Source organism: Prionailurus bengalensis, chromosome B3, assembly GCF_016509475.1.
Source record: "Prionailurus bengalensis isolate Pbe53 chromosome B3, Fcat_Pben_1.1_paternal_pri, whole genome shotgun sequence".
In the NCBI taxonomy this organism is placed as follows: Eukaryota; Metazoa; Chordata; class Mammalia; order Carnivora; family Felidae; genus Prionailurus; species Prionailurus bengalensis.
In genome coordinates this window covers 65894646-65966734 of record NC_057355.1, presented here as the reverse complement: position 1 = coordinate 65966734, position 72089 = coordinate 65894646, and positions in this window count along the sequence as shown.

Below are 72089 nucleotides of genomic sequence, written 5' to 3'. Positions count from 1 at the left end.
GTTGGGGCAAGCCACTAACCACTGATTTAAAACAAATCTTCCCATTTGATTTTCAGAGCAAAAATGGAAACTGTCTGTTTTGATTTAAATCTGTCCCAGAGCAGTTTCCATGAGTTAACACAGCTGAATTGTAAACCTAGGAACAAATAAACAAATGAATACTCAAGTGGCTTTGAACAACTGCACCAGTGCTTGGTTTCCAGTGGGTGCATCCTTCTCCTCAAGCCTGCATTATAATTAAGAGGTTACAATGGGAAGAAACCTGGGACAATGGCATGGGGAGAGAATGCTAAAATCCTAATGAGAGGAAAAACCCAGGACAATCTGTTTAATAACCTCATAGCCATTGTTCACATCAGAGTGACAAACAGTATAATATGGCAGAGCTCTTGTGTCCTCTGGCTGTTCAGCACTGCCTCCACACTTCTTTACTGTGCCAGAACTACTTAGCTTCTTTTTACAGCCCTCACACACATCAAGTCGACAAGGGACGGAGAAAGCCTGCCATGGCAGCATAGGAAAAAGAGGAGAGTGAGGAGGAATTGGGTCAGACCGGTCAGGGGATGAACATACATCCTGATTGAATGTATAAGGGGTAAGATGCATAAGTGATATAAAGCCAAGATATTTCAGTGTTTAGCAATAATCAATGTCCTGAATTCTCACCAACCACCCCCCTCCCCCCGGCAAAGCCATGCCCTGGCTACAATTATTACTTTTTTAATCTCCTAATTGAATTCAAAGGCTCATTACAATAGTAAGGGCATTTGAATCAATAGGAATATAATGAAAATACATTTTGCTGGAAAGGGACTTCGAGAGATTTTAGGATACATCTTTTGGTGGATGTGAAAGTTTTACTGAGGAATGTTAAAAGGTCCAAAGAGCAGAGTGCTTGGCACTGTCCTATGGAGAGATGCATAATGCCAACTCAGCACTCATTCACCACATGGCTCCAAAAGACCAGTGATCAACAATCTACATGCCTTTAGGGTACAGGGATAATACATAAATGCATATATTTGGCCAGGAATGTGTGAAAGGAATGGCAGGGATTTTTGCCTGTGTCCATGATATTCTAGCTCTTCCACAGAATATAAAAAGTAAATTTAAAAAACATAACACAAACAGAGAACAACCCTTCGAAGGCATCAAAGCATCCAGAAAAAAGGGAAACATTAGATAAGCCATGCCATACCCGCTTTTATTCTATTTCTAAAGATTAGTGTTCAAGTTGTTTAGGGATAGGGAGTCTAATTCCAAGCATAATGCATAAAGGCTGAACTGAAACTTGCATCAGTTTCAGTGGGATGGGCAGTTGAAAGTTGGGAGTTTAGGGTTACCAGGGTAGCCAGGATTTGGGGCCAAGATCCTGGATAAAAGGAACTGCAAAGAAGGAAGCCAAATGAACTACATGGAATTTCCCTTTGAGACATATGTAACTCCTAAACTGTACTGAGTGAAGCTAAAGATAAGAGACTAGGAAACTAAGTAGAAAGCCACTGCTAAGAGCTAACTCACCAAGCAAAGACTTAGCAGTCTAAGGATTCTGGAGAGACACAATCTGGTTTCAGGCCAACTATGGAGGACGAGCTGGGACATCCTCAGGGCTTCAGTTGAGACCTCCTGAAGGCCTATGCCCTAGGAATGAAAGTAAACAGAAATTATACAGCCTTGAGTGGGTGAGAGTAATCTTTCCATATTCTATCTGCCAGAAGAAAACTAAATTTTTTGTAGAGGATAATAGCATCCAGATTCTTTGTAACTTTTCCCAGATAAGGCTTGATATTCAAACAAAATTATCAGGGGGCACCTGGGTGGCTCAGTCAGTTGAGCATCTGACTTTGGCTCAAGTCATGATCTTGCGGTTTGTGGGTTTGAGCTCCACGTCGGGCTCTGTGCTGACAGCTCGGAGCCTGGAGCCTGCTTTGGATTCTGTGTCTCCCTCTCTCTCTGCCCCTCCCTGGCTTATACTCTGTCTCTCTCTCTGTCAAAAATAAATAAACATTAAAAAAAATTTTTTTTAAATTATCAGGCATCCTAGGAAATAAGGTCACATGACGAAAAATAAAAAATAAAGACAGACAACAGAACCAGAGCAATAGAATATAAAGAAATTGGAGTTGTCAGATTGAAATTAAAGTAACCATGATTAATGTGTTCATGAAAATAAATGAAAGCTGGTAAATTTACCAGAGAATTTGAATTAAAAACAAAAGAGAGAGAGAGGCGGGGGGGGGGGGGGCGGGAATCAAGAGGAAATTCTAGTACTGAAAAATACAATAATTAAGATTAGAAACTCAATCCTTGGGTTTAACAGATTATATCGAGGGAAGAGGAAATTTCAAATAGTAGAAAATACCCAGACTGAAGCATGAAATGCAAGAGGGATAAAAAAATAGAAAAAGTAAGAGACATATGAGATATAGTGAAGAAAGCCCTAATGCATATGTAATTGGAGTCTCAAAATGAGATAAAATATGGAGCAAGATATTTGAACATATATTTGCTCAAATTTTCCAGAAGTGCTGGATCTATTGAGCTATAAATTTAAGAAGTTCTGCAACCCCCCAACAGGATAATACAAAGAAAGTTATATATAGATGCATGATAGTAAAAATGCTGAAAACTAGAAACAAAAATATAATTTTAAAAGCAGGTCCCTCCTCCCAAAGACTCATAACCTTCAAAGAAGCAACAGCTAACTTTTGAAGAGAAATCAAGAAAACCAGAAAAGAAAGTATCTTCAAGGTGCTGAAAGAAAATAATAACCAATCTCAAATGCTATAGCCAGAGGAAAAAAAGTTTTTTTAATTTTTTAAATGTTTACTTTTGAGAGAGAGACAGATTATGAGCGGGGAGGGGGAAAGAGAGAAGCAGACACAGAATCTGAAGCAGCCTCCAGGCTCTGAGCTGTCAGTACAGAACCTGATGCAGGGTTCAAACCCACTAATGGTGAGATCATGACATGAGCCGAAGTCAGACACTCAACCGAATGAACCACCCAGGCACCCCCAGAGAAAATATTCTTCAAAAATTAAAGCAAAATAAAGATATTTTCACACAAACAAGAATGGAAATAATTCATAGCCAGGAAGTCTGCACTTAAAAAACATGCTATAGGGGCTTTCTGGGTAAGGAAAAGGATAACAGACAAATGAATGGAAATGCAAGAAGAAATGAAGATCACCAGAAAAGATAAACAACTGTATATATATATATATATATATATATATATATATATATATATATATATATATTGACTTTTGTAAGCAATAATAATGATATCTTTAAAATAGTCTTTAAAATGTAGGTAGAGTCATGATAAACAATAGCATAAAAAGGACGGAGAGTCAGTAGAGTTACCGTGTTAATGCAGAATAATGAGAATACTTGAATAACTGAAAGACAGTAAGAAAAAAAAAAGATGAGATAATGGAAAATGGATTTGGTAACTTAGTATCAGTAATTACATTAAAAAAAACCCAGACTACATACTTTTAATTAGACTACATTAGCTTAAAAAAAGACTATGATTGCCAGGCTAGATTAAACAAATCAAAAACAACTACAACCTGCTACAGAAGGCATATATTAAACCTAAGACCAGAGAAAGGTTAAAAGTAGAAGGGGGGTATCTGGGTGGCTCAGTCGGTTAAGTGTTCGGCTTCGGATCAGGTCATGATCTCACAGTGGCTCAAGTCATGATCTCATGGTCTGTAATCTTGAGCCCTGCATTGGGCTCTGTGCTGACAGCTCAGAGCTTGGAGCCTGCTTTGGATTCTGTTGCTTCTCTCTCTGCCCTGCCCCTGCTCGCTCTCTCTCTCTCTCTCTCTCTCTCTCTCTCAAAAATAAACATTAAAAAAAATTTTTTTAAGTAGAAAATGGATTTACCAAGTACTAACCAAAACAAAGTTGATATAGTAGTTCTTCCAAGATCAGATAAAGTAGACATAGTTAAATTTGTGTTATTAATTTCTAGATTTATTGCACTCTAGTCAGAACACATAGTACATTATCCCTGTCCTTTGAAATATATTGAGAATTGCTTTATGATCCAGTATGTTTTTTATGTATATGTGTTTGATAATCTTGTTCAATTCTTCTTTCTTTACAGAGAGATCTATTAAAAGTCCAGCTATAATTATGGATCTTCTATTTCTCCTTTTGGCTCTATCACACATTTTGCTTTATGTATTTTTGAACTACATTTTAAGCTGCATATAGATTTAGGACTATTATACCTTCCAGTTGAATTGACCATTCTATATTATAAAATGTTCTTTATTTCTGGTAAATGTGCTTGCCTTCCACAGAGAAAACTATAAATTATTACTGGGAGAAATTTTCTTTGGATGGGGGATAAATTTTTAAAAAATAAACAAATACATATATTCATAGGTTGGAAAACTACCGAAAAGTTGTCAATCCTTTCCAATGTGTGTGTATGGTTGTGTGTTGTGTGTTTAAAAAAATGCAATCTCAATAAAAATTCTAGGGGTGTGTGAGTTAGCAAATAAAAAGGCTGATGTTAAAATTTATATAGAAATGCAAAGGGTCAAGGAGAGCAAATAATATTTGAAAAAGAAGATCAAAATTGTTAACTTTACCTACACATATAATCACTTGATAATGACAAGGATATTTCTCTAACACATTAGAAAAAGAGTGTCTTGGGGCGCCTGGGTGGCTTGGTCGGTTAAGCATCCGACTTCGGCTCAGGTCATGATCTCATGGTCCATGAGTTCAAGCCTCACGTCGGGTTCTGTGCTGAAAGCTCAGAGCCTGGAGCCTGTTTGAGATTCTGTGTCTCCCTCTCTCTCTGCTCCTCCCTTGTTCATGCTCTGTCTTTCTCTGTCTCAAAAATAAATAAACGTTAAAAAAAAAAAAGAGTGTCTTTACAATTAGGGATACAGGTCTACTGAATGCGCATATCTAAAAAATGACTGTTTCCTTATTTCATATTACACACACACACACACACAAAACAATTCCGACAGACTGTGAATGCAACTGTGCAAAGTTAAACAATAAAACTTCTAGAGGATAACATAGAACATGGGTCAGCACATCTAGCCTGCCACCTATTTTTGTAAATAACTTTTATTTGAATACAGCCATACCGATTCATTTACATATGGTCTCTGACTGCTTTTGTGCTACAACAGAAATATTTACTATTTGGTCTTTTACGGAAATAATGTCAGTCCCGGACACGGAAGAATACAGTCATGTCCTTGTGAGAGATAAAATTTCTTAAATAAAAAAGTACAAATCAAAGAAAATTATTAAATTGTACTTAATTATTACTAAGAATTTTTGTTTACTGGGAGACATTATTAAGGAAGAGTGGGAAGTTTTTGTGATATACTTCCAACTGTGGTACACTGTATTATTTGTTCCCTGTTTCTATCTCTGTTTTCCCTGGTCTCCTTAATCCTCCTTTTTAGGGAGAGGGTACTTCCTTGCCCCAGTGACTTCGGGCTTGATCTTGTGACTTGTTTTGGTCAATGGTGTATAAGTGAACATGTTTTTCCTGACTGAATAGTTGCTTTCAGAGGCATTAATAGCTTCTGCCAGCCCCACCTCTTGCTCTAACCTTCAATCATGAGAACAGGATATCTCACATAGTAGGTCCAATCACCACTCATTTTTTAGAATGAAAATACAGATGAAGGCAAGCCAAACTAAAAAGTTGAGCCCAGCCTAACCTAGCACAGTCCAGAAGAACTGAAAAAATATGCAATCAATAGGTAAAGTAAATATGAAATATATATTTGTTGTTCTAAACCACTGAGATTTTGAGGATGTTTACTGACATAACCTCATGAAAGCTAATCCATGGACAAAGGATATGTATTCAGAAAAAAAATCCTGCAAATCAGTGAGAAAAATAAACATCCAATTAAAAAGGTGCAAGGAGAGGGGCGCCTGGGTAACTCAACCAGTTGGACATCCAACTTCAACTCAGGTCATGATCTCACGGTTCATGGGTTCGAGCCCCACATTGGGCTCTGTGCTGACAGCTCAGAGCCTGAAGCCTGCTTCAGATTCTCTGTCTCCCTCTCTCTCTGCCCCTCCCCTGCTTGCACTGTCTCTCTCTCTCAAAAATAAATAAACATTAAAAAATAAAAAATGTGCAAGGAGGATGACCAAAATGGCCAATAAGCATATAACAAGTTGCTCAAAATGCAACAAATTCAAATTAAAACTAAGAAGAGATCTCAGTACCTTTCTCCTGGAATGGCTAAAATAAAGAACAAAACACCCACAATATTAGGTGTTGACAATGATGTGGAACAAGTCTAACATATGATGCTGGTTGGAGAGTAGTTTGGCATAATCATTTTCAAAAATAACTTAGTAGTATCTACATGAATATATGCACAACCCTACAATCCAACAGATATACTCCTTGATATATACCCAATAGAAATGAGTATAGATGTTTAACAAAAAACATTTATAAGAATATTAATGGTAGCATTATTTGCAATAACCCCAAACTGGAAACAACCCAAATACCCAATCAACAGGAGAATGGATGCTGTGGTATGTTTATTCAAGGAAATAGTACATGGCAAAAGAAGAAGAAGAAGAAGAAGAAGAAGAAGAAGAAGAAGAAGAAGAAGAAGAAGAAGAAGAAGAAGAAGAAACCACTGTCAAGCACAGCACATCAACATAGATGGATCTCAGAAATGTAATTCTCAGCAAGACAAGTCAGACGCAAATGAGTATCCTGTATTTCACATTCTATAATTTGCAACAATAGGCAAATTGAGTTTTGGGGATGGAAGTCAGATTAGTTCTTACCTTTGGAGGCAGTAAGCCCTGGGAGGGAACGTAAAAGAGTTTTCTAGGGTGCTTGTAATATTCTAGATCTTAATCTAGATGATGGTTAGTTACATGGATGTGTTTACCTTGTAAAAATTCCATAAGCTGTACACTTAACATTTGTGCACTTTACTATATGTTATACTTTGATAACATGTTTACTAAAAAGGAACAGTACAGCCTATTAACTGAAACTTAATGCTCACATTATGCTCACAAAATGTTCACACACACTCTCCCTCTCTCTCTCTCTCTCTCTCTCTTACACACACACACACACACACACACACACACACAAACACACTTGAAGGAATTCAATGAAGCAAAACAAAACAAACATATTTTGAGGGATAAAGTCAGCTTACATGTCTTCTGCTTAAGGAAATTTATTTCATTCTGTACCAACTAAAACTTGATGATTTTTTTCTTCATGTAAAAACTGTATTAGGCATAAAAGTAAGATAATATATAAATAATTTATAATGCCTTCTATTTTACTTTCAAATCTTACAGTCTAAGAAAAATATTCCATAGTAATAGGTCCCTGGTGATACAACAATTGAGTGTGAACAATTATTCTTGAACTGTGTTTCTATTAAATGCAGAGTTAGAAGATAAAATCCACTCTTAAATATAGAGGGCTAGAAGATTGTCGAGGGCAGGCATCTAATGGCATACACTGCTCTATACCACATTCCTAGAAAATTTGCCTTGTTTGTGGTAATAGTCAATAAATACTTACTGAATTAACATAAAATTAGATAATTTCTGTATTCAACATTAATAACCTAAATAATATAGTTTCACCGTGTCTTTACATCCCTTGCTCAAGGCTCCGGTGCAAGATGGCTACATAAAAGGATTCTAATCTCATCTCCTCCCACAAATGCACTGAACTACAGGTACATATGGAACAATTTCATCTGAAAAAAAACCCCTGAAAACTGGCATCAGGACCAATGAGCGAAGGCACACACTGAAGCAATTAGGCGAGGCTGGGACACAGTTTCACCATGAACCCCCACCCCCACCCCGCGCAGCGACCCCCAGTTGAGAGGGAACCCAAACCCTGAGCTTCTCTCGGAGGAGCAAGGGAGTTGAACCCCAAGAAGTCGCCACAACTTGAAGACCTGCACCTGAGAGACAAGCCCCCAAAACATGTAGTTTGGAAAACCAACGTGGCTCGCTTCCACGAGACCCACAGGCTCTCAGCGTCTGAAAAAGAGCTCTCAAAGAGCTCTCACTCTCGGACTTACCCGCCTCAGGGCCCAGCACGAAGGGACTCGGGGCTTTGCGTGGGAAAGGCTCACTTGCTTTCTGCTTGTCCTGGGGCCTCGGCCTCAGGGGCAGGCTTCTGAATCCAAACGCCTTTGCGGGCCTGCCAGTTGTCTTCCATGATAGAGACGGGCGGGCGCCGTCTTCACGCTCTCCCTCTGCCTGGCTCCTAGGGGCCAGTAGGCCCTGAAGGGAAGCTTCTGCACGCCCAAGGGATGCCCGTGATCTGCCGGCTCTGGTAGCCAGGGGCGCTTGTGTTCCTGGGACCCACGGAACTGTAACATTTGGAGAAACTGTTCTCGGCAGGCTGCCACCTCCAGGGCGCGCACGGACGACCAAGTGACGCGGCCCAGTGTTTCTGTGGAAAAGCCGTATTTGCTTGTCCTGGAGCCTGGGCCTGAGGGCAGGCATCCGATTCGATACACCTCTGGGGGCCGACCAGGGCGCTCTCCAGGAAGGACACTGGCAGGCGCCATCTTGACACGCTTCCTCTGCCGCGCTTGGGCGGATAGGTGCCGCCATCACGCTCTCCGTCTGCCAGGCTCCCGAGCGCCGGTGTGTCCCGAAGGGGAGCTTTTATACGCGTCACAAGCCCAGTCTTGGTGCGTGCTGCCAAGCGGATGGCCTCTTCATCTGGCGCTGGTGGCCTGGGGGGCTTGCGTTCCTGGGTTCCACAGGACTAACATTCGTAGGAATAGTTTGTGGCAGGCTGCCACCCCCAGACCACTGCTCAAGCGGCCCACTGACATCCCTCCCTCCCGTCTTCCTGTGAAGAAGGTCTATTTGCTTGCCTTGGAGCTTGAGCCTGAGGGGCGGACTTCAGGCCTTCTGATGGAGGAGCTCTCCTGCTCTTGTGTGCTCAGGCAATGTGGACAGGTGCTTACGGTCTTGGCACCCTCCTCACTAGAGCTCTCTAGTATCTCACACACAGGCACTTACTCATTTGTCTGGAGCCCTGGTATGTGTGACTGCTGCCCAAGGGATACCTGTAAATCACCTGGCGCTGGTGACCATGGGAGTTTTTGCTTGCCCATAGGACTGTATATTTTTACACTCTTTAAAAGCTGCTGTCTGAGGGTCTAGCTTCCAATCAGCCTAAATCTAGGTACTGACTGAGATTCTCCCCTTGGCACACTCTCAACTCCTGGGAGTCATTAAAAATAAAATAGTTTACCTGGACAATCACACAATTTTGAGAGATAACCAAGAACCAAGGCACGATTGAATGAAAAGATTCATCTCTTACAGGAGGGTCCTCCTTCAAGACTAGGAGAGACAGTTGTTTTATCAAACCCATAGAAAGGAACACAGGGTTAAGCAAATGAAGAAATAGAGGAATAAGTTCTAAACAAAAGAATAAACTAAAACCTTAGAAGAAGGCCTTCACGAAACACAGATAAGTTATTTACCTGATAAAGAGTTCAAAGTAATGGTCATAACAATGATCACTGAACTCAGCAGAAGAATGGATGAAGAGTGAGGACGTCAAAGAAGAGATCGAAAATATAAGAAGTACCAAAGAGCTGAAGAATACAATAAATGAATTGAAAAATATCCCATGCTCTTTAAGTTTCCAGTTATAAGAATGACTTACAAGGTCATTTGCTAGTGAAAAATTGTAATGTTTCTAAACATATTGCCATTTTTTTGGATCTCACATTTTCATTATTGTTTGGTGTCTGAAAAACTTAGCTTAAATCAATCCAACAATATTTTTCTAAATACCAAAAGTAAGAGTAATCCTGAATAGGGACTGTATGAGACAGGTTTTGTTTTTGTTTTTGGTGTGTGTGTGTGTGTGTGTGTGTGTGTGTGTGTGAACACAACTATTTCATGAAACTAGTAGATATGAAACAGAGTCTGTAATAATATGGTATATGAGTACGTGCCAGTATGTCTGGTAAAGGCAGTGAGTGCTGAAGTCAGGCCACAGAATAAAGTCAATGTTTTTGAATTCTTCATCACAGAAAAAGTTGACCTAGAGATGGGCCCTGTGGGTACATGCAACCTGATGTTTATAGCAACATTACCATCAATAGCCAAACTATGGAAAGAGCCCAAATGTCCATTGACTGAAGAATAGATAAAGATGTAGTACATATATACAATGGAATATTTCTCGTTCACCAAAAAGAATGAAATCTTGCCATTTGCAATGATGTGCATGGAGCTAGAGTGTATTATGCTAAGTGAAATAAGTCCGTTAGAGAAAGGCAAATACCATATTATTTCACTCATATGTGGAATTTAAGACAAAAAACAGATGAACTTAGGGGGGAAAAAGAGAGAGAGAGAGAGAAACAAACCATAGGAGATTCTTAATGATAGAGAACAAACTGAAGGTTGATGGAGGGAGGTGGGTGGGGAGATGGGCTAGATGAGTGATGGTTATTAAGGAGGGCACTTGTTATGATGAGCACTGGGTATTGTATGTAAGTGATGAGCTACTGAATTCTACTCCTGAAATCAATATTGCACTGTATGTTAACTACCTAGAATTTAAACAAATTTTTTTAAAAAATGAGACGGATCTTGAATAAATAGTAAAATCTGGACATTCATAGAAAAGGAGCAAAATGCTGATTTTATTAAGCAATGTCAGACAGCATGTGGAAAAAGTACAAAATGGGAAAGACTACCGAGGTGAGTTTGCTGGTATTAAAAGCATAGTGAAGATTAGAGGGAAAGTGGAACAAGCAAAATGGCGCTAGCAAAATGTGCTCCAGCTCCGTGCTTTTCTAGTACAGAGTGCTCATGCACCATCTCATTAAAATTTGGATTGTGATTTAGCAGGCTTGGTGTGGGCCTGAGATACTGCATTTCCAGCAAGCTCCTAGGTGACATCAGTGCTACTGGTTTGCAGGTTCACTTTGAGTAGCAAGGGTCTAGAATGCATAAAAAGATTTCAAATTTGATATGATGGACAACAAAGTTTGGAAGACCAGAGAGCGGAAAATGCAGGCAGATTATGAAACTAAAGAAAACAACAACAACCATAATCACCACTTATCGAATTTTTACATAAATCATCTCCAATTCATTTACTAGTCAGTTAACAGAAGCAACCACAAAGGAGTCAAGAATATCAATGTAAAAAACAGAGTTGAAGAGAGAGAGACAAGGACTTTATTAAGGCAAGATAAGTCAGAGAGGACCAAGAAAGTAATGAAGATGCAACACACAGTGGCATGCTCTGGGGTTTGCTTTGGAATACCATATTGATATTAAAGTGTGGATGGCACGAGGTTGCCTTGATGGTCTGGAGTGGCTTTCAAGCAATCAAACAGACCTCCACCTGAGTTTGCAATGTCTTCCTTTATATACATTTTTTTTAAAAACCAAAAACATGTTGGATTCATAAAGAAAAGTGCTGAGGTTATGTTCTTCTCTTTTGGTTGTTTGCCTGTCTTAGCCTCCCTTTCCTAGTGACTCGTTTGCTGCTGGTTTGTAATTACCTGGTATAGCAGTCTGAGTTCACATAGGGACCAGAGACTGTAAAGAATATCGTGGGGTGTACATTTGTTACCTGCAGACTGAGCACTGGAATTTCAGGCTCTTGCTTTAAAAGGCAGAATACTTTGGAGTTTGTAGATAGTATAAGAAATGTGTAGAAATTTGAATAGTAAAAATGAGGAAAAACCTCTCCTAGGTCTGGTTTTGATGAGTAACTTAGCAGCTCCTTAGAAGGTTAAGAGGGTGGAGCTGGCCACCCTATTCTTTATGAAGTCAAGGGAAATGCCAGTAGTAGAGCCATCTCAGGACAGATGGATGACCTCGCTGTCAACGCTATTCAGAGGTCAGTATCCTTGGGGAAGAGGACCTAAGGCCAGATGCCTGTAGAATATGCTCTCTGCCTCTGCTTAGCTTTCTGTTGCCAAAGTATGAATTTTCAATATGTGTTTATACAGCTGCTCAAATCAAGCTTCTAGAAAATAGACACTCTAGGAAGGAAAACTCGCCTTTCAAAATTAGGAAAATATTCAGAAGTTAGCCACAGCATGTATGTTCTGCTCATCTTTAAACATTGTCCATGTCAGATGCCTAAAACTTTCAGATAAAGAGGTATGCAGGACAATGAGAAATGTATTTATCTTTTTATTTGTGTTTAAACAATTAGAAATAATTTTCACACATTTTTATCACAAAGTTATATTATGACCTTAGAAACTATAAAATACCAGTAAGTAGAAGAGGAAGTTACCACCCATAGTACCACAACTTAGTTGACAGTTTGGTGTGTGTTTTTTCCAATCTCTCTTCTGTGCATATTTTATTTGTTGTTTGACATAGTCCATACTAATTGGAATCCTGCTTTTGAAAGTTAACATTATACCAATTCTTCACGTAACAGAAGAAGCCTTCTAGGGCCTTTTCTGATGTTGAAATTATCAAGCAGTTCATCCTTGAAAGGTTAAGAGGATTAAAATAAATGGATAGTTCTATTAAGTAGAATGCACATCTAGAAAACAGCTTTTTCTTTATTGTTAAGAGTGTGTAAATGTAGTTTAAAAACTTTATAGCATTAATCTCTACTACTATAAGACCTTTAAAAAGGGGTTGTAGTGTGAGGAGGTAAGATTTTTTTTTTTCTTACTGAATATCAGAATTTGTTTAGGAACCCATCTACAAAATTCCAGTTAATAACGTTAAGTCCAGGGTTTGGTGCAAATAAAAGGACCTGGGGTGATTTCTTTTTCCTCACTGACTGCCAACATGACCTTAAATTTTCTTTTTTGATTTGAACTATGCCTTATTAAAGTGAACTTTACATAAAATAAAATGCACTCACTTTATACATACAGCTTGATGAATTTTGACAAATTTCTACACTCACATAACCACTACCACAATCAAGATTTAGAACAGTACCATCCCTCCAAAAAGATCTCTTGTGCTGCTTTCCAGCCCTTCTCTTCCCACCCCCAGCCCTAGGCACCCCCCCAGTCTATTTGCTAATCTGTAGATTAGATTTGCCTGTTTCAGAATTTTATATCAATGGAATCATATAGTAAATGTTCCATTGCATTTCTTTTGCTCAGTAAAATATTTTCGAGATCCATTTGTGTTGCTGTATGTATCAATGTATTCTATTTCTAAGTAGTGTTCCCTTGTTTATGGGTGTTTCGCAGTTTGTTTATCCATTCACGGGTTTGGGGACATTTAGATTGTTTCCAGAAACATTCATGTATAGCTTTTTGTAAGAATGCAAGCTTCCGTTTCTCTTGGATTTCTCTTAGGAACAGAACTGCTGTGTCTTATGATAAGTATGTTTAGCTTTGTAGGAAACTGCCCAACTATTTTCCAAAGCAGCTGTATTATTTTGCATTTCCAGCAACAATGTATCAGAGTTCCAGTTGTTCTGATTTTTCATCACCACTCAGTGCTGTCAGACACCTTAAGGGAGTGAAGTGACATCTCAATGTAGTTTTAACTTGCATTTCCCTAATGACTGGTGATGTTGAGCACCTTCTCATCTTTTGTTTGACCATTTATATATTTTCATTGGGAAAGTGTCTTTTCAAATATTTTGCTCATTTTTTAAAAAATAGGCTGTTTGGTCGCCAGAGTTTCTTAAAAATAGCTTTACTGAGGTGTAATTAGCCTAAATAACTGCCCATATTTAAGGGTATAAATTGGCAAGTTTTGAAATATGTATACAAATGAAACAATCACTACCGTCAAAATAGTGAGAATACCCATCACTCTATTACTTCATACTTTCTTGCTTCAACTCCATGACGCCACCTCTGCCCCTTAACCACTGGCATCCCCAACCAACCACGGATATGCTTTCTAAATTTCAAGAACTCTTCCTTTTGTTATTTTCGTGGTTGCTTTTGTTTATAATATGTATCTTTAATCACAGCCTACCTTCAAGTGGTATCCTACTACACAGAGTAGATGAGCTTTTTGATAGTGTACTTCTATTTCTTCTCTCCCTTGACATTATGCTATAGCCACAAGTTTTACCTGTATGATGGGTTATAAACTCTACAATATAACACTATGATTTTTGTTTAAAAATCAATTATATTGGGGCGCCTGGGTGGCGCAGTCGGTTAAGCGTTCGACTTCAGCCAGGTCACGATCTCTCCGTCAGGGAGTTCGAGCCCCGCATCGGGCTCTGGGCTGATGGCTCAGAGCCTGGAGCCTGTTTCCGATTCTGTGTCTCCCTCTCTCTCTGCCCCTCCCCCATTCATGCTCTGTCTCTCTCTGTCCCAAAAATATATAAACGTTGAAAAAAAAACAATTATATTTTATTTATACCCCTTTGAATTTTTAGTGGGTTTTAAATATTCATCTTTAATTAGTAACTGTCTACCTTCAAATATTCTATTACTTCCTGTGTAGTAAAAGAAACTTACAACTGTATACTCCAAATGCTTCTCGCTCCTATCTTCTGTTCTAATTTTTCATCTCTCATATTTTTGATTTGATGCGTTTTATCATTTTTGGAAAATTCTTGGCCATTGTATGTTCAAATATGTCGTCTAATTTTTTCTTTCTTCTCTAGGATTCAATAATACAAACTTTAGACTGGTCATTCTTGGATACTCTTTCTGTTCTGTTTTGATTTCACTCCTTTTTGTTTGTGTGCTTTGATTTATGAAATTTCTATTGTCCTATTTTATTTTTTAATGTTTATTTATTTTGAGAGGGCGAGCGTGTGCATGGGTGGGGGAGGGGCAGAGAGTGAGGGAGAGGGAGAATCCCAAACAGATTCCACACTGCCAGGCCAGAGCCCAATGCGAGGCCCCATCTCGCAAAACGTGAGATTATTGATATAAATAACTGCACACCTTTATGGGTATAATTGGTAAATTTTGAAATACGTATACAAATGAAACTATCACTGCAAAATAGCAAACATATCCATCCCTCTATCACTTCATGATTTTTTGCCTGAACTCCATGCCCTGAACTAAAATCCAGAGTTAGATGCTTAAATGACTGAGCCACCCAGGCACCCCTCTATTATCCTCTTTTCAAGTTTACTGATTCTTTCCTTAGTTGTGTCGAGTCTACTTATGATCCTGTCAAAGGTATTCATCTTGTTACCATGCTTTTTATTTCTAGTATTTCATTATATTTTTCCATCTATTAGCTAAAATTCTCCTAATACGTTTTGTCCATCTTTTAAACTAGACCTACTGACATATTAAGAGCACTTATTTTTAATTCCCTTTCTGATAGTTTTGATATCTGGTTCATCTTGGGTCTGGTTATGATTATTCCTTAGTCTCTTAACAGGAGATTTTTTTTTCTTATAAATGTTCGCATTTATGTACAACAGTAAAGACTGAAGTAAACAGAAGTTATGTCCAGAAATGGGCAAGGTTTTTCTACTAGGTCATAAATGTTGGAGTGTGTATCCAAGTAGTCAGGAGTAAGCTGTTTTGTATTTGTGTGTTGTTGCTATGATCACCTTCTGTGCACAACCCATTGCAAATCTTTCTAGAATTACCTTATGTATATGGTATGGCTGGGTTGCTGGAGAGTTTTCATAACATCTCGTCTCCATCTTCTGCTCTTGTCCTTCTTTGTGCCTAAGAGGCAGTTTCGTCTCTGTTTTCTTGGCTTTCTTACAATGGAAAACTGTGAGTGCTTCCAACTCAGTGTTTCTTGGCCTAGAGGTCAGAGCAAAGGTGATTCTGTGCATCCTAGCCCAGCTTTAGTTTTAGGCATGCCATCTGTGTTTGGATCTCAGTGGGGAGCTTTCTCAGTGACCCTGCTTCTTCTCCATGTGGCAGCCAAATTTTGCCATGGTGGGTGTTATGTGTGAGAAAATCCAGCTTCTCCCCAGCAATCGGGGATCACTCGTGGTCTGGGTTTTCTCTCCCTTCTCCAGGAATATAGGAATTTTTCTATGCATCTGTGCCCTAAAAGCAAGAGGTGTTTTTTTTTCTTTCTTTCTTTTTTTTTTTTTAAAGGAGTCTCCATTCCCAGTGCATGGCCCAACATGAATCTTGAACTCACAACACTGAGATCAAGACCTGAGCTGAGATCAAGAGTCAGACAGATGCTTAACCAAATGAGCCACCCAGGTTCCCCTGGAAGCACCAGGCTTTCTGCCCTTTGCCCATTGGACTAAGAGTTTTATTCCACAGGGGAGAAGGCTCTGGTGGGGCTTTGGGATTTTTCCATAGCAGTGCCTATACTACTGAGGAAGGATTTCTCTGGTCTCTTGTCCTGCCCAGTCTTTTTCCTTGGTGAGCTGTGAATGTTGGTAGAAAAGAACCTGCAAGAGGAACCCCCTTGAGTCAGCAGTTCTTAGGGATTTTATGTGCTCTTGCTACTTTACAGTGAGCCCTTAAAATTTGTTAAAAATTTTAGATGAAATCTTACTTACATGGTGCTCAGCATCTCTTCCCCACATATTCTCTTAGAACTGAGCCAGAGATCACTTCCTTTCTCTTTGGAGGGACTTGTCTCTTCTTATATTTCAGGTTACTTGGTTGCTTTGTGATGTTAGTTCTCTGCTGGATACAAGAAAAGTGATTATTTTTTGGCTTATATGGCTTTGTTATTATTGCTGGGTGTGAACGACACTTTCAAAACCCTCTTAATACACTCCCATAGATCTATGAGTTTAAAATATTTTGTGTTTGGGATACACTTGATATATTTTTCCTTTTCCTTTAGAAATAAAATATTTGATATGCATAGATAGTCCCCTGGTTTTATCCTCTGAGCTCCTCTGAAGCTTCTTTTTGAAAAAAAAAAAAGGCTATGACATTCTAAAATATTTACTGTATGCATGATTTGGAAATGAGGAGACTTTTACTAGCCTGTATTCAACTAGCTATGGCAAGCTGGAAACATCTGGGAAATTAATAGAAGAGTAATTTATAGGCACAGAAACAATAGACTTTTGAGCCTACTAGTATTTTTTGCCTGCAAAAGTCTGAGCATTGAAATCCTGCTTTAAAATATAATACAAATTGTGTCTTTGTGAATGCAGTGGCAATGTTATACACACACACACACACAAATATATATATATATATATACACACACACACACACACATATATATATATATATACACACACACACACACACATACATATATATATATATATACATATATATATATATATATATATATATATATATATATATATATTTCTTAAGCTACTCTTGCAAACAAAGATGTTTACCAATGACTTTAGTGCGGTAAATCCTATGTAAATAGTTCAAGAAATAAAATTACTATGATGAATGACTTACACTTAAGAAGTAGCCATGGTAGATATGCTATATATTAACTTTTTAGTAAGTGGGATTGCTCTGAACAGTTTAAATTTGTTAGTCCTCTGATGGTGATGTGCTTGGAAAATGATTTTCTCTAATATTAGCAATTTATTCTGTTAAATTGTATAAGAAGTATTTTTATTATTTTTAACTACAGTAGGCCAACAGGATATTGTATAAATTATTTAATAAGATTATCTGGCAGATCTTTAGCATAATATGACCAATGTACATTTATCCTCCCTTTGCAGAAAAATAATGGGTTGATTAGTTTTGACAGTTTGACTTCTCATGTGAAGTTTTGAAGATGAAGCATTACATACATTATTTTAATCTTTTTCTAGAAGTTTATCATTGATGTAGAATAATACAAGATGATGCAAATCACAGGGGAAATAAGATATGAGTTAATATAAATACATGTGTGATAGAAATATTAACTTCCAGGAATTGAAAGGGTATTCTTATTGGCATGAGAACACTTCATTTTTCCATTTTGTGGCTTTTAAACCATGAGGAACTCATAGTAAGGGAATTACCAATTTAAAAATTGGTTTGTAAAAAATAAAAAATAAAAATTGGTTTGTAGATTTTATTAATCTTGCTCTTTTTGAGGCTGCCATTAATTATTGTTAAATATTTGAATAAATTGTATTTATCATAAATTAGACTCAAGGCCTAATTATGCATTCCCATGAAGGATGCAATTAAAAATGTGAAAGGAAACAAAAACAACAGCTTAATAAAATCAGCAGAACTAATTTGCATTTCTGAGTGGATAAATAGACATTAGAAAAGGGAAAATTTTCTTTGTGATCAGATCAAAGTGAAATAAATCAAAATTCCCTTTACAAGTGCAAAAAAGTATAATTTTCACTTAGGGCATTTCTGCAGAATTCAGAGTCTATATATCAGACATGTGTCTATAGCCACAATTCTTATCTGGGAGTGGGACTGTGATATGATTCAATGGGCAAAATATTTATAGAATAACAAAAATGAAGTTGTCTCCTGTGTATCAAATGTCAGCAGTATCCCCTAATCATTGTGATAACCAAAAACAAGCAAACAAACAAAAAAACCATTCCACAAATTTGCAACGTACCCCTTGGAAGCAATACTGCTCATTGAGATCCATAGGCTTACTGTCACGAGGCCAAAGAACTGGCAATGGCCAATGTCTTCACATTTTTGAACTTGAAAAATAGATATACTAGTAGTGACTGACTTAGCAGAACTTGGAAAGCTGACCTGAAGCTGGCAGGCAGGAAAACTGATAAATCATTACATAAACAATAAATATAAAGACACAAGAATTTGTAACCATATGTCAATGTAGGGCTGAAAGCAAGACGATACACACATCTGTTTTAAGACTGGAGGCGCTGACTGAAAAACGTAAGTGAGTATCTCCACCTGAACAAGACATCTCATTTCTAACTCTTGATTCCATTTGGTTTCCAAAATCCTAGCAGCCGGTACTGTACCCTCTGGTCAATGACTTATAGGATTCTTCTCAGGGACTCTCAATAGCCTACAAAGAGCTAAAGCTAATGGGGTTTACCTGATAAAGCAAATCAGTCAGATGATGATTCAGTAAAACTCTGCTTCAGTCTTACAAGCAAACCCTGTTCTGAAGCTCAGATCTTCAAATCAATTTATACAGCCCCATGCTTAGAGATGAGTGGGAAATCAAGCACCACGAGACATTTGAGGAAAGTCTTCCATGCCAAAGCTGGAGACTCAAATAAACAAACTAAAAAAAGCAACCTGGGGGGGGGTGGGGAAGAGAACTAAACTGGGGTAAGAAGACTCTAAAGAATGATCACTCGTATCCTTTACAAAATAAAATACTGCATTCCTCAAGTACATAACAGGTTGCTATAGAAAGGAAGACCAGAGACAAAAAGAGTTAATGAAAAGTAATAAAGTAAGAAGATAAGTTAAAAAGTTAGAAGAGTTTTTTAGGAAGAGGGAAGATGGTGGCATAGGAGGATGCTGGCTCACCGCTTCCTGCTGACCACTTAGATTCCACCCACATCTGCCTAAATAACCCAGAAAACCATCACAAGACTAGCAGAATGGACTCTCTGGAGGCAAGCATAGACAAGAGGCCCACGGAAGAGGGTAGGAAGGGTGGAGAGATGGTGCGAGCTACACGGACTGGCGGGAGGGAGCCAGGGTGGTGGAGGGGCAGCCCGCCCAGCAAGGCAGAGCCCCCGAGTCTGGCTTGCAAAAGCGGAGGGGCTGGTTGGAGTGAGTTCTGACAGCCAGCAGGACTTAACATCTGGAATATTATAAGTCAATAGCTCTGCTCGGAGAGCGGGAGGGCTAGAGGACAATGGAAGGGAGAGGTGTTGAGCCCTGGAGGACAGAGCTCAGCTCGGTGGGGAACAAAGGCACTGGGAAGCACCATCTCCCTCTCCCATCCCCCAGCCAAAATCCCAAAGGGAACCATTTCCCCTCACGGAACTTGCTTGCACCAAAGCTGTGCTTCTGTGGATCCATCCCTCTGACGGTGTGCCTCCCTCCTGGTGCCAGTGCCACAGGGCCCCACCCAAAGCAGACCACCAAAGGCAAAGCAAACTGAGTCTGCCCCTCCCGCCCCTGTGCACCTTGCAGATCCACCCCAACTAATATGCCAGATCTCATCGAAGCGGCACCACAAGCCTGGCAGTGTGCAAGTAGCCCAGACAGGGGCCACATCACCCCACAGTGAGTCCTGCCCCTGGGAGAGGGGAAGATAAGGCACACACCAGTCTGACTGTGGCCCCAGCGGTGGGCTGGGGGCAGACATCAGGTCTGACTGCGGCCCTGCCCACCAACGCAAGTTACTCCAGACAGCACAAAGAAAGAGCCCTGCAGTTCTGCGCCACTCCAGGGACTATCCAAAATGATGAAACGGAAGAATTCTCCTCAAAAGAAACTCCAAGAAGTAGCGACAGCTAATAAATTGATCAAAAACGATTTAAGCAATATAACAGAAAATGAATTTAAAATAATAGTCATAAAATTAATCGCTGGGCCTGAAAAAAGTATACAGAACAGAGAATCTATTGCTACAGAGATCAAGGGACTAAGAAACAGAGAAGGAGCTAAAAAATGCTGTAAATGAGCTGCAAAATAAAATGGAGGCGACCAAAGCTCAGATTGATGAGGCAGAGGAGAGAATAGGTGAATTAGAAGATAAAATTATGGAAAAAGAGGAAGCTGAGAAAAAGAGAGATAAAAAAATCCAGGAGTATGAGGGGAGAATTAGAGAACTAAGTGACACAATTAAATGTAATAATATATGCATAATTGGGATTCCAGAGGAGGAAGAGAGAGAGAAAGGTGCTGAAGGTGTACTTGAAGAAATCATAGCTGAGAACTTCCCTGATCTGGGGAAGGAAAAAGGCATTGAAATCCAAGAGGCACAGAGAACTTCTTTCAGACATAACTTGAATCGATCTGCACGACATATCATAGTGAAGCAAAATACAAGGATAAAGAGAAAATTTGAAAGCAGCTAGGGATAAACATGATATAACATATAAAGGGAGACCGATAAGACTAGTGACAGATCTCTCTACTGAAACTTGGCAGGCCAGAAAGGAATGGCAGGAAATCTTCAATGTGATGAACAGAAAAAATATGCAGCTGAGATCCTTTATCCAGCAAGTCTGTCATTTAGAATAGAAGGAGAGATAAAGGTCTTCCCAAACAAATGAAAACTGAAGGAATTCATCACCACTAAACCAGCCCTACAAGAGACCCTAAGGGGGATCCTGTGAGACAAAGTACCAGAGACATCACTACAAGCATGAAACCTACAGACATCACAATGACTCTAAACCCATATCTTTCTATAATAACACTGAATGTAAATGAACTAAATGCTCCAACAAAAAGACATAGGGTATCAGAATGGATAAAAAACCAAGACCCATCTATTTGCTGTCTACAAGAGACTCATTTTAGACCTGAGGACACCTTCAGATTGAAAGTGAGGGGATGGAGAGCTATCTATCATGCTACTGGAAGTCAAAAGAAAGCTGGAGTAGCCATACCTGTATCAGACAAACTAGACTTTAAATTAAAGGCTGTAACAAGAGATGAAGAAGAGCATTATATAATAATTACAGGGTCTATCCATCAGAAAGAGCTAACAATTATAAATGTCTATGCGCCCAATACAGGAGCCCCCAAATATATAAAACAATCACAAACATAAGCAACTTTATTGATAAGAATGTGGTAATTGCAGGGGACTTCAATACTCCACTTACAACATTGGATAGATCATCTAGACACAGGATCAATAAAGAAACAAGGGCCCTGAATGATACATTGGATCAGATAGACTTGACAGATATATTTAGAACTCTGCATCCCAAAGCAACAGAATATACTTTCTTCTCGAGTGCACATGGAACCTTCTCTAAGATAGATCACCTACTGGGTCACAAAACAGCCCTTCCTAAGTATGCAAGAATTGAGATCATACCATGCACACTTTCGGACCACAATGCTATGAAGCTTGAAATCAACCACAGAAAAAAGTCTGGAAAACCTCCAAAAGCATGGAGGTTAAAGAACACCCTACTAAAGAATGAATGGGTCAACCAGGCAATTAGAGAAGAAATTTAAAAATATATGGAAACAAACGAAAATGAAAATACAACAATCCAAGCGCTTTGGGATGCAGCGAAGGCAGTCCTGGTAGGAAAATACATTGCAATCCAGGCCTATCTCAAGAAACAAGAAAAATCCCAAATACAAAATCTAATAGCACACCTAAAGGAAACAGAAGCAGAACAGCAAAGGCAGCCTAAACCCAGCAGAAGAAGAGAAATAATAAAGATCAGAGCAGAAATAAACAACATAGAATCTAAAAATCTGTAGAACACATCAATGAAACCAAGAGCTGGTTTTTTGAAAAAATAAACAAAATTGATAAACCTGTAGCCAGGCTTCTCAAAAAGGAAAGGGAGATGACCCAAATAGATAAAATCATGAATGAAAATGGAATTATTACAACCAATCCCTCAGAAATACAAGCAATTATCAGGGAATACTATGAAAAATTATATGCCAACAAACTGGACAACCTGGAAGAAATGGACAAATTCCTAAACACCCACACACTTCACAAACTCAAACAGGAAGAAATAGAAAGCTTGAAAAGACCCATAACCAGCAAAGAAATTGAATCACTTATCAAAAATCTCCCAACAAATAAGAGTTTCATCCAGGACCAGATGGCTTCCCAGGGGTATTCTACCAGACATTTAAAGCAAAGATAACACCTATCCTTCTCAAGCTATTCCAAAAAATAGAACGGGAAGGAAAACTTCCAGACTCATTCTATGAAGGCAGAATTACTTTGATTCCCAAACCAGACAGAGACCCAGTAAAAAAAAAAAAAAACTACAGGCCAATATCCCTGATGAATATGGATGCAAAAATTCTCAAGAATATACTAGCAAATCGAATTCAACAGCATATAAAAAGAATTATTCACCATGATCAAGTGGGATTCATTCCTGGGCTGCAGGGCTGGCTCAACATTTGCAAATCAATCAATATGATACATCACATTAATAAAAGAAAAGATAAGAACCATATGATCCTGTCAATCGATGCAGAAAAAGCATTTGACAAAATTCAGCATCATTTCTTAATAAAAACCCTTGAGGAAGTCAGGATAGAAGGAACATACTTAAACATCATAAAAGCCATTTATGAAAAGCCCACAGCTAATATCATCCTCAATGGGGAAAAACTGAGAGCTTTCTCCCTGAGATCAGGAACACGACAGGGATGTCCACTCTCACCGCTGTTGTTTCACATAGTGTTGCAAGAGCTAGCATCAGCAATCAGACAACAAAAGGAAATCAAAGGCATCAAAATTGGCAAAGATGAAGTGAAGCTTTCACTTTTTGCAGATGACATGATATTATACATGGAAAATCCGATAAACTCCACCAAAAGTCTGCTAGAACTGATACATGAATTCAGCAAAGTCGCAGGATACAAAATCAATGTGCATCAATCAGTTGCATTCTTATACACTAATAATGAAGCCACAGAAAGACAAATAAAGAAACTGATGCCATTCACAATTGCACCAAGAGGCATAAAATGCCTAGGAATAAACCTAACCAAAGATGTAAAAGATCTGTATACTGAAAGCTATAGAAAGCTTATGAAGGAAATTGAAAAAGATAATAAAGAAACGGAAAAACATTCCATGCTCATGGATTGGAAGAATAAATATTGTTAAAATATCAACACTACCCAGAGCTATCTACACATTCAATGCAATCCCAATCAAAATTGCACCAGCATTCTTCTCGAAACTAGAACAAGCAATCCTAAAATTCATATGGAACCACAAAAGGCCCCGAATAGCCAAAGGAATTTTGAAGAAGAAGACCAAAGCAGGAGGCATCACAATCCCAGACTTTAGCCTCTACTACAAAGCTGTAATCATCAAGACAGCATGATATTGGCACAAAAACAGACACATAGACCAATGGAATAGAATAGAAACCCCAGAACTAGACCCAAAAAAGTATGGCCAACTAATCTTTGACAAAGCAGAAAAGAATATCCAATGGAAAAAAGACAGTCTCTTTAACAAATGGTGCTGGGAGAACTGGACAGCAATATGCAGAAGGATGAAACTAGACCACTTTCTTACACCATTCACAAAAACAAATTCACAATGGATAAAGGACCTGAATGTGAGACAGGAAGCCATCAAAACCCTAGAGGAGAAAGCAGGAAAAAACCTCTCTGACCTCAGCTGCAGCAATTTCTTATTTGACACATCCCCAAAGGCAAGGGAATTAAAAGCAAAAATGAACTATTGGGACTTCATGAAGATAAAAACCTTCTGCACAGCAAAGGAAACAATCAACAAAACTAAAAGGCAACCAACAGAATGGGAAAAGATATTAGAAAATGACATATCAGACAAAGGGCTAGTATCCAATATCTATAAAGAGCTTACCAAACTCCACACCCGAAAAACAAATAATCCAGTGAAGAAATGGGCAGAAAACATGAATAGACATTTCTCTAAAGAAGACATCCAGATGGCCAACAGGCACATGAAAAGATGCTCAACGTCGGTCCTCATCAGGGAAATACAAATCAAAACCACACTCAGAATTCACCTTACGCCAGTCAGAGTGGCTAAAATGAACAAATCAGGAGACTATAGATGCTGGCGAGGATGTGGAGAAACCTCAAAAAATTAAAAATAGACCTACCCTATGACCCAGAAATAGCACTGCTGGGAATTTACCCAAGGGATACAGGAGTGCTGATGCATAGGGGCACTTGTACCCTAATGTTTATAGCAGCACTTTCAACAATAGCCAAATTATGGAAAGAGTCTAAATGTCCATCAACTGACGAATGTTTAAAGAAATTGTGGTTTATATACACAATGGAATACTACGTGGCAATGAGAAAGAATGAAGTATGGCCTTTTGTAGCAAAGTGGATGGAACTGGAGAGTGTTATGCTAAGTGAAATAAGCCATACAGAGAAAGACAGATACCATATGTTTTCACTCTTATGTGGATCCTGAGAAACTTAACAGAAGTTCATGGGGAGGGGAAGAAAAAAAAAAGAGGTTAGAGAGGGAGAGAGCCAAAGCATAAGAGACTCTTAAAAACTGAGAACAAACTGAGGGTTTATGGGCGGTGGGTGATGGGCATTGAGGAGGGTACCTTTTGGGATGAGCACTGGGTGTTGTATGGAAACCAATTTGACAATAAATTTCATTAAAAAAAGTTAGAAGATAAAGTGAAGAAGTCACCAAAAAAGAGACCTAAAATGCAAAGGGAAAAACAATCTCCCTGAAAAGATGAGAGACTTCCATCTCTTCAGCAGTTTCAGGAAGTAAGAAAGAAATGGAGAAACGAAAACAGTCCAGTAAACCATTCGAGAAGACTAGCCTGGGAGCACTGGGGTGGCTTAGCCAGTTAAGTGTCCAACTCTTGGGTTTGGCTCAGGTCATGCCCTGCATCGGACTCCGTGCTGACAGTGTAGAGCATGCTTGGGATTCTCTCCCTTTCCCTTTCTCTCTACCCCTTTCTCTCTCTCTCTCTCTCTCTCTCTCTCTCTCTCTCTCCCTCTCTCTCTCTCAATCTCTCTCTCAAAATAAATAAATAAACTTAAAAATAAAAAAGGAGACTAGCCTGAAAAGCCTTTCCTGGATTATTCTGTTGCTCTCCAGGGGAGAGCTGGGTCTCCATGGTTCCCTTTGGGCGCCTTTATTCCAGTGATGTTGCCAAGAACAAGTTAGAGGAAGTCAGTGCAACATCCAGTCCCCATTTACTGGAGAGTTTGACAAAGAGAAGATTGTCCCTTTGAAGCCTGAAGGACCAACCCCGAAGGTTTGCGGCCATTCTGATCTGCTCAGAATCAAGCTCGGTGTGTAACAACCTTCAGGAAACAGTTAGTAAATGGCTACTGACTTGAACTATTCCATGTTAATCCTACACTGTGTCTGCCTGAGAGTGGGTCTCAAGGGGTTGTTGTCTCTGGATAGTCCTTTCTGAGACTATATCTTAAACAGAAAGATATTTAGATTTAACATACATTTTAGGCATGGTGATAGTATTTTTCTAAATAAAAAAAGAAATTCTTCTACTTGTGGATAATTTTGCTTTCTGAATTGTAAATTTACTGTATGAAAAGTTTTACAAAGGTATACAAATTAAGTGACATTTAATTTGTTAAAAAGAATAAAATTAGATTGAATTGGATATGCTCCAGAAATTGTAGGGTACCTGCAGTAGCCTTAGGTTACAAGTGCAAATACATTTCTTTATAATTTTGTTCTACAATCAGTGCAGCGTACATAAATAAACTGAGTAAAGCCAGATTGTGTGATAAATATCACTTTCAATAAGTGGCACCTGAGGTCCTGTAACCTTTTCGAATCTTTTAGATGGTTGAACTTTTTAGAGATGGCTTCATCGTTTGGCATCTGCCTGTGAAGATTTAGGTCTTAAGTATAAACTTCCATAACATTGGACAAGGACAGGTTATACAGTCTCTTTCAGATACACTGAGAAAGGACCATTTGTAATCATGAATAATGGGGAAAATGATTTCTTTTGGGGGAAATCTGAAAATTGAATACTTGTAAGACTATTGCTCAGAATAACAGGTTTTCATTTTGTAATCTAATTATAAAAATGTGACTAAATTGGATAACTACAAGGCCACAATCTGTCAATTTAGAGCACTCTGACAGGACTGTATCTCAACTTGGTTTCTGACTTTCCTTTTTCTATTTGAATGTATACATCACAATTTATCAGCCTGGGTCTTTCCCCACCTTTATTTCATGTGGCAGTGTTTATTTGCATTCCTGGATGTGAACTAGACTTGGGAAATTGAATCCAGTTTGGGCTATGGAGCCAAGCAGACCATATCTGCCTTGACTTTTGAGATTGTAACTTTTGCCATTTCAGATGATTCTGTAGCTCAGAACACTCGCCAATTTTTCATTCATATGGCATCTTGGAGCTTTGGAAAGGAATCAAATGTTAGTATTTTCCCAATGAAATAGGATTTACTTCATTTTTCCTGGTCTACTTGTAGGTATAACTATAGTTGATTAGGCATGCCAATGCTGTTGTGAATGCAGAATTAGGTACACATTTTTTCAGCAAAAATTTGAGTGTCTGATTGCCATCCAGGTAGCTTTAAGTTTCTTAAAGCGACCCAGACTTCTGGCCTATCATCTCTTCCAAATCTCTCTACTTGCGCTTCCTGGCTTACTCTTTCATTTTAGATTCATTCTCTGTTTCTTTGGTGCTTGGGGAATCCTCCAACAATGGTAGCACCAACTGCTGAAGAGTGAAATGTTCAGTTTAACCATGGGATTTTATTTTGTTTAATACCAAATTACTTACTGAAGATGGTGTGGTAAGTGAAATGTAGTAAGGGTAGAAGAAACTACTATCTTCGCTAATAAACACAACTCATATTTAGGGGCGCCTGGGTGGCTCAGTCATTAAAGTGTCAGACTTCAGCTCAGGTCATGATCTCGTGGTTCATGAGTTCTAGCCCCGCATCAGGCTCTGTGCTGACAGCTCAGAGCCTGGAGCCTGTTTCAGATTCTGTCTCCCTCTCTCCCTGCCCCTCTTCCACTCGTGCTCTGTCTCTCTGTCTCTGTCAAAAATAAATAAAAACATTAAAAATTTTTTAAACACAACTCATATTTAAAATTACTTTTTTTTTATTTAAAAAAAATTTTTTTTTCAACGTTTTTATTTTTTTTGGAGACAGAGAGAGACAGAGCATGAATGGGGGAGGGGCAGAGAGGGAGGGAGACACAGAATCGGAAACAGGCTCCAGGCTCTGAGCCATCAGCCCAGAGCCTGACGCGGGGCTCGAACTCCCGGACCGCGAGATCGTGACCTGGCTGAAGTAGGACGCTTAACCGACTGCGCCACCCAGGCGCCCCTAAAATTACTTTTAAAACACATGCTTTTCTGCAATCTTATACTGGCTTGCATTCTCTGAAGAGAATCTAATCATCCAATATGATGTATTTCCCTGATTTCTGTGGTAAATAAATACATTTTATTTAAAATGCTACCTAATGTTTCTTATCCACTTAAAATGCCATTTTTTCCCCTTTATTTCTTCTCCTGAACTATTTTAAGACCTTACTATATGTAAACAACTAACTGGCACAATTTTTATCCTTGAGAAACTTACAAGGGAGTGTGAGAAACAGAGATGAATGAAAATAACTACATGACAATACAAACTGCTAACATTTATGGAGATCTTACTATGTCCTGGACATTATATGAGGATCGCAGGGAATTTCATTTAATTCTCTGAATAACATTGCAGGCTAGATTAATGTTGCTTTCACTATAACAGATGAGGAAATAGGTCCAGAGACTTTGGATTTTTGGCCTAGGTTGAAGAAACTACGTTTTCTGATTTCAAAGCAGAGGGATTTTTACATGATGACTCACAATCTCTCCAAAGACAGAAATGTGGACCCAAGATAATATATATCCTAAAAGTGATGCAGATCAAATGCACTGGGATGCAGAGAAGGGATATGGCAGGTGGGGAATGTGGGATCAGAATGGATTTGTGGAGTACCTTGGAATTAAACTCAGTCTTGAATGACATCAGGGTGTTGGGATAGGGTGTGTGGGGCGTGTGTGTGTGTGTGTGTGTGTGCACGTGTCCGTGTCTGTGTGCATCTTGATTTGTAATTAACCTTCCTTAAAAATGGAAGCACATAATCAATGTGTGACTAACATTTCCAAAGAAAGTATTAACCACCAAATATTTCATTGTAAAAACAATTCAGTATATTTCACAAACATTTTTTAAAAAGACTTGGAAAAGAGGTCCTTTGAGGTATAATGAAAGATCTGAAGAGGGAGTCTTTACCTTGGTGAATAAAAGGTTAAGATTTGTTAACGTGTCAAGTTTAAATTGTCATCGTAACGGGAAAAGACAGTCTACCTCTCTACTTTTAGCTCTGTACACGTTCAGTAATAAATTTAAAAATGCATACTGGAGCTCAGAAGTTGATGTTAGCAAAAATCAATTTCATTCACTTTATGCAATTTTTTGAAAAATCAAAAAATTTTGGAAAAAAGATCTAGTTTATTTAAGTCCATAAGGCTTCATAAAGATTGGGTTTACTGTTTTGCTTTTGGAGGAAGAAAAGGGAAAGTATCCGGTTATAAGATACATATATAAAATATAATATATAAATATATAGTGTTAATTATAATAATTATTAACAGTATAATAATTTTAATAATAGAAAATTATATAACATAATTATAATATAATGTTAATTATAATAATATAAAATATACCTGAAAATTCATTTAATGATGTACTATAGAAAATAATAAAAAGGTTAATTTACTAACTAGGATATTTGCTTTAAGTAACTCAGTGTTGTTTAATGACTTAAAAAGATCAGTACAACACAAAAGTCAAAAAACAGTGAATGATTTATATGTAATTTGGAAGCTTATGAATAATAAGAACTTGAGTAATAACCAGCTGTATCTTTTGCCAGAAGAGTAACCTGTGGTAAATTTTTAGTGTTGTATATTACCAGAATACACGAAATATAATACAATAAAATAGTATAAAGAATTATATGTCCCCATCACCCGTAATTGTTAACCTCGTTGCCAACCTTATTTCATTTACCCCACCCCTTTCATTTTTATTTTTGATAGAATCTTTTAAAAGAAATTTCAGACATCATGTTATTTCTCTCTAAATACTTAACATCATGTTATTTCTCTCTAAATGATAACAACTGAGAGCTGTTATGTAGTCATAATACCATTATATACTTAACAAAGTTAGTTAACTTTTTATCACCTAATACCTAGTCCATATACAAAATTTTCAACTGTTTTAAAAATGTCTTTTTTACAGTTGGTTCATTCAATGAGAGATTCAAACAAGGCCCAAGTAGCACAGTGTATTTGGTTTTGTCTTTTAGTCTATAACAGATCCTCCTCCCTTTTTAATATTTCTTTAGAAGAAATAAGGTTATTTGTCCTTTGGAATAGTCCATATTTTGGATGTGGCTGTTTAATCAAATAACTTTTTTTTAATGTTCATTTATTTTTGAGAGAGAGAGAGAGAGAGAGAGAGAGAGAGAGACCCCTAGTGGGGGAGGGGCACCGAGAGGGAGACAGAGAATCCAAAGTAGGCTCTGCATTGCATTATCAGTGCAAAGCCTGATGTGGGGCTTGAACTCATGAATCATGAGATCATGACCTAGCTGAAGTGAGATGTTCAACCAACTGAGCCACCCAGGCACCCCTCAAATAACTTCTTTACCTTCTACTTTCCACAAATGGTAGTAATATGTTTAGTTTATATTCAGGATAAGATGACTCATTTTAAAATTTCTTAGAAATGGCTTGCAATTGTCAGTATGTTATAGAATTATTTAGTGTCTCAGGTAAGTGAGTCTATAATTTTTACATACAGTAAAAATGAGGTATGTTTTAATATATAATAAAGTGGACAGATACCAAGTATTCAAATGGGATGAGTTTTGACAATTCTACACTCTCATTTACCCATTATCCAAAACAAGACGTAGCACATTTTTGCCACCCCAGAAGGTTCCTTTATGCCCTTACCCAGTCATCTTCCCTTCCAGAGGCAACCATTCTCTGATTTTATTCAGCACACATTAGTTTTGCCTGTTCTTGGATTTTATATAAATGGCTCCTTTTTCTCAAGAAAACATTTTTAGGACTCATCCATATTTTCGCACGAACCAGTAATTCTTACCTTTTTTTTTTTTTCTGAATAGCATTCAGTTCTATAACTGTGCCTCAATTTTTTATCAATTCTGCTGAGGAACACCTGGATTGTGTACAGTTTTTGGCTACTATGAATATAGCTTCTCTAAAAATTCTTTTCTTTCAGCCTCATTGAAGGATAATTAACAAATGAAATTGTAATATATTTAAAGTGTACAAATGTGATGATTTGATACACATTTATTTACATTGTGAAAGAATGCCCACTGTTGCATTAATTAGCACATTCATCACTTTATTCATTCACTCATTCATTCATACATTCATTCATTCATTCATTCAGTGAGAACGCTTAAGTTCTAGTCTCTTAGCTAATTTTAATTATACAATATAGTAAACATTCTTTTTGTGGGTATATACTTTCATCTCTCTTGAGTTAAAACCAACGTATGATCTCTAAGATATCCTTCTGGAACTTGAGAAAATTTTGCCTACTCTAAGATTGCAAAGATATTCTTCTGGAAGGTTTAAAGTTCTAGCTTTTATGTTTAGGTCGATAATCCATTTTGTATTAATTTTGGGATATGATGTGAAGGGTCCAGGGTCTTTTTTCTTCCAGATACTTGTACAGTCTTTCCAGCACCATTTGTTGAAAAAATACTGCTTTCCCCAAAGAATCTTGTGCCTTTGTTGAAAAATCAATTCTTGTTTTCATGTAAATCTATTTATATCTCCTTCTAATAATAAACTGTCATGATTAGGTTAGGTTTAGAGCAAGTCTTGAATTCAGAAGGTGGTAATTCTTCAACTTAGTCTTTTCAAGGTTGTTTTAACTAATTTGCATTCCCAAATAAGTTTTAGAATCACTGTGTCAATTCCTTCAAAAAGTGTTGCTGGTACTTTGTTACCCTTGTGGGACTATAGATCAATTTGGGGATAATGAATATTTAATAATATGAAGTCTCCCAATCAAGAATATAGTGTCTCTTTCCACTTATTAAGATCTTTAAATTTATTAGCAATGCTTTACAGTTTTTAAGACAGAAATAATACATATATTTGGATAAATTTATTCCAAGGAATTTGATTTTTATGCCTTTATAAATGGTGTATATTTTTTAAAATTTTGGTTTTCATTTTTTTTGGCTAGTATAGAGAAATAAAATTGCTTTTTATATTTCAACCTTATGTCTTGCAATGCATTAAATTTACTCATTAGTTCTAATAGGATCCCCCTCCCTGCCATGAATTTCTTAGGGTTTTCTATGTATTTAACCATATCATCTTGGGGGAAAAAGAATTGTTTTCTTTTTATTATCTTTCTAATATCTATGCCTTTTGTTTATTTTTCCTGTTTTATTGCACTGACTAGAACTTTCAGTAAGAACAATGTTAAAATAGTGAGAATAGACATTGGGGAGAAAGTGGTCAATCTATTGCCATTAAATTTGATGATAAGTATACGTTTCTAATAGATGTCCTTTATTATATTGAGAAAATTCTCTTATTTTTAGTTTTCTGAGAATTTCATCATAAATAAGCATTAAATTTTGTTAAATGCTTTTTATGCACCTAAATGATTTCCTATCTTATTATGTTAACGTGATAAATTCTATTGGTTTTTGAGTATTAAATCAACTTTGCATTCCTGGTATATATGCCATTAATTATGGAATATATCACCCATTTTATATATCACTGGTTTTGGTTTATTAATGTTTCATTGAGGATTTTTATGTACATCCAAAAGTGATTTTTATCTGCAATTTTATTTCCTTAAAAATTTTTTTTTGTAATTTCCTGGTCAAGTTTGTAATTTGAGCTATTATGGCCCCATAAAATGAGTTGGGAAATGTTTCTTTCCTTCTCCTCTATTTTGTGAATACTTTTGTGTAAGTTTGGCATTATTTCTTCTGAAACGTTTAGTAGAATTCGCCAGTTAGACCATATAGCCCTCAAATTTGTGTATGTGTGTGTGTGTGTGTGTGTGTGTGTGTGGTGTGTATAAAATTTTAATTCGATTACTTCTCTTGTTTTATATAGGGCTTTTCAGATTTTCTATTTTTGTGTGTGTCAGTTTTCGTAAGTTGTATTTCTCAATGTATTTCCATTTCATCAATATTCAAAATACTGGCATATAATTGCTTAAGTATCCTCTTCTTTTTCTTTTAATGACTATAGACCATGTAGCACTATTGCCTCTTACATTCTGGACACTAGCAATTTGCGTTTTTACTCTCTCTTTTTTTCTTGGCCAATCTTGCTAGGATTTTATAAAATGTATTAATCTCTTCGAAGAACTGACATTTAAGTTGTTCAGTTGGTGTGTTGTTTTATGTGTCCTATTTCATTAATTTCTGCTTTCTATTTTTTTTTAAATAGAGGGAAGAAAATAAAAGCAGAGATTAATGAAATAGAAAACATAAAACAACACACCAACTAAACAACTTAAATGTTAGTTCAAATTAATTTGCTGTACTTTGCCCACCTTTCTGAAATAAAAGCTGAGATCATTTATTTTAAAGATTTCTTCTTTTTCTTTTTAACATTTCTTCTTTAATCAGGAGTTCAAATCAATAAATTTCTCCCAAGCACTGACTTAGCTGCATCTTACAAATTTTTATCTATTTTATTTTCATAATTATTCAGTTTGAAATACTTTAAATTTTTTTCTAGTGGTTTATTCTTTATCTCATGGGTTATTTAGACATGCGTACATTATTTTCCAAATAAGTTAAGATTTCCTACATATGATGTCTAATTTAATAATGTTGTTGTCAGAGAAATATTCTGTGGGATTTCATTTTATTGACAGTTTTTAGATTTCTTTTATGACCCTGCATATGATATGTTTTGGTTATCTCATGTGCATTTCCAACAAATTAGTTTCTCAGAGTTGTTGGATGGAATGTTCTATAAATGTTAATTTGTTCAGTTTCGTTGGTCGTATTGTTCAGAATTTCTATATTTTTACTTACTTTTCAATGTAGTTGGTTCTATTGGCCTAGCAATTATTGATAGATGGGTGTTAAAATCTCTAATTATCATTGTGGATTTGTGTACTTATCTTTTTGGTACTGTTCAATTTTTGGTCAATGTATTTTGAAGCTTTATCATTAAGTGCATATGTATCTAAAATTCTTATAGCTTTTTAATGAATTGGCCCTTTTATCATTTGAAAATATTTCTAAACTTGTCAATGTCTATTTTTTCTGATAGCTACAACAGCTTTTTCCACTATTTCAGTGTATATCTGTGCCTTTATTTATTTCCTCATTATATTTACACTGTGTATCTTAATGATAAGTAGTTGGGCCTTACTTTTTTTTTTTAATAAAGTTAGTTCTGTTTCATTTGTTTTTGTTTTTTGAGTTTTTTAATTAATTTTGAGGGAGAGAGAAAGAGAGCACACTTGTGTGTGGATGAGAGCAGAGGAAAAACAGAGAGAGAGAGGGAGAAAGACAATACCAAGCAGCAGAATTCTATTTAATCTCCCTCCTATTCTCTGTGATTTTATATGTTTTCTTATGTCTTATCTTAAATACATGGTTATTATTTTTGCTTTAAATTTTCAATAGTCTTAGGTTAAATATAAACACATATGTATATGCACATATTAAAGTATACTGCATATTATAAATATAAGAGAATTTTATATATAAAATATATTTAAATATATACTATATAAAAATATAATATGTATTATATAATGTATTTATACGAAATAATATATAGTAATGGATATAATTAATTATAGATAATAGAGCAATAGATACAAGATTCATTTCCCCTTCTAATATATAATATATTATATATAATAATATATAATATGTATTTACACATACATGTAAAAATCTCTTAGATTTACCCACATAGTTACCCTTTTTGGTGATTTTTATTTTTTTTCCTTGTTGGTATAGGCTTCTATTTTGTATCATTTTCTTTAATGCTAAAAGTTTTCCTTTAGCATTTTGCATAGATTGCACTTATCAATATAAAACCTCTTGACCTTGTCTATTTGAAATATCTATTTTGCTTTTATTTCTGAGGAACGTATTTGCTATATACAGCATTCTATTTCAACTTTCAGGACTTCAAAGATGTTATTCCATTGCCTTCTGCCTTTTTTTCCTGATGAGAAGTCAGCCATTATTCTTATTATCTGTTCTCTTGCATATAAGTTGTCTTTTTTTTTTCTGGCTATTTTTAAGATTTTCTCCTTTTAGAGTAGTTTGACTATGTTATGCAGAGAATATATGGGTTGATATATTTCATTAATTTCAAAAAACTAGCAGCCATTATCTCTTTGAAATAATTCTTTGCCCCATTCTCTCTCTCTCTCTGTTCTGTTTCTGGAACTTAAATGACACATATATTAGATGATTTGAAATCATTCAATAAATCTGTGACTCCCTGTTCAGTTTAGATATTTTTTTTATTTTTCTATTTCTGTTTTATTTCTGTTGCTGTTTTCCAATTCAGTGATCTTTTCTTCTGCTGTGTCCGGTGTGCTCTTATGTCCAGTAAGTGAATTTTAAACTTCTTATATGGTTCTAGCATTTCTAATTAGATTTTAAAGATAGTTTTATATATCTTCTGAAAATTTCAATCTCTTCCTTCATCAACTTTCACTAGATATTATAACACATTTACCAGAATTATTTTAAAGTTCAGGATAGCTAAAGTCAATATCTGGGTTATCTGTCAGCTTGTTTCTGTCTTTTTCTTATTGGTCTCATTTTTCTACTTCTTCACATTTAAAAATTTTTATCCTATTTTAATCTATGCCAGTCTTTTGTGTCAATAACATTAGAAACTACCAGCAAAGGGCTTTCCCCTTCTTCTGTCAGGTTGCTACGATCAGTGCTGAGTCAGTCTAATCTGCAGTTGAGCTGAACACAGGCTTTGTGATAGATTTAGTTAGATCCAATTTGCCACTGGCTTCAAATACTTAGAAGTAAGGATCAGCATTTTATTTTCAGTAGGGCTTGCGATATGAGCACTGGTAATTGTCTAGAGATACTTCTGAGTTTAAAAACTCAATTCCTAACTTTTTGAGTTACGGGGAATCGTTTTTGGTTACTGATCAGGGACGTGGTTGTTGAGGTTTGGGGTGGCTGTGGCAATTTCTTAAAGTAAGACAACAATGAATTTGCTGCATCAATTGACTCTTCCTTTCGTGAATGATTTTCTGTGATGCTGTTTGATAGCATTTTACACACAGTAGAACTTCTTTCAAAATTAAACTCAATCCTTTCAAAACTTGCCACTCCTTCATAAACAAAGTTTATGTAATATTCTAAGCCTTTTGCTGTCATTTCAATAATCTTCACAGCATCTCCACCAGAAATAGACTTATCTCAAGAAACCACTTTCTTTGCTCATCCATAAGAAGCAACTCCTCATCCATTACAATTTTATCATGAGATTGCAGCCATTCAGTCACATCTTCAGGTTCCACTTCTGATTTTGGTTCTCTTGCTCTTTCCACCATACCTACACGTATTTCCTCCAGTCTTGAACTCCCCAAAGTCATCCATGACAGTTGGGAATCAACCTCTAAACTCTCGTTCACATTGATATTTTGCCCTCTCCTCGTGAATCACAAATGCTCTTAATGGCATCTAGAATGGTGAATACTTTCCAGGAGGTTTTCAATTCACTTTGCCCAATCCATCAGAGGAATCACTATGTATGGCAGATAGATATATGTACATAGATAAATATATTTCTTAAATAACAAGACTTGAAGATAAAACTTGCTCCTTGATCCATGGGCTGCAGAATGGATATTGTGTTACCAGGCATGAGAACAACATTAATCTCACTGTGCATCTCCATCAGACCTCTTGAATGATCAGGTGCAGTGTCAATGAACAGCGATATTTTGAAAGCAATTTTTTTTCCCTCTGAGCAATTATGCTCAACAGTGGGCTTAAAATATTCAGTAAACCATGTTGTAAACAGATGTGCTGCCATCCAGGCTTTGTTGTTGCATTTCTAGAGCACAGGCGGAATAGATATGACATAATCCTTAAGGATTATGAGTTTTGGAATAGTAAATGAACATTGGCTTCCATTTAAAGTCGCCAGCTGCATTAGCCTCTAAAGAGAGTCAGCCTGTCCTTTGAAGCTTTGAGGCCAAAATAAGGCTGTTTTGTCTCTATTGAAAAGCTGTTGTTTAGGGTAGCTACTTCCATTAATGACCTTAGCTAGCTGGCTCTTCTGGATAACTTGCTGCAGCTTCTACATCAGCACTTGCTGCTCTACCTTGCACTTTGTGTTACAGAGGTGGCTAACTCAACCTGTGAACCAACCTCTGCTTCCAACTTTTGTTCTGCCACTTCGCTACCTCTCTCAGCCTTCACAGACCTGAAGAGCGTTAGGGCCTTGCTCACGATTAGGCTTTGCCTTAAGGGAATGGCTTGATCTTCTATCCAGACCACTAAAACTCAAGTGAAAATCTGGCCATTTGGAGTACTCAGGCCCACCACAAGCCTGTATTGTTAACTTATCTTTGATTTTATGATGGCTCGAATGGTGATTGTTATCTTTCACAGATTCATTGTGATTATTGGGTTCAACGCCATAGAGAAGTCCTGATTAAGAATAACATGGCAGGGGGGAATGTGGGTGGCTCATCGGTTAAGTGACCGATTTCAGCTCAGGTCATGATTTCATGGTTTGTGGGTTCGAGCCCTGCGCTGGGTTCTGTGCTGACAGCTTGGAGTCCGGAACCTGCTTCAGAGTCTGTGTCTCCCTGTCTGCCCCTTCTCCCCTCGTGCTCTCTATCTCTCTCAAAAATAAATAAATGTTAAAAAAAATTTTTAAAAAAGAATAGCATGGCAGGAACTCAATAAATAAATTGTTCATTCAACTTCATTTTTTCTTCATTGTATCAAATTAGAAGAATGAGATCAGAAAATTAGAACTGTAAACGTACGATGTCAACAGTGTCAAAGTTGAGAGTTTCCTTTTGAAGCACTTGCCAACTATTGTTTGTGGCCTTTACCTTGATGGAACTGAGGTTTATCTTACAGATACTCAACCATGTGAAAGTTCCCAGAGTTATATGCTGTATGATCGGCTTCCTGTTGTTTTGTCTACTCTCCTGAAAATTCTTGCATCCTGGTTCAGACCTAACATCCCAACATGGTGGAACTATGTCTAAGGCTACATTTCTCTAACCTCTACTTTCTTCCATGGTAATTGGTCCCAGAAGAAATAAGATCTTGTGTTATCGTCAGAGTAACTTTGCAATGGCTGACAGAGTGATATCAGAACTCCATAGACAAATCTTCCCTTCATGGGCAGTTTTACCCCTAATGAGTATCTACTCAGTACAATTAGTTATTTCAGTACCCTATATTTTAGAACTATTCATATGTTGGTTTATAAATAGCTGGCATAGAAAAGTGGTTTGGGTTTAATAATGCCCTCTATTTTTGATGACACTAAGTACCCTGTTATTCCTAGGAAAATAAATAATAATATACCTCTTACAAAATGCTAATCCCAGTCCATTATTATTAGTTCATTCAATGGGATAGGGTTGAGACAACGTGACACTTAAGTAAAAGCATGAGTGGTAATTATACTTTAAGATGTCCCATAATTAAAATAAAACCTTTATAAAAGAGAACATTTTCCATAGTTTACAACGTCTCTTGAAAGTTTTTCACTATGTCCATTTTTGCATCTCAAGTAATAAAAGCTATGGGACAATATTGTGTATCATCAATGCCTAACCACAATTACAATTGACATGTTGCTTTTGCTTTCCTTCTTTATATAAAAAAGTCCATGTACGGGAGCACAGCACTTGGGGCTACTGATACATCGTGATGGGCGGGCTGCAGAACACAGATATGGCAATCTGCTTGGCTGACTTTTGCTACACACTGGGGATCATGGACTAGGTCTCAGCAGGTTGAGAGCTGTGCATCCATGCACTGCAGAGTGCTCTGATTACAGTAGGTAGGTGGCTTGAGTGACGGAGAACTTCAGAGAGGTGGGAGTCCAACATAAAGTGATGTGTGATTTACTGGAGTTTGTGGGGACACACGCTATAATTGTATGCTTGGTATAATGTCTGATTGTTGTGTCTTTCATACCCTTGGGAGGTCAGTCCCCCATGTAAGTGATAACCCACTGGAGCTTTTGTTGTGAGCGCAATTGAAACATCTGAAATGAATAGCAACTGATTAATTGAAGCCGGTTACATTTTTGGAAAACAAATCAAAGTGATTTGCATGAATCACAATTTGTTACATAATACATTTTGAGGGCACAAATTACCTTTTTAAAGCCTAAGACACATATATACCCACTGGCACGAACAGAAATATAATAAACTGGGCTATAACCACATAATTCACATTGAATACTGGATGCCAAACCTTATGTGAAACAAATGATTTTCCAATAAACTACTCAGGCAGAGCCATATCTGTTCTAAAATTTCAATTGACTATTATTTATACTACCAATAATTCTTCACAATTGTTAACCATGGGACGATGGAACAATTTGTTTTACATATTAGTTTGGGGGGTTTGTGTATTCCCAAGTTGGGAACTGATTTGTAGTCATGTCCCAGAAGATATGGTAAATAAATAGGAAGTCGGAGAGAAGTACTTGGATGGAGGAAACTTCTAGAGTGAAATCATTTCCTTTTTCTAGTTTCAAATAAAAACTGTAGTAAAAATAGTGTTGTCAGCATTAAAGGCAAATATCATCATAATATGTTTTCCTGAATTTAATATTTGCAGTATATTGTAAGAACAGTTTTCTTTAATATCTTTCTTAGACTTATCTGTGTCATTCACATTATTAAAAGCTAGACTATGCAAATATTAATAAAAATAAAAAATGAATTTCAACCCTTATCAGTAACCACTTTTATTTAGCATATATGTGTCTGTGTGTATATATGTACACACAGCACACACATATATACACACATACACATATATATGAAATATTCTTAGGAAAATATATAAAATACACAAAAACATATACAAAATGGGACTGTACCATATATGTCACTTTATAATCTGCTTTAAAAAAATTTTTTATTTTAGAGAGAGAGCACACGGAGCAGGGAGAAAGGCAGAGGCAGAGACAGAATCTTAAGTAGTCTCCACACTCAGCACAGAGCTCAACACAGGGCTTGATCCCATGACCCTGGGATCAAGACCTAAGCTGAAATCAAGAGTTAGACACTCAACTGACTGAGCGACCCAGGCACCCCAATCTGCTTTTTTAATGCAATAAAGACACCAAACATTTTTTGTCAATAAATCTATATCTATACCATCATGGAATATAATTTACTTAACCAAACACCTAACATCATAAATTCATTTAACTATAATAAGCAAAATATCAAAGAACATCCAGATACATAAATCTAAATACACTTGTTTGATGATTTTGTTGACATCAATTCCTAGATGTGGAATTATGGAATCAGAATGTTATGTAGATTTTGAATGCTTTGGCTCATATTGTAAAATCACCTCTCAATAAACTTGTATTAGAAGTTGCGGCATACACACACACACACACACACACACACTGGTATAGTATTCAGCCATAAAAAACAATACAGTTTTGCCATTTGCAACATGGATGGAACGAGAGAGTATAATGCTAAGTGAAATAAACCAGAGAAAGACCTATACCATATGATTTCACTCATATGTGGAATTTAAGAAACAAAACAGATGAACATAGAGGGAAAAAAGAGAGAGGCCAACCAAGAAACAGACTCTTAACTATAGAGAACAAACCGAGGGCTGCTGGAGGGGAAATGGGTGAGGGGATGAGTTAAATGGCTGATGGGTATTAAGGAGGGCACTTGTGATAAGCACTGTGTGTTGTATGTCAGTGATTAATCACTAAACCCTACACCTGGAACTAATATTACACTGTATGTTAACTAACTCAATTTTAAATAAAAACTTGGAAGAAAAAAAAAGAAATGATTCTTCGGTTTTCTTGTCTAATGACTCCTAACTACAAATGTAAATATCCTTTAACATACGTAGGTCCCTTTCTTACTTTTCTCCCCCCACCTCTTTTTTTCCTTTCATTTATCCATTTCTTTAGAAAAATGAAGAGCAAAGCATCTTTTTGTTTTTCTTAAGTGCAAAAGCTTCCTTCATTTAACAGAAATTTACTAAATTTAATGATAAATTTAAATAATTTCTAACCTTTGCATTAATCCACCTCCAGAAGAAAGGACCACTCACCTTCAGAATTTGGGGATTCCATGTTGTCATTTCTATGCCTGTCATTTTGCTCCTGTTGGTGTCCATTAAGAACATTTTCCTAGGGCAAGTCAATGAATAGGCTGTAAATGATATTTCATTTTTTTCAGAAGGAAATGCATTTACTGTAAACATCCCAAATCTAGTTTTTGTCTACAGAGGCCACCAATTACTAGTAAGTTGAGAATAGAATGATCCATAGTCTTGTCCTCAATTCACTAGTTCTTATTAATTATAGGTGCATCACCAGAACAGCAGCATGTATTCCAAAAGATATTTGTTTGACCCTCACTCAAACTTTTAATCTCTATTTTTAAATGCATTTGATCCATTTTTGACAAAGATATGTATTTTTAAATTTACTGAATTAAGAGATTTGAAAGGAAACCAAAATATTCCAACAAAAATACTTTTCTTAAGTGAAAGTTAGAATTTGGGGAATTTCTGACTAATAAAAATATTAGAAAGTCAGAGATATCCCCCCTCAAAAGTGGCTACATAATATGAGCTAGAAAAAGCACATTGATAAGTTCCTGTCTTTTTCCTTCTTTATTGATTATTTTTTAATTTTAATTTTAGTTTCTATACATTATTATAGTTTCAGGTGTACAATATAGTGATTCAAAATTTCCATACAACACTCAGTGCTCATCGCAACAAGTACACTCTTTAATCCCTATCACCTCTTTCATCCATTCCCCCCACCCACCTCTCCTCTGGTAATCATTAGTTTGTTCTGTATAATTAAGAGTCTGTTTCTTGGTTTCTCTCTCTCTCTCTTTTCCCCTTAGCTCGTTTGTTTCGTTTCTTAAATTCCACATATTAGTGAAATCATATGGTATTTGCCTTTCTCTGACTGACTTATTTCACTATTATACTCTAGCTCCAACTATGTTGTTGCAAATGACAAGACTTCATTCTTTTTTTTATGGCTGAATATTCTTCCATTGTATATACATACTATGTCTTCTTTATCCATTCACCAATCTATGGAGACTTGGGCTGCTTTCATATCCTGGCTAGTGTAAATAATGATGCTATAAATATAAGTGTGCATGTATCCTTTTGAATTAGTGTTTTTGTGTTTTCTTTAGTTATTTTAATACCATGATATTTCATGATAGGCATAGTAGCATCGATGATTTTTTTTGGCATTGATGCTTTTTAATGAGGATTTGAAGGTTTTTATGCATGTAATTTTAATATATAATCATTATCATTGGTAATATTTTTTCTAGCCAAATGTCTTTCCAATGTAATGATGTAAACACCATTAGGTATATGTAATGTGTAAACACATTAGGAAAGTAAGTTTCATTGAATTTAAGGTAACTCAAAGCAAAATTGTGAACTAAGTGGGATTTATCCTAAGTATTTTCTTTCTTTCTTTCTTTCTTTCTTTCTTTCTTTCTTTCTTTCTTCTTTCCCTCTTTATTTCCTTTTTTTTTTTAAACAAAAAAAGAGAGAAAGAGAAAGAGAATGAGCAGGGGAGGGGCAGAGAAAGAGGGAGAGAGAGAATCTTAAGCAAACTCCATGCCCAGTGTGGATGCTGCCACGGGACTCGATCTCACCACTGTGAGATCATGAACTGAGCTGAAATCAAGAGTTGGATGCTTAATCAACTGAGCCACCCAGGTGCCCCTATCCTAGGTATTTTCATAACTCCAATTTTTCTCATTTGAAAAATTGTTGAACGTACATAATATTCTAATCATTGTGATAGGAGTAAAAGAATAAGGTATTTCTCTAATCTTAAACAGTTCTCAGTTATCCAGGAAAAGTGAAAGAAAAGTGGCCTGGGTTAAAGAGACCTCTGTAAGGACAGAACTTGTGCAGAGAAGGAATGCAGGGAAGAAAATGAATTTCAAGGATTCTGTTGGAATTCTTTATTCTTTTCACTGAATCCACTAACTCCAGGGACACAAGTCCATGTAGGTTCCCCTTTCATGGTGGATGAGGATCAGGACCTTACCATTTTCTTCTCCCTCTTCACAAGAAGTCTCTCTATTGTGGAAGGACACTAACACCTTTGTGTGAATATTTGACATTGGCTTAGAAGATACTGTACACGCTATCTTTCCTCTTCCCAAAGAGGCAGTGCCCAGTGGAACAAATCTTTAATGGCAGAATTTCAGGCAACAGCAGCAACTTGTTCTGGAGATGTTTTGGGATCTTTCAAACTGTTCAGCATAGACAGCCATTTATTCTGGCCACAAATAAGCCTCACTGTAATTTCTAAATGAAATCATCTTAACAGAAAGCTTTTCTGAAGGAAAAAAAAAGATAATATCCAATTGTAAGTGATAACTATGCCATGTGCAAGAATTTATTGTAATATTATTTGGAAATCTCAGTACAACTATAGCCCTCCACTAGTTGTTTACCTTGCTAAGTACAGATAAAAACCACTGACTTTGGTGATTCTCTGGGTAATATATATCCTGAGACACACTTGTGACAGTCAAGACAATAGAGTAACGGCTGGAGTGATTTAAGGCTGGAGTTCCTGACCCATGAACTGTGGGCTGGCTGGCATGTGTCTTTCTTAACACACCTATAAGTTAAGATGCTTCCTGTTGTAGGTCATAGGGTCTGGTGCCAACAGATCTTCTGGTCCTGGCTTAGGCTTGTTTTACACATTATTGGGAATTAAACTTGTTGGTACCAGTTCCATCTTTTCCATTAGATGCTCATTAATAAAACTCTAGATGCTCATTATTCATCACATCATAACATACTGGATGACAGTTAATTCACCTAAAGTTTTCACATTTGATAACTTCTTCATTCATGCTAATTGGGTTACTTGGAATTTTCCATCAATCATGGCATCTCATGTTTTGGCTCTTCTGAAAGAACCCATTTGTGAGACATATATTATACCCCAGACATACGCAAGCAAAATTAAGTGTAGCATCTAATTTCAACTATAATTCATGTCTGCTTTGATTGAGTGGAGGGCACAACTTAGCCCCTCGACAGATTCTTTCTCAAAAGAGGAAAATAAGGCTAAGAGGCATTGCCTTTACCTCAGCCCACTGTACTCAAAACTCCATGGATTCATAGCGGCATGGGAAAAGATTTACATTCAAGGAGACTTTGAAGGAATATTTGCTGCAGGGAGCAGTGTGGGGAAAATGCTGAAGGTTCTGAGCATTTGGGGAACTGAGCTCTGATATGTTGCTTTAGGTAGCATTATGATTTTGTTCCTTGTGTTCCTCGTCTATAAGCCCCAACAGGTACAACTGATGTTCTCTTTGGATCACTCCAGCTCTTTAATATGATCAAAGTCTGTGGGTGGGAATTCTTGAGGTCTGAGGAAATGTGATGTTGATTTTCTCTACCTTGCTACAAATAGTTCCCCTTTCCATTCACCCACACTCTCCCTTTTAGAGAAACGCTTTGCTTTTTTATTCAAAGCAACTGATTTCTCATTCTAACTTTCATCTGAAATTCATGCTCTGTGTCTTTTCTTGTGACGTTATTGAAAAAACAAAACACGGTAGGCTTGAAAAAAGTAAGAATGTTGGTGGTGTACATTTTGCTTTTCTTCTATTTGCTATTATCAGCAATGCTTACAACTTTGATACAGCATATTCCAATAAAAGAGAAACTCAGCAGAGGACATAGGCTCAGGCCGTCTTTGTCCACGACGCATGGTGAGTCATCTTAGCACAATGTGATTGGCTTACAACTACAGCAGTGTCTGCTCACTGGGCCGAATCAGCAGTCATCCGACTGGTTCGGGTATCTTCAAGGTCAAGTAAATAAGCCATTCCTACAGCTCCAAATTTCTCCTTATGCCAACATGCTGCCAGGAGACTAAGTAGGTCACAATCGGACCAGATAATAATTCATTTCAGGTTTCCAGGTTGCTAAGAGCCCCAGCGGCTTTCCTATGTATGGCCCACATTCTCTTCAATCTTGCTCAGCTATTTCCCTTCTGAGGTCTTGCTCTCAGATCTGCATATATTTACATGTTTTAGCCTGTAAGCTTTTTAGCTACAAATTATATAAAATAGAGGTCAGCCCTCTGCCAATATAATTTTTCCCCCATTTGCTTACTCTAAAAAATAAATAAAAACATGAATGGGAAGAATAAAGAAGTGAAGTCTTTCTATAGAGGTGTTTTAACTCTGACAGTCAAGACCACTGTTGTTTTAATAAATACTACTATCCAGAGTGCTGCATTTTATCTCCGACTTCCAAGGTGCTTTGCTCCAAGCTGATGTTTTACCTACTGTAAATAGAGGGGAAATGGTACTCCTCAAAAGTTAAAAGACTTATGATCCCTCCCAGTGAGGCCGGATCTTAAAACAATTTATAGATTTGGAAAAAATCTTCCGGACAGTCTTAATTAAGTCACCAGTAGTATGTACTGGAATTTGGCCGTTCTCGGCTTAGTTTTGTTTGTAAAGTTGCGATTAGTAAAAAATCATTGGGTCAGACCTTTCCGCTTTGCAAGGTCATTGTGGTTCTTCACCCTGAAATCATATTTCTAGAATGAGTTTTTCTTTAGAACTTATGTTTACTTTCATATTTTAATCTGTTTCTTAAGGGTTACTGCTATTTAATTTTCAATCTCCTTCAACATTTCTCAAACTTTCCAAGCACTTTTGGTTTTGTTTCCTTTTTAAAGCATACTATCAAAATATTGTTCATGGGTTTGGGAATAAAGAAGAAATACTACTAATTTATAAATTTGGCAATATTCCATCTCTTATACTTATGTGCTGCTGGCCTAAATGACACAATCGTGTACATTAGAAGACGCTCTTCTTTCCTTAAAACATTTTCTTATTTGTCAGAACATGAGTTCTCATAAGTAAAGGAATCTACAGTGACTACGAATGGTTCTCCCTGGAGGTGGTCAATGCACAGTCTGTACCACTGTATGCAGGAGACATGAAGAGTCTTTAACTTTACCTACACATTGTTGCCCTAATCATTGCTGTATACTTTCACTGAGGGAATACCATCTTTATAGATAGACTCGGACTGCTGAAACTTGAAGCTGAACTGGAAGTTCAATGGAGATAGTGTTGCACCAATGATTAAAATGGTTGTTAGCTGTGGTAAGAAAAATGGCTCCTTCTCTTAGGATTGTAATGCAAAGCTCCTTTATCCACAGAACACCAGAGGCATGAAACCAATCTTTTCTGAAGAGATTGCCTCCAGAAAAAACAAAACTCTGATGTTAAACAGAGAAGCCTGTAACATAAATCATGCACTGTAGTGCATGATTATTGGGCACATTATAATCTGCGTATGTACAGTATTTTAAAATACATCTGATGATTAATAAATCATCTACGCGTAATGACATATGGATATCAGAAAAATGGTTCTCTGAGTGCTGTTAAAAACTGCAGAGTAGAATATTGGCGTGTTTCCAAGACTCGATTCACATGCTCTTTCCAAAATCTAAACAACAATGGATCAAATGTTTACCTGGATTAATGGTTTAAGGTAATTATTCTATTAATTCTCAGAAGACCATAATGCAAGTTAAAGATTATGATCTACATTTAATGCCATTTTAGCGATAGCCTATTAAATGTTCATCTTTTACTTTCTGAACAAAGTATACAAATGGAACCCCATTGCCTAGACTAGAGGGTAAAGTCCAAACTCTTTTGCAAGGCATGCAACAGAAGTTCCCTGGCCAAGTTTACTGTCTAGGCTTTTGTTGGTGTACGTGGATGGGTGAGGGGCTTGGACTCTTTCCTGAGTAGGGGCCTTCAGCGTCTGTCCCATGATCATGGGTAAAAGGACAAAAGGGAGCTAACATTTGTGTCTCAGATGAAGGTGTGCTCCGGGATAGATGCAGTGCTTCAGAACTGGATCTGAAGGGAAATGTCTGCCATGGAGATGAGGTTAAATGAAGAGTGTGGTGCTGGGGGCAGCACCTGAAGAAATTTCTGAAGAATGAAACAGTTTGTGGGTAGCGTGCATTTATGTTTTTGGACCCTTAGCTTTCTTCAGCTCTTTCTTCAATAATTCAAACATTCACTACATTCCAGGTGTAACAATGATTACTTTTCCCTCTACTTTGAAAGTTTTTCCCATACCTTCCACCTTTCGAATATGTTCTTCAAAAACCAACTCAAGCCTCTACTTCTTTTTCTTTCTCTGGATCTCATGCAAACTTTGATAGTAGCGTGTATCCTAAGACATTGTGATTATTTATTTGAAGCCTATTTCTTCTTACAGACTATTAGCTCACTGAGGTCAGGGCAGTATTTTCTTTAATTTTTCTCTCCATGGATGGAAACTAAGGTACTTTCAGTAGAGTTTGTGGAATAAAGAAAGAAAAATTATTACTGAGATTTATATCCTGCTCTTACACATACAAAATAGTCCCCTTCACATCATCAAGCCCCAGGTATTTATAAGCACTTTTTAGGTGCCAACGACTCATATTTATAGGTGTTCTGGGGGGGAGGTGGGATTCAATGGTTTGTATATGAGACAAAGGCTTTATTATTGATGAATTTACAATGCAGTTTGAGAATCAAGATATATATATATATATACTTATGAAATCAGCAGGAAAAATACAAGGTAGAGTAAAACATATGCTGGCTTCTTTGTTACAGACCAAGCTCATCATGAGTAAAAACCTCAAATGAGGAATATATGTATGGTTTGAAATAACTCCTTCTAGGAACTCCCTTACTATTAAAGCCTTTCTCGTGGAGTAGACAAAGAAATGGAAGGAAGATCCTTGTCATGAAAGAAGAACTTTGTCATGTTAACGCTGGAATGAGGGTTTGAGTACTTGACAAGATGGAAGTTGAAGTCACTTACAACCCTGAGGTTCCTCATCACTATGCAGCAATAACCCCATTGGGATGAATGGAGACATTGCTTCAGGAAGAGGGAGAACACGATAACGTCTGTCTGAGAAAATGTTTCAGTCACCAGGATCTGGGGCTCCTGAAGAACAAGCTACTGGACAGTGGGACTGCCTTCTGATTTCCTCTCCTTTCATTTTGTTTGGGACAGCAGTGTTAGAAAACTTTCTAACTAAGATGAAGTTTTCCAAACATACTCTTTTCTTCTTAATGTTCATGATAGCCTCGGGGCTATTTTCATTCTTCCTCTTCTCAAATGGATTGTGTAAACAAACATTCCACTCGTTCTTACCAGGAAGGCTAAATTGCTAACCAGAAATCCCACAGCCTTCAGCGAGCCATTGCTAAGCGGTGTCACTAGGACAGAGCGCTTTAGTCATTATTTTGTAGCTAATGTAAACCCATATGAAAATCAATTTGTTTCTATAACCACCTAGAGATAGGCTAACTTAGCCCAATAGTGGGTTTTTGTTTTGTTTTGCTCACGGATACTTTCCAAGAAGGTTAGCCTAAAAGGCTGGGAGTGGGGGTGGGAGAGCATTATGCAGTCATAGCATTGGGATACCTATCATTTTCTTTTGCCTTCTATTTCACAGAAATAAGGGCTGAGAAAGCCAGCACATGACGAAAGAGCACTTTCTAAGGCAAACATTTTAGTTCAGCATCATATGGCCTCACTCAGATCCAATGCCATTTGCTGAAATGGTGTGTGTACTTACAGTTCTTCCTAAGTATGGTAATTAAAGAGGGAAGAGCCATTTACTTCTTTCCTTTGATTTTTAAAGTTGAATTTTTATTGTGTGAGTAGAAAAATGAGAGAATATATGAGCAAAAAAATTTTTTCCCCTTCTTTCCTTTTGTACTCTCTCCAGTATTTAGCCCAGCCATTTACTTCATTTCCAGATTATCAGCACATATAAACCCATTAAGGAAATATGCCTGAGGCAAACACATACCATACAGACTTAAACAAAGATGCAAATGTAGTTTAGAGACTTGGTTAGCTAATAAATTACAACCTGTTTTGACAAAGAAATTTATGGTTTTGTTAAAATACCCTTATATATATCCTTATATACACTCTGACTCTTGTTGATGGATATTTCTCCAGAATGTCATTTTCTGTCAAAGCTCTCTTTAGCCAGTAATTATTGCTGACAACAATCTAGGCCCTGGCACTGTTTGCGGTCACCTCTGGCTGCTAAGAGGAGCAATCTAGACCCCAGCGCACTACAGTTAAATTAAATTATCATAGAGATGCAATATATGCTGCCACACTACCCTAGCCATGCACCCCGAATTGAAAAAAGATTGATAGACTACAGGAATGAATCAACAAATAACTACGTGGGTGGTACCCTAAGATATTTACTTCTGCAAACATTGATATAGATAAATGGAATGTGGCTTAAAGATCGTGTTCTCCTGAAAAAGAAAGGGTAGTTTGTTTGTTTTCCAATATAACTATCAGCTATCAAGTGATAATGACAATGTGTTCATGTTTCCCATATATGGGTCCATATATTTGGTGTTAGACTCCCCTCCATGTAACTAACATTAAGTCCTATGTAACGTTGTATGTCAACTATCCTTCAATAATAACTAAAAAATCATCATAGGATAAGGTCATTTAGGCTCTATGTGTTTGAGACTGACTGTCTCACTTTGGGAAAATGCTGCAGAAATGACCTATTGGGAAGGTGACCAAATAATACAAGCCTTTGCTTTACCCTGGAATATGGATCTGCAGCTATGCAAAAGAAAGGACACAGTTGTAAAATACACTGGGATGTGTCTATAATTATAGCCACTATTTAATGTAATGAATTGTAAGAAGTAATTCCATGATGGCACTGATACTTTAGTGTCGGGTAGATAAAACATAAAAATAACTTTAGTTTGGGAGACCAAAAACCAAATTAAAGAAGCTGCTTAGTTATTTAACATTTAACTCTTCACAGGCATATATAGTTTTCATGCAAGACTCAAAAGCAAAGGGGTGTATAAGAAACAATCATTTCTTTTAAGAAGATCCAGAAGATGAGACTGGCAAATGAAGCAATCAGAAAAAAATATAAAACAGGAAACTTTAGCCATATAAATCTCTGAAATATATGGACAACTATTTTGTGTTTATATTTGAGATTATTTCTAAGTCCTCAGATGGTAAGGACATTTTAAGACACAGTAGAGTATGATATACATACTGTTTTCAAGAAATTCATCCAGATGGTAAAAGATGATAGGTAATGATAATCATAAAACTGGACAGCAAAAGTTCTTAAAAGCTTGGATAAATGAATTAAATCACACCATCCTGAAATAGGTGTGTATCTTGTAGAGGCAGTAAGAGAAGTATATATGTAAAGAGAATAAAGTGAGACATGAATAGATTTTCATTATGTGTTAGTCTTAACAGTGTGTTTCTCTATCTTTTCTGTTAAAAACTATAAGATCTGATATGATGATAAATTATAAAATGCTATGTATCGCCTCATCTCTATTTACATCCCTATTAGCATATAAATTTTTTGCTGTGGACAAATAAATCAAACATTAACAGCAGATTTGTGTCAAAACAGCTTTATAAAAAGGGTGCTGGTACTTTTGGCTAATAAAAATAGCCACAGTTAACATTACCTCCAAAAGATATGACATCTTCATGCTCAACAATATCAGTTATTAATCGCTTTTATCATTGGGAAAGAAAATCTTTTCAAGTGGAAAAATATATTGGAATAGAGCAGATTCGATATGAATGCCTTAAATAACTGGTAACCAACTCGTATACTTAATACAATTGAACTAAAAAGGGCTTCACCATTATCCAATCTAATTCCTTCATCTTACAGTTAGGAAAAATGAAGCCCATTCATTCACTCAACAAATATTTATTGAGCGTCCACCAAGTGCTAGTCATGTTCTGGGTGTTGGGGGATGGAGCTACGAACAAGACGCATGAGGGCCTTTCTCCAAGGAGGATGCAGGGCTGATTGGCAAGTCTTCTTTGAGGATATGGTATTTAAGCTGATAGATGAATGATAAGAAGAAGCCAGTTGGCAAAGATGGAGAAGAGCATTCTAGGCAGAGGTACTAATTAATGAAAAGTTGTAGTGCATTAACAAGCCATGAATGAATGACAAACAGGGGAGGGGAAAAAGCTCATTGTGGCTTGTGCATAATGAAAAGAGGACCATAAAAGAAGAGAGAGAGATAGGCAGGGACAGGCATCATGCAAGCTTTGCAAGCCAGTGTAGAAAATTTGGATTTTTTTTTCTGATGCTAACTATTGGAAAGTTTTTAAATGGGAGGGTGATGTGGTATGATTATACAGTGAAAGGATAGGATGATTGTGGTGTGGAGAATGTATGAAGGAAGAAAAGAACAGAAAGAAAAGAAAGAAAAACACCTAGAATTTCAGCCTGAGTTTCTGAGGAGATGGTGGTGTTACTTATTGAATTGGGAAAGACAGAGGGAAGAGAGTCTTGGGCTTACTTTTGGTTCGGGGGTCATGGGTTTGATATGGCTAATAGATACCCATGTGGAAATGTCAGATAGGCAGTAAGATGTTAAAAGTCTAGCTTATGGGGGCACCTGGGTGGCGCAGTCGGTTAAGCGTCCGACTTCAGCCAGGTCACGATCTCACGGTCCGTGAGTTCGAGCCCGGCGTCAGGCTCTGGGCTGATGGCTCGGAGCCTGGAGCCTGTTTCCAATTCTGTGTCTCCCTCTCTGCCCCTCCCCCGTTCATGCTCTGTCTCTCTCTGTCCCAAAAATAAATAAACGTTGAAAAAAAAATTAAAAAAAAAGTCTAGCTTATGGATGCTGTTTAAATTCATGTGACTGAGTGAATTCAACAAGTAGAAAGCATGTGTATACACAGAAGAAGTGAGGGCCTAAGGTATGGTAGAGGATGAAGACATAGAAAGTAAAGCGGTCTGAAAAGGAGAATTAGTGTCCCACTGGGAAAAGTAGGAGATCATGATATTATGGAAGCCAGAAAAAAATGTTTCAAGAAGATGGAAATTATTACTATGATAAATACTGCAGATAATCAAGTAACATATGACCAGAAAGGTAAGAATTGTCTTTGGCTACAAAGACAAATGTTGGTTTGTCCAAGACCACCCAGACAGAAAGTGCACCAAATTATTTGTGGTTTTCTGTTCCCCTCCACAAAAAGTAGAAGGCTGTGTCTTAACATTTGAAGACTCTACATGTTAGCTATATATTACGACTGCCCCCATATCATTGGGATATTGAATGAATAAGGTTTTATATTAGCTTACCTTTGATACTTTTATCAATTGAAGTTTTACATTGCATGCTCTCACAATTCAATATATGTTTCCTTCAAAGTATGAAGAGAACCCAAATGCCCACATCTGCTTTAAAGATGGGAATAATTGAAGCAAAGTAACAGTGGTAAGAATCTTCCATTGGTAGTTGTTATATACTAAGTAACTAATGAGATCTCAAAATATAAATTATGATTCAGGGATTCTATTACCTCCTTTGGATTCAGGCAGAACAATTCTCTCAAAAAACATGTACTTCTGGAGCTCTCAGAGATAAGTTGGGTATCTTTCGAAGGCAAAGAGGAGGCATACATGGGCTTGTTGTTTCCTGGAAGACTGCCAGAATCACTGAAGCCTAAAGAAGAGAGAATCTTACCTGCAATTTTCCTGTTCTATGCTAGTCAAAAATGATGAAAAACTGTCAGTGCTAAAAACATCAAAATGATTCAGAAAATCTCCATGTTAATTCTTATACTAAGGACAAGAGAAAAGTGAATATACTGTAGTTACTTTGTCAAAAATGCAGCTTCATCCGGAGATCTGAAAACACATCCGATTCTGGTGACACCTAGGAGAACCATCGCATATGCTTTAGGCTCCAAAACCTTAATATCTGTAATCTGATTTATGATAAATTTAGTTTTCTTGCAAAGACTTTTAAATTACTTATTTATTTTTAAAATATTGTATTCACTGCAGGTGTACAACATTGTGATCCAACAATCATATGCATTAACAAGCACTCACCATGAGAAGTGTATTTAGTTTCAGATAGAACTAAGTAGCTCTCGGTCCCCATGGAAGTTTCTTCATTACTTTATCCTTAAAATGGTTTACGATCCTTCAAATGGATTTAGATGAGGGTACGTATGTAAAGGTCTTTCCCCAACATCTGGTATACAGTAAATGTGAAATAAATGGTAACTATTATTTTTAAACTTTTTATATTCTTATGGGAAGGCAGTCTCACTCAAGGTAAATTTCACATCACTAGAGAACAGGCGTAAACACAGATGGTCATTACCTCTGATGTTGTAGAGAGGAATCCATGCACTGGGTGGATGGTTTCTAAATCCCCTCCATTCAAATGTACAGTGATGTTATGACTTTGTCTTCTACTCAGTATCGTCACCACTGTCCTGTGAACTTGAGGAGAAGACAGAAAATTTGAAGGCATGATTTGAAAACAATTCCTGAATCTCCCTTATTTAATAAAGTGTGGGTTTGAAAACAGGAACAAAGTAACAGGTCCCATGTGCAGTGTCATTATCTACATACTCATAGAAGTCCCTCGCTAGTTATTTTCTTCTATGTGTTTTCAAACTTTTCTTCCTGGGCAACACTCTGTGATTATGATCCAGATACCAGATGTTTGAATCCGTGTTTCCTGTCTCCATTTTACATCTGGACAGACAGAGGGATGAGTCCATGGGCTGACACAGAGGGAGAAGGGCAGATGAGGGAAAAGGAGAGATGTCGTAAGTTAGAGCCGGAAGAGAAAAAATGGAAGTGAGGTCAAACTCGTGAAATAAGCTACTTCCAGAATTAGAATTAGCATGCATGGACCTCTAGTTCCATAGCTCCAAACTACCCTGGCTACTTTCTACATTTCAAAATACTAATTTACATTTCTCAAATTTAATTTACATTGGCATGACATTTAATGGGCGACTTGTACCAAATGACCATTTGACTGTGCAAGCACATAGGACTCATTCATACGTATACTGAGGTACAATTTCAAAGTTTTGAATAACACAAAGGATTTTCTGGAGGGTTGCCTACGGAGGTGAGAATAACAGACAGAGAACTAGCTTCGCCCTGGCAGGAAAGCAGCAATTCTAACCCAGTTGGTAAATGGCAAAATTGTAGCCTTCTGGGGGAGACCTGTTACAATATGCAGGTTCTCATCACCCTCATTTAGAAGCCTCTTGCTGCTGATGAATCAATAGGTACATGACAGAGAACGAGGCCCTGTGATGGGGAAAAAGGGTGATAATTTTTTCATATTTGTTTTGCAAGAGATAAAATGAAAGCCCGGAAAATGAGGGATTTGTGATCACTGAAGGCTAAAGTTGTTTGTTATCCTGAGATTAGACAGACATTTAAATATTAGCTTTCATACTCAGTATACCCAGATCCTTGAACTGGAAACCCTGGTTATATTTAGAAAGGAAGGGATAATTTTCTCAGCATCTTTCACTGAATTGTTTGGAACAATAACAGAATAAGCCCCACTTTTGCCAGGTAGATGACTATTTATTTGGCTTTGTATGCTGGTAAAACAAACGTATGTGATTTAGAATACCAGGAGCCATCTGATCAGAACAATGTGGACCATGCACCAACCAGATTCTTTCCAGAAGGAATTTGGGGCAAATCTAATAAAATACCTATAATTCAGGGTCAACAGCCTTTTTTTGGGTTCTTCCTCCTCCCTTTCATCTTTGAGAAAAGAATGATGTACAGGCTGTATGATAGGTACAAAGAGATACAAAGCAGGATGTTGTGATTGAAATGGTAAACTATATTATAATAACTTGCAATAATGCATTATGCAGATTTGAAAAAATATATGTAATTTAAACCAAACATGTATGGTCAAAAATTGTATTGCTTGATAAAAACAGACTTTTCCCTTAAGTAATGAGTCTAGAGGATGTATTTACAGGGCTATCAAAACAATCAGCAACATCATAAGGCATAACATTTGTTTGCCTTCTCAGGAAAGTAACTGTGCAGGCTTATGGATCATCTAAATTAGACTTTACTATTTTGATGTCCTTGCCATTTGTTCTTTTAAATTTCCAGCCTAAGGGGTATACTCTCCTATCAATGTGCATGTGTAAGTCCCATTAAGGCTAATAGGAATTTGGTGCCTGAATCCAAAGAAAAATCTACCTCTAGGATGGCATTTTGCACATGTAACACACAAGAAAAATAACTTTAAAAAATCCATTTCTCTTTATCCAAAGTGCATAAAACAATTATATTAATTATAAGTACAACATAAAGTACTTGCTTGTGGAATTTTAGATCCATTTAATAAATTTGCAATTTTATGCAATTCTCTCACTCAAAATTGCTTTCCTCAGATAAGCTTTACGTTGTCTCAGGCTTTGAAGAACCTCGTGACGGATAGAAACCAAGAGATATAGGAGAGGTGGGAGTACATTTCTCAACACGGTCTTCATTTATTTATATTCTGCGGCACACGCACTCATGATGTTTCAAACTTATTTCCACCAGATTCAAAATAAAACCTGGAACACAAAACAGCTTGCCCATATTTTCTTGTTTAAGGCTCTATCTCCTGAGCTTTCCTTTGTATCTCAGTTTCTAACCACGTAAGAAATTTTCAGGCAAGAGTAGGTATTCAAATGAGATGTTAATTTAAAAAATGGTTACCTCCTTCTGTTTATTTTGGTAGAAAGGAAATATTGGTTCTTGGAGTTGCATTAAAACCCAGATAAAAACCAGGTTTTATCTTTATACATCTTTCGGGAAAGAAAATTCTACCTCAAGAAATTTCTTTAACAAAGAGAACATTATTTCAGACTCTAACATTTCTGTCTGCCGATTATCATTAGTCATAAGCTAAGCCCTGCACTAAATGTCTAGTGAGCACAGATAATGTTCATTTTGTCTGGAAGACAGGTTGCCGCCTGTCAAGGAGCGATGGAATAAATGACAGGTTTTGACTCTGTGCCTTGCAGGCATATTAGGCTAAGAAATCGCCAACATGATGAAAAATTATTTTGTCAAAAATTTGTAGGTCACCCATCATTGTCTAATGTATTCTGTGATTAATTGCTAGCATAGATCAGCATTATGTCTTTCCAGTGAATCGCTTAATTGTTGCCTGCTTCATGCTCTTAATGTAATGATGAGGCATCTGCTCCTTTCGCATGTGCTTTTAAATGCCAGCTTTTGCATCCAGGTTACGGGGTTGGTAATACTCAACTTAAATAACTAGTTCAAATTAAAACTTCGGGTCCGCCATCTCTTCTTGCTTTTTATGGGAGCGTGCGCGAAAGGCTGAGTGTTAGTGTTAATGTATGTAGATTTTATTTCTGATGAGTGATTATTTGACTGCTCATTTTACGAAGATTTATGGTGTGCTTTCTATCTCCTGACTGCAGTGCTACTCTTATCTTTAATAAAGGAGATGAGGACATTAATCAGCCATTGTCAGGGCTCCTGACTAAGACATTAAATGTACTGTATGGGATAGGTAAACACGCTCCAGATCCTTCTCTACTCCACTAGATCAGGCAAAAAAACACTCATTATATTTATCATAATTTCACATCTGCTGTTTTTGAAGCAATGTACCATGAGGCCATAAACTGTATTACAACTGTGCATAAATTCAACTGATTTGTGGCTGGAGTAACTAATTCCTAAAGTACATTTTAGAAAAACAAGCAGTGAGCCCTGAAATTGCAATTCCATAAAGGCACTAAATTACTGACTGCAGAATCAAAAATTTGCTTGATGTGATTCTGCAGTGACCATTTTATAAAAAGTGACAGTACGCCTGTGATTGAGTCAATAAAATAAGGACGAGTGAGCTGTACACTCACACAAGATTAAAGAGAAAGGGAATGACAGAGGACAGACTCATGGTGTACAAATAGGGAAAGCAGAATGTCTCCCCCAAAATGGCTTGAGGATGCAACTATTAATAGCAGCAGTATTGATTTGTCAGTAATCTTTTCATTATTTTGGAAGCGAAAGAAAAAAATTTAACATCTCTCTTTTATTCATTTCACAGCATAATTGGGAACGTACACAATATTTAATGAAATGGATTTAGGAATAATTTTTAATTGTGGCATTAGTTATTGATGTAGGTACACCAGAATATTTTCCAAAATTACAATGGAAAATTATTTACGGGTTATTTGTCTTCTTGTTTTCTAGAGTGTGTATCCAAGCAATCTCTTTGTTAGGGCTTCCAGCCATGTTTGGATAGAAAATGTGTGTGTGTGTGTGTGTGTGTGTGTGTGTGTTTACGGAAGGAGGAATGGAGTGTATATTTCCATGTGTGTTTTTACCTTTATGGGTGTATTCAACTTCGTTTTTTTTTTTTTTTTACAAACTTCCTCTGTACCTGAACTTGCTATAATGTCTTCTCCAAAAGAGAAAGGAGAATAGGGACTGATCTTTCATACAGGACAAGTAAAACCAGAAACACCATTGTTTTGGAAGGCAGAATACACTTGACATTTGTTAACATGCAAACCAAAGGCAGGCCTGACACTTGGAATCCTGAATAGAGGTGTGAGCCCACACATGAAACTTGCTAAGGGCGGCAACCATGTATATTCTACCGAATGTAGGATGTGATTATGTGATTATTTATTGACTGGAAAAAGCAATTTAAGAGAAAAATAAATGGAACTGGGCTTTCAATGCTTGGGTTTCTCAAGATATCCATCGCCTTCCACCAATTATTTCATGCATTTCTTCTGCTGCTGAGGCTAGAAGTGCCACAGAGGTGCTTTCCTTTCATTTGACTATGATACATACACATTCTTTGTTTAATATTATGTGTCTGAAAGCTCTCTCTGGTCAATTGTGGGCAATTACTTGCTACCTAGGGCAAATTGTGGAGGGCATTTATACAGGACATATTTTAGGGTAATATAATCCCAATTGATTTTATTTGCAGAAGAATATATATGCCATATTTTGTCCCTTTCCATGACCACTCTTCGGGTCAACTTTTATAACCACAAATCTGAAGCTGGCACATGGAATACTGCTCGATTCTTTACTCATAATATCAAGTCAAAAATGGTTGTGTTCATAAGGCATTGCATAGTTTCTATCTAATGGTATCAATCTGTGCATCACAGAGCGTTTCTTTTCCTGACATTATTACTTTACTGAAATTAAGCTTGAAACAATCTGATGTCAGATACTGTATATCTACTTTTATTGCCAGCCTTTCTGAGCCCACCATATTGCCAGGACTGCATCTCATTTTAGATGGGTTTAACCAGATATATATTCTCAAGTTTATTGAGAGTTGGATAGATTACATTTCCCATTCTCAAAGAGCAGGCTGGTCCTTTCAGTGCATTTTATAGAACAAATGTAAATTCCCATGCTGCAGTTGACAAAAATTCATGGTTCTTTTCTTAGTGTCAAAAATAAATCCAGCATAGCATTGGAGATGAGTAAGTGTGGTAGAGTGGGGCAGGCTTCAGTTCACCCTTTCTGATTTAGCAGCAGTTCCGATGTACTTGAGAAATCTGTAAAAGTTCAATTATTATGGTCTAGGCAAAGAGATTTGCTCGCACAACAGAGCTACTGTACTTGAGAATGAATTGTAAGGACTCAATGAAATGAAAAGCACTTTCTGAGCACAGCAAACCCCTTTACTTCCCGTCTCCTCTCCCTGCCTTCCTTTCCCCATCTACTTGTATCTTTTGCATGAAGCTTTTCTTAAGGCTTTCACTGTAATTAAAATAAAACACAAGCATAAAAGATTGCCGAATTGCTCCATTAAAATGCAATAAAAATTAGTCTTTTATTACTTTTGGGAATTTAGATATTTAGGAGGTTCGGGATAAGCAAAGAATAGATATCAAATAAATTTATTAGCAGCTTGACTTGATCAGTTTGTCAAGATGGCTTACATATGTATGTCTTAGAAGGAAAGGCAGATTTGTATGAAAAGGTGTTTTATAGCTAAGGGTAAACCAAACATACTGAATCATGGAAAAAAATGCTCTCTCAAATTCCATGTACTTTATCAACACAACACACAGCTCAGATTGCAGACTGTCTGCTTAAATGCCAAGAGCATGTCCTTCTAAACAAACAGCATCTCTTTCTGTGTTTACATTCATTGATTTGATTCTTTTCTGGTCAAAGCGAGGAGTTGCCCCTAACTATCCATCAAAAATTGGTGTTGCTTTTAGGGGAAAAAAATGAAGAAAAAAAAATGAAGAGAATTCTGTGGAAAGAATGTAGCCTGACTACTACAAGAGTCAGTCCAGGTATGTCTGCTCTTAACATTCTTCTTTTGTCATGTCCTTTTGCTGTTCTAAGGCTTGAGCAATTAGGGGATTGGTGCAACCAGGAGGAGTTAAGACCTACATAATTCCCAGCAGGGGGTATGTGACCAGTGTTTCTTAAGGAGGAAGGTCTGGTTCCTTATAGTCCCATTTACTCTCATGTTTTTCTTAATTAGCAGATCATAAATAAGGTGGGACCTTGTGGAACCACCAGGTGTCAGTGAGGTAAGGACAGCCTTTGGCTACCAGGGGAAGACACATCTGGATACACACACACACACACACACACACGCGCGCGCGTGCAAAACACAAAGCAATTATACAGATATGGTGTATTGTTATTACTTTATAATCATCCACCTACCATATTCACAGTGTGATTGTAAAATAAATTAAAAATATAAAAGGAAAAATTATCTCAAGTTCATAAATTTGAATGAGAGGTAACCTTCTCAGTAGTGCAAAATAAAATTACAGATCCTAGTCACAAGACATTGTTGTGCCTTGTGAAAATTAATCATCGATGAACATATATTTGCCCTAATTGAGGACCGTATCTTACATTCTCAAGGAAATTCAGATGATAAATATTTTTGGAGTATTCACTGTATACCAGGAACAATCCAAAGCACCATGAACTTGTCAAATCCCACCCGTGATCACACTACCCAAGGTGAAAATAATTAAAATCCAGGGTGAAATTGTTCTGTTTTAAAGCTATATATAAAAGAAGCTGTTACGACAGCACAATCAATGGAACTTTAAATTATACTAGTGTGGAAAGAAGCTATGAAATTAGTAGCAATACTTAAATATGCCATGGTTACATCCATTTGTTTATTCATTTACTCATTGAACAAATCTGTGTGAAACACTGATTATGTCCATCACTGGATTAGGCTCTGAAGCAGCAACAGTGACCCAGACTAAACCCATGCCCCTCCATTGCTCACAGGGAGGCTGGAACAAATATGCACCCAACCGATCATTTATGAGGGCAACTAAGCTGGGTCTGATGAGTCAGAGAAGGCCTCCTAGAGGAAATGACTCACGTCATGAACAAAGAACAGTTGGCCAAGTGAAGAATGGGTCCCAGAGACAGAGAGAGAGAGAGGTCCCTGAAAGAGGGTTTCCAGTTGAGGTAACAGGGTGTATGAAACCCAGGATGTGAGGGAGAGCATGGTCTACCCTAGGAAGTAGGAGTTCAGTCTCCCAGAAATGCAGGTTGAAGTTGGGAGGAGAGAGCAAACAGGTCATTCAGGGTCTCAAGAGCCAAGAATCTGGATATATCCCATAGGGCAATCAGAAACTTTCAAAGGACTTTATTTTATTTTTTATTTTTTTTAATGTTTATTTATTTTTGAGACAGAGACAGAGTGTGAGCAGGGGAGGGGAAGAGAGAGAGAGGGAGACACAGAATCTGAAACAGGCTCCAGGCTCTGAGCTGTCGGCACAGAGCCCGGTAGGGGGCTTGAACCCACGAACTGTGAGATCATGACCTGAGCTGAAGTCGGACGCTCAACTGACCGAGCCACCCAGGTGCCCCTCAAAGGACTTTAAATAAGCAAGGAGATATAGTAAGATATTTATTTTAGAAAAACTACTTTATGGGATGCCTGGGTGGCTCGGTCAGTTAAGCATTTGACTTCTGCTCAGGGCATGATCTCACGGTTGGTGAGTTAGAACCCCGCGTAGGTCTCTGCGCTGACAGCTCAGAGCCTGGAGCCTGCTTCAGATTCTGTGTCTCCCTCTCTCTCTGCCCCTCCCCTGCTCACACTCTGTCTCTCTCTTTCTCAACAATAAGTACACATTTAAAAAATGTAACAAAAAGAAAAATTATTTTGGTTGTAGTTGAGAGGAGGAGTCCCCAAATTCTTTTATCCTACACCCCATCAGTAAAGCTTTTTGGAGAACTTATTTCTAACATATGATACGAATATTTATTTCTTTATTTATAAATAATATACAGTTCCCACTGTGCTATTACATTTATTTTTAAAACATGCAAAATGAAAGATTTAATGGAATGAACTAATTTTGAAATGCATTTTTAAAAGTTTTTTTTTTTTTTAAATTTTTTTTTTTCAACGTTTATTTATTTTTGGGACAGAGAGAGACAGAGCATGAACGGGGGAGGGGCAGAGAGAGAGGGAGACACAGAATCGGAAACAGGCTCCAGGCTCTGAGCCATCAGCCCAGAGCCCGACGCGGGGCTCGAACTCCCGGACCGCGAGATCGTGACCTGGCTGAAGTCGGACGCTTAACCGACTGCGCCACCCAGGCGCCCCTAAAAGTTTTAAAACAATATTTCCTTTTTGAATCTCACCAGTGCCTCTGCTTTATTTTTTTTTTCAAATTTTTTTATTGTTTATTTATTTTTGACAGAGAGAGAGACCGAGCATGAGCAGGGGAGGGGCAGAGAGAAGGAGACACAAAATCCAAGGCAGACTCCAGGCTCCGAGCTGTCAGCACAGAGCCCGATGCAGGGCTCAGACTCACAGACTGAGAGATCATGACCTGAGCCGAAGTAGGACGCTCAATCGATTGAGCCACCCAGGCGCCCCAACCAGTGCCCCTGCTTTAAAACCGTAGACGTTTGTTTTCATGCAGTGGGTGTTTAGTTTTGATATGTGTCACTGGTCATCACTGTAAGATTTTTATCATGTATCATTATTGCAGTAAGACCCCTGATAATTCTTATTTAAAATTATAAGCCCTTCCTTGGCATTCCCCGTCTCCTTTCCCTGCTTCTTTTGTCTCATGTTACCTTTGAATACTCTACATAATTTGTTTCTTTAGGTTATTATACACCTTCCCTTATTCCCATGAGTGCAATAATTTGTCTTTTTGTTCACCACCATCTCCTGGACCTAGAATAGTGCTCGACCCACTGGAGGTGCTCAGGAAATATTTGTCACGTGAACAGGGTGAAGGTCATTATTAGTAATTATGAATGTATATCTAAATCTCAAATAGTCTTCCTGATAATTTAAAAACTTTTTTGCCTGAATTTTTGTTAGACCAATTTAGGCCATCATTATTTTTGTAGCATGAACAGTGAAGCACTCAATCAGGAGTAAGTGAAGGAGTTGCATGAGCTTACACGACCAGCTCTTCTGCAGGAATCTTTCCAAATCATGCGGCCATCCTTTGAGGATCCGTTTAGTGAAAATGAGACAACATGATCTGGAAGCCCATCTAACTGGGGAGATACAAAGGATATGTACTGGGATAGGCTGGACCAGGCGAATGCACAAGGGATTGTGCATTGTTACCTCGCTCAGTCTATTCTTGTGCTGCAACTCATGTCTGAATGAGGTTGTCAGGGTCAAATTCTATATTGTTTCAATGATGATGAATTTTCTCATTTTTAGATAAAAATAAATATAAGTAGACTTTCTCATGTGTTCTCTCAGCTCAGTGCCTCACCCTAAACACTTTGAAGACATCTAGGAAAGGGAATGAATTCCAGAGGGCCTGGCTGAGTGTAGCAGAGTGGTTAGGAAGTGATCCTGGCTTCCTTCCAGTCATCCAGCTTCACCTGAGGAAGTCCATGTGGACAGGCTCTGAGGTTTTCAGCTTGGAAAGATTCAACTGTTTTTGGGAAATATATTTTCTGCTATGCCTATTTTTTTTTATTTTTTTTGAATGTCAATTTAGTTTTGAGAGAAAGAGAGACACAGCATGAGCAGGGGAGGGGCAGAGAGAAAAGAAGACACAGAATCTGAAGCAGGCTTCAGGCTCTGAGCTGTCGGCACAGAGCCCGACGCGGGGCTCAAACTCAGGAACTGCAAGATCATGACCTAAGCTGAAGTCCAACACTTAACTGACTGAGTCACCCAGGCGCCTCTGCTATGCCTATTTTTCAAAAAAATTGAACAAACTGAGGCCAACTCCTCCCCTCCCATATTATACCATATTGTCAATGGGTGAAACACCAAGATATGAAATGATAGTAATATGATATGATAGATATGATAGTAATCATTTTTAGGATTGCCTGTTGTTAACTGTCTCTGCTTAACTGAAAACAGAACCCAAATAAGTAGACTGAAGCTATAGTTAGGGCCCAGTTATGTGTATGGGGATTTACTGATAGTGAATATTTTAAAGTTAGAATGTGGGTGTTGTTTTAAGTTTATTTATTTTGAGAGAGAGAGAGAGAGATGAGGAGCAGCGAGAGAGGGAGAGAAAGAACCCCAAGCAGGCTCCACCCTGTCAGTGCGGAGCCGGATGCGGGACTCAAACTCATGAACCATGAGATCACGACCTGAGCCGAAATCAAGAGCCAGATGCTTAACCAACTGAGCCACCCAAGTGCCCCTAGAATGTGTTTTTAATAATTCCCATGCCCATATTTGTGATCTGTGAAGAATGATACTTGGTGTCCTGCTTAGCACAGCATTTCGTCAGGTCCTTTCAGGAATTTGAGTCAAGAAGAAACTGATTTTGTCGTATTAAAAGTTGTACCAAGCCTGGTGTCTTAATTCACTTCAACTGCTTAAAGTACAATTGATAGTCTAAAGTGGTTGATACTACTTTTTTAAATTGCTTGTATTACCTATTTTTTTTAAACCACAATTTATTGCTGCTATTGGGACTGATCCTATAGCATTCATTCCGAGTAAACAGTAAACAGCCTAATTTCAGCTGATGTGGACCATGCTCAACAGAAAAAACAGTGCTGGGAAGGAATATTTCTAAAATTGTGACTTAATATTAAATTTTTTAATATTTTAATAATTCAGCAGGAATTGACCAATTTGTAGCTTACCTCTTATATGGGTTGTATATGAAAGCCAGAGTTAGCCGCCCTGTATTTCTTGAAATAACGTTCTTGTGTCCTTAGAGACTGATGCCAGGTCCCTGAACAGACTTGCTGTTGGTTCCTTAATCCAACTCCACACAGAAGGATAGTTTTAATGGCTTGTTAAAGTCCCTTGTCGCCTTGAGACTCAATTACTCAACTTTAGGGACTATAATCTAATTAAATCATTTCAATAAGAAATCATGATTTTCATCTAAATTTTAATTTAATCTACTCTAATGAATTATACTGAGGTGATTATAGTATCCTTTCAACTTCACCAGTAAAGGCATCTCTGTGTTCACAAAGCAGGGCAAGATCCTTATATGCGGCTTGGTTCTTTCAAAGTTGAAGGCACTCTCTTGCCTAGTCTTCTCTCTCCAAGTGCCTTCCCATGCTATGTTTGTCCATTTTGTAAGTTAATGGCGCCCATATATGCATAAAATGGGACTAGTACACTGAACTTTGTACAAAGTGAATATGAGATGGTATCTCAAGTATGTGCCAAGGGATCTGGACAGCACAGAGCCAAAGCACCCATTTTGGCCATTTTGGCTATCAATACTGACCACCCGAGCTGTATGCAGACGTCTGGAGTCTGAAGAACAAACTGCCTCAGGATTCCATTTATATCATTCAGATAGGTACGATCTTGGGCAACATTTAACATGAATTTGGTTCTAAAAACTTCCGATATAGTGTTATAAATCACAAATCCAAAAGGCAAAGGAGACAGAAACAAAGAAGCAAAAACCTGAAGCTCCTAATTTCCCAAACAAGGTATAATCCTGTATGGTTTTGTGATTTCTAACATCTTCCTCTTGTGAGAAGAGCTACTTTTAGAACTTGCACCTAAATTTCAGAAAGAAAAAAAATCCATTAATCAAATGCTAATTAGCATGTATCATTAAATGTTATAGAGTGAGACAGGAAGCCCACCTCCTTATAAATGGCTCATTCCGTTTTTCCTAAACTGTCAGGTAGTTGGCCATTTCTCTCTCTCTGATTCAGTTCTTTGCTGTGCAGACTGCAAAATATAATAACTTCTAAGCAGTGTGTAAAACAAAGTGCTCAATTCACTTTATTAAAATATCCAATAATAATTGATTTAAAGGCAATAAAATGTGTTCATTAGAGGGTTTATATTCAAGAAATATTGAAAGTATACCTAAAACTGTCACTTTTATTGTGAATGAACAGGATAATATAATTTGAAAAGAGTGTGATCATACTAAAGATTTGTCCTGCAGCATTATCTGATAGCTCGTAAAGTGCTGAAATTTAATATGATGCTTTCAGTCAGTTTAATTGAAATTTAATTGCCACTTTGGGCAGAAGGTTTAGATCTGATCAATAAAATATTAAAGATTTTGTGCTTTCGCTTGGAACAGCTCCTTTAGCGATGCATCAAGAGGACCCTATATTTTCGGAAATATTTGTTTGTTATAGTTCACACAGCACTCAATATCACTTTCTAATCTGAAAGTTTTAATGTGCTGTGCAGACAAATAGTGGAAATAATAAAGCAATAGTTGATCCATTTAATTACAACACGATGAAAGAAATAACGGTCACCTTCAGATTCATGAGAAAGGCATTAATGTAAAAGAGCAATAAATATTTTGAAATGTCAAACCTCAGAAAGACAGAGTCCAACTTGAGCTGGGTTGTAAATCAGACTGAGGGAAGGACCTTGAAAAAAAGATGGTTCTTTGGTATTTTAGAAATAATTACTAATACAAAAAGGGTAATGATGAAACTATAAATTACATTAAAAAGGGCCATTAGAGGAGGATTAGTTTATAAAGCTGAGAGATGGTTCTTAAAATTGTCCTGCTGGTTATTTCTACTTTTCATTTTATTCAGGAACCCCCTGCTCAATTATCTGATTATTAATAAACTAATTGATCACTACTTTGCAGTTCAAATCCTAAAGTTAAGTTACCTTTCTCCTTTTGGGGACTCCCATGGGACTTTCACATTATTTATATTTTAGGTAGGGGGAAAGCTGGAGATATTGTAAGATATACGAACAGTGAACTGGAGACTGACTTTAAGGTAAGCAACATTCCTATTAATGTGTCTTAAAATTAAAAGTTCTTTCAGATCATTATATTCCAAAGATGACCCTGATATTTGTGTCATTATATTCTTTTCTTAATGTCCCCTTTTACCTACAGAACACTTCAAAAGCTCCATGTTCAAGCACCTATCTTTCTTTCTTTCTTTCTTTCTTTCTTTCTTTCTTTCTTTCTTTCTTTCTTTTTCTTTCTTTCTTTCTCTTTCTTTCTTTCTTTCTTTCTTTCTTTCTTTCTTTCTTTCTTTCTCCTCAAGTTAGCTAACACACTGTAGTCTTGGCTTCAGGAGTAGATAACAATGATTCATCACTTACATATTACACCCAGTGCTCATCCCAACAAGAGGCACATATATTTCTTTACTCACCAGTCTTCTATGAGAGTCAAAGTTTAATATCACAGCACATTGTTTTATGAGGTTCAGTACATCTCTAAAGAAATAAGTATATTTTCTGTTTACAATAATATTGAAACAAGGCTAATTATCTCCAACAACCATAACCACTCTTCTTTTTCTTCTCCAGCCATCTCTGTCCCAGATTTCCCTTGGTTAACTGCATGCTATGTCCATAGTTTTTAGTCTTACAATCTTATTTAAATAGACAACTTATTTTCTTCTGAAGAGGACATATTTTTTTCCCCGTGACCAGTCAAAAATTGTTATTTTGTGACATCTAGATACTGGACATATTCTAGGGCCTGCGAACACAGAAATGCCTATAAAAAACATTCCTAGCTTCAAGAAACTTATGTTCTACTGGGGGGAAAAGACAATAAACACACACAAAAAATAAAATAATTTCAAATTCTGGCAAATACTACGACGAAGATAATATAGGTTAACGTGAGAGAGGTAAGTAGTGTGTGTGTGTGTGTGTGTGTGTGTGTGTGTGTACATGAGAAGCTTTAGCTCCTTCTCTGAGGAGGTGACATCTAGGTTAACAGTGAATGATGATAAGGACTCAGCCTTTTAAACATTTAGTGGAACACTTTCCAGTCAAAGCAAAGATAGGCATGAGGCTGATTTCAGGGTATATAAAGAATACCAGTGTGGCACCCCTGCAGTAACCAAGGGAGAGATTAAAAGAAAATCAGAGAGGCAGTCAGGGACCTGGTCGTACGGGTCACATAGAGTCTTGCAGGCCATAGTGATAAGTTTTTATTTTTACTTAAATATAATGGAAAGGCGTGGGAAGGATTTAAGACAAGGCAAGCAGGTAGTGATGGAGTATGTATATGTGTGTGTAGGGGCTGGAGTTGAGTGACATAAAATGAATTATGCTTTGAATAGCTCACTCACGGCTTTGTGGAGGCTGGATCATAGAGTTAACAGTGGTGGTGGAGGCATAAAATCACAGGCTATCACAGCATCCAGGCAAGGTAGCTTGGACCAGTTGTAATGATGGACATGTTGAGAGGTGGTCAAGTTTTAAGTGAATTTTAGAAGGTAGAACAAAGGACTTACCGATACTTTGAACATAAGTGTGCTGAGGGTAAAAAAGAATTCAAGATTGACATCCAGGTATCAAGCCTGAGCAATTGTGCAAATGGCTGAGTACTGAAATAGAAAAGACCCAGGAGAGGTTTTGTTTTGTTTTGTTTTGTTTTGTTCTTGTTTTTTTTTGTTTTTTTTTTTTTTTGTTTTGTTTTTGGAAAACCCAATAGTTCTGTGTGGCCTTTGTTAAGTTTGAGATGCCTATTGGAGAGCCAAGTGAGATGTCAAATAGGCAGTTGGATCAGAGTTCAAGGAGAAGTATTGACATGGGACATAAACTAAGTTTTATTAACATATAGATGGTATTTGAACTGAATGAATCATCTGAGAGATTGTAGTTAGAGAAGAGAGAGCCAAAGATAGAACTTTGATACTCTATCATGACAGATATGGCAGAACAAGGGAAGCTGGCAAAGCATATTGGGAAGGAGTGATCAGTGAAGGTGGAGGAAAATTAGTCATGTGTGGAATCACTAAATTCTAGATAAGGCAACATTTAACATAGTTTACTCCTGATCACTGAAGACAAGATTCCTTCAATGGAGCAACAGGAAAGATTTAGTATCTTCAAGAGATATTGGGAGGTTAAAAATTGGACTTGGGGAATACAGACAGTTAAAAAATATAAATTTATTGCAATAGGGAGCAGAGAAATGGAGCAAAGTCTGGAGAAATAAACAGGCTCAAGAAAGATCTTTATTTTTTGTAAAAAGAAAGTTAATATTAAGGAGTATTTTTATGTCTGTGGGAGTGATCAGTTAGAGAAGGAAACTGAATGATGCGGTAGAGAAGAGTAACGGATACGAAGTGAAAGGAAAGGAGCTTGGCTGCATAGCACAGGTAGAACAGTTGGTCTCAGAGAAGAGTGGAGACATTGCTTACATTTGTGCAGAAGGGAAGACAGACTATGTGATTACAGATGCAGGTAGGTTATTGGAATTAGTAGTGGAAATATGCAGTGATTCTGATCACATCTATTTTGTCCATAAAACATGGAGCAAAAGCATCATCTAAGAGTGAAGGAATAGAGGAACATTAGTGGAGGATTTGAGGAGAGTTAAAGGATGAAATAGATATTTTGAAGAGGAAAAAATTGAATTTAATAGGCAAACAACTAGCATCTTGTATTTCTGAGCGCCAAGTTGAGATTTGTAACCAATAATTTTAAAGGAATCCAGCAAAAATGCATACATGATTTTCTGTAGTAATGTTTACCTGTTTGTTTGCTAGGTTACTTATCCCCCTTCCTTACCTACTTCTTAAGTCAAGTCACCCAGGAAAAACATATGACAAAGCACAAATCAATTCAGGTTTAGCAATGGATGGCCATCTGATTCATAACTTCATGGTAGCCATTAAGACACATACCAACAAGGGGCGCCTAGATGGCTCAATCGGTTGAGTGTCTGACTTTGGCTCGGGTCATGATCTCACAGTTTGTGAGTTTGAGCCCCGTGTCGGGCTCTGTGCTGACAGCTCAGAGCCTGGAGCCTGATTCAGATTCTGTGTCTCCCTCTCTCTGCCCCTTCCCTGTTCATGCTGTCTCTCTCTGTCTCTCAAAAATGAATAAATGTTAAAAAAAGAATTTTTTTTTTTAAAAAAAGACACACACCAATAAAAGTGAGGAAGAGACATTATCCCAACCGTAAGAAGTTAATACTCTTAAGTGGTGGAAGCCACAGTCTTTCTGCTCACTTTCTAGGAGGCATGCTGGACTTCTACAATTTAAATTTGAAGCTCTTCATAAGTTTTGCCTCCAAAATTTGTATATCTTCTTGAGAGTGTAATTTGGGGCCCTCCCATATTATAGTTCTTAATTATTGATCTGTTGTTTTTTCAAGAATTAAAAAAAATACAAAAGATATACTATTGTTAACTAAATATTGGAAAATATAGAAAACCAGAAATATGAAGAAACTTTTTCTGACTATACCACAGAAAAACAGTCACCACTAAAATTTGATGCCTTTACCATTTCATTGTTTTGGGTTGGGGGTGTGTGTGTATGTGTGTGTTTGTTCATGGATGTTTTGGTAATCATTTTCCTTTGTTTAAATTGTACTCTGAGTACCTTACTCATTGCTGTGTTATTGTAAATCTGTTCGTCACGTGGAGAAAAGGTGCAATGGCTAAGAAGGCTCACTATGGAGTGAGACTGTCCTTTTCAACCCTGGCTTCTCAACTTGCTTAGTGTGTTTGATCTTGCACAAGTTATTCAGCCATTCGGTGGCTCAGTTTTCTCATTTGTAAAATGGGGATAATACTTTCCACCTCACTGAGTGATTAGAAAGATTAAGTAAGTTATTGCATATAAAATACGTAGAACACGCCTGTCACATAGAAAATGCACAATTGAGTTTTAACCATTATTAATTAGAGGTGTTAATGTATATTCGAAAGGATATTTTCCTGGAAGTTTACATATCTAAATTTTTATTGCAGAAGTCACATAGGTTTTTGTTAAAATGTAGAAATAAAGAGGACAAATACAATGCAGAAATGAAGGAAACCAGTAATTGTGACTGGCAGTGAAAACATCCCAGGATAACTACTATCAATGGTTTCATGTATATCCCTCTGAAAGTATACCTTATACATGTACCAGGATAGTTCATGGAACCCTGGGCATGGCCCAGCTAACAGATATAATTATCCTGGGTCTACAATTAATATGCTTCATTCTGCTGGTGATGGGAAGTGAATCAGGTTACAAGTCACTGAGACAGGCTTGATTCTAGTTAGGAATTTTAACAGGTTAGTGACAATTTTAGGGTCAAGTTAAAGTGTTTTGATAAATACTAGCAGCCAAGTTATTTACAGAGCCTAATTGTAGATGGTAAACATCTTCATAATGCTTTTTGTGTATTTTCTTTAAAATATTAGCTACTTGGGGCGCCTGGGTGGCGCAGTCGGTTAAGCGTCTGACTTCAGCCAGGTCACGATCTCGCGGTCCATGGGTTCAAGCCCCGCATCGGGCTCTGGGCTGATGGCTCAGAGCCTGGAGCCTGTTTCCGATTCTGTGTCTCCCTCTCTCTCTGCCCCTCCCCCGTTCATGCTCTGTCTCTCTCTGTCCCAAAAATAAATAAAAAACGTTGAAAAAAAATTTAAAATATTAGATACTCAACATGGTATTCGTTGCGTATAGATTGTGTGCTAGGAATCCTGGGGCTGGGGACATAGTTCTCTGATCTTATAGCGGTAAAATAATAATGTATTTTATAATTTTGGCATTCAGCGAACATCCCTTTTGTGGCATTATGTTGTGGCCTAAGTCACATTTTGGAAATACATTAATAAATACAAACATTTGGTTAGTTTTGGAAGATTCTGGCCTGCATCTGGGCAACAACAGCCCATTGAATTGCAACAATAAACTTTCTTACTTTTTGTGAAGAGTATGGCAAATGGAATTTACATACTGGGACGTTACCTCAACTTTTCACCAGAAGAGTCTACATGTAGAAAAACACAGAGACACCATCTCATAGAAAATGATGTCATTTGGATTTTATAGATGTGGGTATAAAACCAAACTCCGCCATTTACGGTGTGGACTGGGGCACATTATTTAGTTCTTTGTGCCTTAGTTTTTTCATGTATATGATAATGATGATAATACCTACCTTGTGAGGTTTTCCATGATAATTAAATGAGACATTGTATGTTATGAAGCATGCACTTACATTGTGGTCCTTGCTGCTCGTTTTCAGGAAGCAGGGGATCTCTGTGAGCCCTTGACAGGATGATAAAGCAGGCCAGGAACTTTGTTACCACCATGGCTCTGAGGACACTACCAGCTTCTTCAGTTTGCAGTGAGGGGCCTGCTGGCTTGAGGCCACCTGGCCGCAGGCTGCAGAGGGGTGGGAGAGAGGCGAGGTAGGAAATACTCTCTTCTAATGTGAACAATGGGAGGCATGGATAAGTTTTAAATGATTGGTTTTAGCATCAGCATGATTTCAGCCTGAATTTTCCTTTTGATAACTGCTGGCAAAGAATGAAAAGTTTCAAATATTTTCAACTCCTCCTTTCCATCACCAGACAATAATGTACTCTTTCTTGTCTATCACTTTATTCACTAAATTAGTCCATGTTCTTATCCATCTCTACCAGTGCCCTCTTCCTCAGAAGCTACAGACTGATATCACTGAAGCCCAAATGCAGCGCTCTTTGATATAGATTTGGTCAAAGAGAAAGCTCGAGCCTTTTCTTGGGGCCTGAAAAACTTAAATCACTCAATCCTAAATTTATGAAGGGATAATGGGGACTAGCGAATTAGGGTAAGCAGGGGAAAATCCTTCTCCCCCCACTTCTGCTGATTTGATTCAGGACTAAACCTTAGTTTCCCCATCTGTAAGACAAAGATGCTTTTCCACCTTGTTATCCCTGAGGAATGTGAAGAATCTGAATGGTGAATGGTTTGATCTTAGTAGCGAGAAAAGAATAAATTGCTCACTTAATAAATTGTCAGGCCACTTGGGTACTATTTAGTAGATTACCTTTTCCAGAGCGCTAAATGATAGTAAATGGCAAATGGCAGTAACTGGAAGAGTTAATGCAGCTTTGATCTCTTGAACTAAAAGACTCTATAGTTTCC